Source organism: Pteronotus mesoamericanus, unplaced genomic scaffold (assembly GCF_021234165.1).
Source record: "Pteronotus mesoamericanus isolate MK-2021 breed Mesoamerican mustached bat unplaced genomic scaffold, CSHL_Meso_final scaffold_12, whole genome shotgun sequence".
NCBI classification, from domain to species: domain Eukaryota; kingdom Metazoa; phylum Chordata; class Mammalia; order Chiroptera; family Mormoopidae; genus Pteronotus; species Pteronotus mesoamericanus.
Window position 1 is genome coordinate 2,015,906 of NW_026555303.1, and position 72,089 is coordinate 2,087,994.

General features: G+C 36.3%; 2 non-coding genes across 2 annotated transcripts; one reads left to right on the forward strand and one right to left on the reverse strand.

The window, feature by feature from the left end:
- Positions 1-18,236: 18,236 nt before the first annotated feature.
- LOC129082236 (U6atac minor spliceosomal RNA) lies at positions 18,237-18,362 on the reverse strand. Its single transcript, XR_008530393.1, has one exon. It is a non-coding gene; the product is annotated as a U6atac minor spliceosomal RNA (small nuclear RNA).
- Positions 18,363-27,999: 9,637 nt separating this feature from the next.
- On the forward strand, positions 28,000-28,102 carry LOC129082234 (U6 spliceosomal RNA). The gene has a single exon (XR_008530391.1). It is a non-coding gene; the product is annotated as a U6 spliceosomal RNA (small nuclear RNA).
- The last annotated feature ends 43,987 nt before the right edge of the window (positions 28,103-72,089 follow it).

Here is a 72,089-nt window from a genome sequence, read left to right on the forward strand (position 1 = left end):
GAAACTACAAGACCTTGATGAAAAATATTAAAGATAGCCAAAACAAATATAAATATAGTTCATGTTCATGGGTAAGAGAAATAATATTATTAAACTGTACACACTACCCAAATCCATCTATAGATTCAACACAATCCCTAACAAAATCCAATGGCATGTTTTCATAGAAAGAAAAACGATCCTAAAATTTGTAGACTCACAAATAGAAGTGGAATAACACAAGAAATCCAGGGAAAGAACAAAGTCAGATACATCACAATATTTTTTTTTTAATTTCATACAATACTACAAAGCTAAAGTAATTAAAATAGTATGGTACTGGGATAAATGTAGGCACATAGACTGCTGGAAGAGAATCAACAGCCCAAAATGAACCCCCACTTTTATGGTCAACTAATATTTTAAAAATTAGACAAGAATACTCATTTGTGGAAAGAATAGTCTCTTCAATAAATGGTGTTAAATAAGTTAAATAACCATAACCATAAGAGTAAAATCACCCTGGCTGGAATGTCTCAGTGCATTGAGCACCCACCGGTGAACCAAAGGGTCACTGGTTTGATTCCCAGTCAGGGCACATGTCTGGATTGCAGGCCAGGTCTTCAGTAAGTGGTGCATGAGAGGCAACCACACACTGATGTTTCTCTCCCTTTTTTCTCCCTCGCCTCCCCTTTCTCTAAATATAAATAAATAGAATCTTTTTAAAAAGAGTAAAATCAGGTCTCTATCTTACAGCACTCACAAACCTTAACTCAAAATGAATTAAGGCTTAAACATAATATCAGGAACCATCAAATCCTAGAAGAAATGTAGGAAAACAACCCTTTGCATTGTTCTTGCCAGTGATTTTCTAGATATAACAGCAGAAGCATCAAAAGCGAAAATAAATGTGGGACCACATCAAGTTAAAAAGCTCCTGTACAGACAAAAATTGAAAAGGCAACATATAGAAATGGAGAAACTCTTTTCAAAACAGTTATTTAAAATATACAAAATGTAGCCCTGGCTGGTGTGGCTCAGTGGATTGAGTGCCAGCCTGTGAACCAAAGGATCACCAGTTTGATTCTTAGTCTAGGGCACAAGCCTGGTTTGTGGGCTGGGTCCCCCATTGCGGGTGCATGAGAGGCAGCCACATGTTGATGTTTCTCCCTCTTTCTACCTCATTTCCCCTTTCTATAAATACATACATACATACATACATACATACATCAAATATACAAAATATATAAAGAACTCATACAACTCAGTAGAAAAAAGAAAATCTATGGAGGTCATCAAAGGTGGGGTGTAAAATTGGGACATTTGTAATAGCGTCCACAATAAAAATAAAGTTAAAAATATCCAAGAGTTGAGGGAAGGGTACAGGGGGCAAGGGAAAATGATGGGAGGAAGGCAGAGACAAATGTATTTTAAAAATAAATAAATTAATTAAAAAATATCCAGAGGACCTGAATACACACTTTTCCAAAGAGAACACTCAGCAAACTGGTACATGAAAAGATGCTTCACATTGCTAAATATCAGGGAAATGCAATTCAAAATCACAGTGAGATATCATCTCACACTTGTAAGAATGTTTGTCATTAAAAAAAGATAAGTTTTGGCAAGGGTGTGAAGAAAAGGGACTCTTGTGCATTGATGGTAAGAAATCAAATTGGTACAGTCACTATGGAAAACAGTATGTTAACTCCTTGAAAAATAAAAATAGAACTGGCATTAATCCAGAAATTCCATTACTTAATGGATAGATATAGATATAGGTGATATTGATGATAGATGATAGATAGATGATCGATATAGATGCAGGTATAGGTATATAGATATATAGGTATCAACCTACTCATATCTCTCTCTCTCTCTATACATAGATGATAGGTAGATAAATATATAGATAGATGATAGATATAGATATGTCCAAAAGTACCTATCCATGTACTATAGAATGTAGAGACATTTATTGAAGAAGATACAAGAAACATTGTACATAGGACAATGATGCCTCAGTTCCCTTCAAAGTAGACATCTTGGCACCTAACACAGTTCCAATCACCATCAGTTTCCCTGTCATATTTTCCTGAATCTCATTGACAGTCTGAAATCTCTTCCTTTTCAAAGGTGATTTTACTTTTGGGAAAAACCAGAATTCTCATGGCACCAAATCTGGGGTTTAGGAGGCCTGAGTCACCAGTGTGATTTGGTATTTCATAAAAAACTTAGCACAAGATGTGATGCATGAGTGGGCACATTGCTGTGATGTATCTGTCCATCACCAGTTTCCAATAGATGTGGCCTTCTGCATCATCCCAATAGTTTCCATGGAGGAATGGTCAAGTTGAACATAAAATTTGATGCAGATACCTTGCTCTATTTGCTCAGTCATTTTCAGTGTGACAGCTGCATTGTATAAAAGCTCACTCAATGGCCTCTACCGCCCTCACTGATTAGTACAGTGAAGTTTTCATTGCTCATGCATGCACATTCCAGTGCACTTACCTTGGTTGTCGGGTTGGACTTTTCCTGGACAGAAGAATCTGCATCACATTTTACATTAAACTTGAACATGCTTCTGCAGAAACAATTTGGGTGATATAGACGACTGCAGCTTTTAGCAACTGATGATTGGCATTTAATCACAATAATGCACACATTCATGCATCTTGTCTAGTGTAGTTTTTTTTTTTTTATGTCTTGGATTTTTGTTTTAATTTTCCTTTGCCTTAAATGTGTTCTCTGTGTTACATATAGATGAGTGTGCTCAGCTTCTGTATTTTTATTACTTATTTACTTACTTACTTACTTTTTATTTTTCAGATACACTTGTCTCCATTTTCTCACCACCACTTTACACTGCTCCACCTACCCCACCTCCCACCCTCAATCCTTCCCAACTTTGGCTTTGTCCATGGGTCTTTTATACATGTTCCTTGACTTGACCATTCTCCTTATTTTCCCCATATGCTGTCACCCTCCTCTCCTCTCATTAATGTCAGTTCCTTTATTTTCTTTCAATGTTGATGGTTATATTTTTCTTGCGGTGATTTGTTTCCACTTATAAGTAAAATCATATGGTATTTATCCTTCACCAACAAGCTTATTTTGCTTACATAATACTCTCCAGTTCCATCCATGCTGTTGTGAAGGATAGCAGTTACTTCTTTTTATATGCTGCAGAGTATTCCATTGTAAAAATGTACTATAGTTTTCAGATCCACTCATTTATTAATGGGCACTTAGGTTGTTACAAATACTTGAATATTGTAAACTGTGCATCTGTGAACACTGGAGTACATAGGTCCTTTTTAACTGGTATTTCAGGATCCACAGGGAATAATCCCAGCAGTGGAATATCTGGGTCAAAAGGCAGTTCCTTTTTTTACATTTTTGAGGAAATTCCAAACAATTTTCCAAAGTGGTTGCACAGTCTGCATACCCACCAACAGAGTACTCAGGTTCCCTATTCTCCACAACCTCACCGGCACGTGGCATTTGTCCATTTGTTTATGATGGCCATTCTAACCAGTGTAAAGTGGTACCTTGTTGTGGTTTTAATTTGCATTTCTCTGGTGCCTCATGATGCTGAACATCCTCTCATTTGGCTCTGGGCCCTCTGTATATCCCCTTGAAATAGTGTCTGTTCAGGACCTTTGCTCAATTTTTAATTGGGTTGTTTGTCTTCCTGGAGTGGAGTCATGTGAGTAATTTATATATCTTGGAGATCAAACCCTTATCCTAAGTATCATTGACAAATATATTTTCCCATATGGCTGGTTCCCTTTTCATTTTACTGATGTTTTATTTAGCTGTGCAGAAGATTCTTATTTTGATGAAGTCTCATTTGCTTATTATTTCCTTTATGTCCTTTGCTCTAGGGGACATATTGGTGAAAGTATTGCTGTGTCCAATATCTGAGAGCTTCCTGACCATTTTGTCCCCTAGGAAAGACATATTTAAGTCTTTCATCGATCTTGTGTATCTGGGGGGGGGTATATGTTGTCAAATTTCATTTATTTACATGTAGCTGTCCAGCTTTCCCAACACCATTTGTTGAAGAGGCTACCTTTATGCCATTTTATGCCTCTGCCCCATTTGTCAAATATTATTTGATTATAGAGATGAGGGCTGATTTCTGGGTTCTATATTCTTTTCCATCCATCTATCTGTATTTTCTTAAGCCAGTACCAGACAGTTTTGGTTAAAGTGGCCTTCTAATATAGTTTTGACATGTATTGAGATCCCTCCTACTTTTGTTCTCTTTCTCAAAATTGTTGTGTTTACTAGGTGTTCCTTATGGTTCCATACAATTTTTTCAATATTTGTTTTATGTCTGTAAAATATGTCTTTGATATTTTTAATAGGGATAGCATTGAATCTATAAATTGCTTTTGGTCGTATGGTCATTTTGATAATGTTAATTCTTCCAATCCATGATTTTCTTACATGCTTTCCTTTATGTCTTTCTTAATTTTTTTCTTAAGCATTGTATAGTTTTCTGCATACAGGTCTTTTACCTACTTGTTTAAGTTCATTCTTAGGTACATTATTTCCTTTTTGCTATCACAAAGGGGATTTTTTTTCCTGATTTTGCTTTTGATATTTCATTGTCAGTGTAAAAAAATGCCTTCAATTTCTACATATTGATTATGTATCCTGCTGTTTTGCCAAATTCAGGTATTAGGTTGAGTAGTTTATTGGTGGAGGCTGTAGGGTTTTCTAGGTACACCATCATATCATTTTCAAACAATGACAGCTTTACTTCCTCCTTTACAATTTGAATTTTTCTTTTATTTCATTTTCTTGTCTGATCATTGTGGCTAGGACTTCCAATACTATGTTGAATAGAAGGTGTGAAAGTGGACATGCTTTTTTTTCCCCCCAATCTTATTGGAAAAGCTTTTAGTTTTTGCCCATTGAGTATGAGGTTGGCTGCAGGTTCTTCATATATGACCTTTATGACATCGAGGTATACCCCCTTTATTTCCACCCTGCTGAGTGATTTGATCATAAATGGATGCTGTACCTTATCAAATATTTTTTCTTTATCTATTGATATGATCATGTGATTTATGTCTTTCCTTTTGTTTATGTCAAGTATCAAATTTATTGATTTCTGAATATTAAATAATCCTTGCATCTCTGGGATGAATCCCACTTGATCATGGTGGATGATCTTTTTAGTGTTTTGCTGGATGTGGTTTGCCAATATTTTGTTGAGGATTTTAGCATCTATGTTCATCAGTGATATTGGCTTGTACTTTTCTTTCTTGGTTGTGTCTTTATGTGGTTTTGGGATTAGAATGGTGCTGGCCTCATAAAAAGAGTTTTGGAGTCTTCATTCTTCTAGGATATTTTTGGAACAGTCTAGGAAGGACAGGGGTTATCTCTTTCTTAAATGTTTTTTAAAATTTCCCTGTGAAACCATCTGGTGCAGGGCTTTTGTCTGACAGGACTTTATTGATTACTGTTTCAATTTCACCATCTGTTATCGGTCTCTTCAGGCTTTCTGCTTCTTCTTCATTCAATGTTGGTAGGTAACATTTTTCTATAAATTTGTCAATTTCATTCAGGTTTTCAAATTTATTGGTGTATAATTGTTCATAATAATTCCTTGCAATCCTTTTATTTCTGTGATATCAGTTGTTACTTCTCCTCTTTTGTTTCTGATATTATTTATTTGGGTACTCTCTGTTTTGTTCTTGATGAGTCTGCTTAAAGGCTTGTTGATTTCATTTATCTTTTCAAAGAACCAGCTCCTTGCTTGTTGATTCTTTGAATTGTTCTTTTAGCCTCTAAGTCATTCAATTCTGCTCTGATCTTGATTATTTCCTTTCTTCTACTTGCTCTGTGCTTTGTTTCTTATTGTTTCTCCAGTTCTTGAAGCTGTAGGGTTAGGTTGTTTATTTCAAATATTTCTATTTTTTTAGGTAAGTCTCCATTATTATGACCTTCTCTCTCAGGACTGCCATCTCTGTGTTCCATAGGTTTTGGACTGTTGTGTGTTCATTATCATTTGTTTACAGAAACTTTTTGATTTCCTATTTGATTTCATCATTGATTAACTCATTGTTTATTAGCATCTTATTCAGTCTCCATGACTGTTAATGTTTTTTGAGTTTTTTTTTTCCTTTAGTTTGGTTTCTAGCTTCAAGCCCTTGTAGTCTAAATAAATGTTATGATTTCAAATTTCTTGAATTTGTTGAGGCCTGTTTTGTTTCCTATCATGTGTTCGATCTTTGAAAATGTTCCATGTCCACTTGAAAAGATTGTGTATTTTTATTCTCTGGGATGAAAATACACTATATATATATATATATATATATATATATATATATATATATATATACACATATATATATATATAAATAATATATTATATATATTATATATATATAATATATATGTATATATATAATATATATATATTAGTGAAGTCCATTTGTTATAATGCATAATTCAGTTCCTAAATATCCTTGTGGATGTTTTGTTTGGAAGATCTATCGATTATGGACACTGGGGTGTTAAAATTATGTACTATCAGTGTGATTCTGTCTATATTTTTCTTTAGATCTTCCAAGATTTTCCTTATATATCTGGGTGTTCCTATGTCGGGTGCATATATGATTACAATCTTTATGTCTTCTTGATGGATTCTTCCTTTGAGAATTATAAAGTGTCCTTCTGGATCTCTTTTGTCTGATATAATTATTGCTCCCCTGTTTTTTTTTTTTCCCTGTCCATTTTTTTGGGAATGTATTTTTACACCACATTACTTTCAGTTTGTGTAGGTCCTTTATTCTGAGGCGGGTCTCTTGCAGTCAGCATATATGTGTGGGTCATGTTTTCTTATGCATTCAGCTATACTATATCTTTTGATTATGGCATTTAATCCTTTTATTTTAAGTTATTATTGATAGGTACTTACTCATTTATTTCATTTTGTGTGTTTTCCTCTCTTCCTCACTCTTTTTCTTCATCTTATTAAAACAGTCCCTTTAGCATATTTTGCAGTGCTGGTTCAGTGGACGTGTACTCCTTTAGCCTTCTATTGTCTGGTAAACTCCTTACTTCATCTTCCAGTTTAATTGAGAGCTGTACTGGGTAGAGTAATCTTGGCCGTAGGTCCTTGGTGTTCATGACTTGGAATTTTTCTTACTTTTCCCTCCAGGCTTGTAGTGTTTCTGTGGAGAAGTCAGCTGCTAGATGTATCTGGTCTCCAGTTTGTTACTACCTGTTTATCCCTTGCTGCATTTAGGATTCTCTCCATGTCTTTGACAGTTGCCATTTTAGTGATGTAGTGCCTTGTAGTGGGCCTCATTGGGTTCCTCTTGAATGAGACGCTCTGTGCTTCCTAGACTTGTGTGACTTTTTCTCCCCTCCAATTAGGGAATCTTTCCATCATTACTTTTCCAAAGTGGTTCTCTACCCCTCGCTCCTCTTCTCCTTCTGGTATCCCTATTATATGGATATTATTATGTTTCATGTTGTCCTGCATTTCCCTCAATCCTATTCATACCTTTTAAGTTTATGTTTTCTTTTCTTGCTCTTTCAGGGAGCTTTTTCTACCTTGTCCTCCAGCTCAATGATTCGATCATCTGCTTCATCTAGCCTTTTTTGATTCCTTCTACTGTGCTCTTCATTTCAGAAATTGTAGTCTTTATTTCTTCTTTCATCCTATTCATAGCTTCTATGTCCTTTTTCATGCTGATATAGTTTGCAATAAGTTATTCATACTTTCTCTCTAGTTTTTCGTAATTCTCTTTGAGCTCGCTGAGCTCACTGAGCTTCCTTAGAACCACTGTTTTAGAACAGAATATCAGAACTCAATATCTTATATTTTACTTGCTTCTATTTCATTTAGTTTTCTTTCTGGTGATTCCAACTTTCCCTTTGACTGGGTAGGTGTTTCTTTTTATTCCCATTATTTGTGAGACTTTTATTTTTCCTTCTGTTTTTTAAATTGATCTGTCTTAACTTTCAGACTTTCTGGTGTGAATTTGTCTGGTAGGAGACCATTATTTTTTTTTTCTTTCTCTCTTATTCTGCCTCTGATGATGCCAGCTGTTGGCCCCATCTGATCTTAGGCTCTCTTTAGGAGACTTCCAAGATTCTAGTCTCTTTGTCTCCTCCAGTTGTTACTCTAGTCACTCTGTCCTCAGCAGTCAGGGCCGGACAGAGTTCCTCCTGGATGTGTGGCTATTGGATCCTCTTATGTCATTTCCACTCAGGGAAGTGGTCTGCCTTAGCATGATGGCTGCAGCTGTGTGGCCGAGGAGTCAGCACCAGGATCCCTCTGGCTACTCCCTCAGTTCTCTCTCAAATTCCTCCTTCTCCTAAACTTCCTCAAGCATCTCTAGACCACTCTACATGCCCTTTATCCAGGGATCTACTATGTGATTCCTACTCTGTACTCAGTATCTGGGCCTGCACAACACCAGGCCATTCTGAACCTCCTGGGAGTGTGGCTATTGTGTCCTTTCATGCTTCTGTCCCTCAGGGGATTGGTCTGCCTAAGCAAAATGGCAGCTGTGGGATGGGAGATGAGACTGGGCACCCTGGGACCCTGCTGGCCAAATTCTCAGTCCTGTCCCCAAAGCTTTCTTCCCCATCTCTCCTCAGGTGGCTCCAGCCCACTCTGCCAGAGCCCTGGGTATGTGCCACAAATTTTTGCTTTGACTATTTAAATGGTTCCTTGTATCTCCAGCTGCCTGTCTATGGCAGAGAGCACGCCTATGCTTTTTGAAGCTGGCTGCTGTCTGTGTGCTCCCTGGGCTTTGTTGCTGTAGGCTGGAGATCCCCACTTATGGTTAGGACCCTTTTCTTCTCAGGTGGGTCCAACTGGCTGTTTCAATATCCCTCTGGTACTGCTGCCCATGGGCACCTAGCCCACCTTCTCGAGCCTCTACCACACTCCTTACCAGTTAGGTTGTGCCAAAGATGATTCCTCTGTCTGTCTGAGACTTTAAAGCTCCTCTCTCATTATTGTTCAGTTGTTTTCCAGGTTATTTTTGCACAATTTATTTGTAATTCCATATTGGTCCTGGGAGGATGTCAGTGTGACTTCCACTCACTAATTCGTCATCTTGAATCCGGTTCTCTTAATGATAGGTCATTGTTGGCGTACAAGAATACCTTCAATTTCTAAATATTGGCTTTGTATCCCACTACTTTGCCAAAATCACTTACTACATTGAGGTTTTTGGTAGAGTCTATAGAGTTTTCTATGTACACTATCATGTCATGTGGAAATAATCACAGTTTTACTTCCTCATTTGGATACCTTCTCTTTTCTTTTCTGATTATTGTGGCTAGAACTTTCAGTATTATGTTGAATAAGAGATGTGAAAGTGGATACCCTTGTCTTATTCTTGATTACTAAGGGGAACATTTTGAGTATGATGTTGGCTCTAAGTTTTTCATACATGGCCTTTATTAAATTCAGGTATGTTCTCTCTATTCCCACTTATCTGATTATTTTTATAATAAATGTGTTGGATTTTATGAAATGTTGTTTCTGCATCTATTGATATGATCATTTAGTTATTGTCTTTCATTTAAAGTGATGTATTACATTTATTTATGTATGAATATTGTACCATCGTTGCATCCCTGGGATGAATCCCACTTGATCATGGTCTGTGATCTGTTTAATGTATCCCTGGATCTAATTGGCCTGTATTTTGTTCAGGATTTTAGCATGTATGTTCATTAGAGATATTAGCCTGTGATTTTCTTTCTTCGTTGTGTCTTTACCTGGTTTGAGATTTAGGAAAATATGGGCCTTATAAAAAGTTTTAGAAGTTGTCCCTCTTCTTGAATTTTTTAGAATAGTTTGAAAAGGATAGGTATTAGCTTTTCTTTGAATACTTGGTAAAATTCACCTTAGAAGATATCTGTTCCAGGGCTCTTGCATATCATGAGGTTTCTTGATTGCTGCCTCAATTTCACTAGTGTTTATTGGTCTGTTTAGGTTTTCTGCTTCTTCTTGATTCTGTTTCAGACAATTGTATGTCTCCCGAAATTTATCCATTTTGCACAGATTATCTCTTATTTGTTTCTGATTTTATTTGTGTCCTCTCTCTCTCTCTTTATTTATTTTGGAGTGCCTTGTTAAAGGTATCTCAATTTTTTTTAAAGAAGTAAAAAATTTACTCAGATTTGCATAACAAAGTGGCAGAACTGGGACTAGAACCTACATCTAATTTCTTTTTTTTTTAATTTATATACTTTTTAAATACATTTATCTCTGCCTCCTGCCCACCTCTTTCCCTTGCCCCCTCTCTCCTTCCCTCCTTCAGCTCTTCCCCTTTAGTATTATACATGAGTCCTTGCTATATGTTCCTTGACTTTCCCCTTGCCTTCCCATTCCCTGCCCAGCCCTTCCCTCTTGTCTCTGTTGATTTCTTTTCTTTTCAGTGTTGCTGGTCATATTTTCCTTGCATCTTTGCATTGTTGGTTAGATTCCACTTATAGGTGAGACCATATGGTATTTGTCTTTCGCCCCTTGGCTTATTTCACTTAGCATAATGCTCTCCAGTTCTGTCCATGCTGTCGTGAAGTTTAGTAGTTCTTTTTTTTCTTTCTGCTGCGTAGTATTCCATTGTGTATATATACCATGATATTTTGATCCAATCATCTACTGATGGGCATTTAGGTTGCTTCCAACACTTGGCTATTGTAAATTGTGCTGCTATGAACATTGGGGTGCATAGGTTCCTTTGTATTGGTGTTTTGGTGTTCTTAGGGTATAGTCCCAGCAGGGGAATCCCTGGATCAAAGGCAGTTCCATTTTCAGGTTTCTGAGGAAATTCCACACTGCTTTCCATAGTGGCTGCACCAGTCTGCATTCCCACCAGCAGAGTACTAGAGTTCCCTTTTCTCCACAGCCTCGCCAGCACCTGTTTTTTGTTGATCTGTTTATGATGGCCATTCTGACTAGTGTGAGGTGGTACCTCATGGTGGTTTTTATCTGCATCTCTCTGATGCCTAGTGATGCTGAGCATCCTTTCAAATGCCTCTGGGCATTCTGTATCTCCTCCTTAGAAAAGAATATGCCCAGGTCCTTTGCCCATTTTTTGATTCAATTGTTTATCTTCTTGGAGTGGAGTTGAGTGAGCTCTTTATATGTCTTGGAGATTAAACCTCTATCAGATGTATCATTCGCGAATATATTTTCCCATACGGTTGGCTCCCTTTTCATTTTGCTGATGTGTTCTCTCACGGTGCAGAAGCTTCTTATTTTGATGAGGTCCCACTTGATTATTCTTTCCTTTATGTCCCTTGCTTTAGGAGACATATCAGTGAAAAAATTGCTGCGTGGGATATCTGAGAGTTTACTGCCAAAGTTCTCCTCTAAGACTTTGATGGTGTTGTGACTTATATTTAAGTCTTTTATCCATCTTGAGTTTATTTTTGTGTATGGTGTCAGCTGATGATCCAATTTCAATTTTTTGCATGTAGCCGTCCAGCTCTCCCAGCACCATTTGTTGAAGAGGCTGTTATTGCTCCATTTTATGCTTCTGTTCCCTTTGTCAAATATGAGATGCCCATATAGACCTGGGCTTTTTTCTGGGCTTTCTATTCTGTTCCACTGGTCTATGGATCTGTTCTTGTGACAGTACCAGATTGTCTTAAGTATGGTGGCTTTGTAGTACAGTTTGATGTCCGGTATTGTGATCCCTCCTACTTTGTGTTTCTTTCTCAAAATTGCTGAGGCTATTCGGGGTCGTTTATGGTTCCATATAAATTTTTGAAATGTTTGTTCTATTTCTGTGAAATATGTCATTGGTATATTAATAAGGATTGCGTTGAATCTATAAATTGCTTTGGGTAGTATGGACATTTTGAGGATATTAATTCTTCCAATCCATGAGCACGGTATATGCTTCCATTTATTTGTGTCTTCCTTAATTTCGTTTTTCAATGTTGTATAGTTTTCTGCATACAGGTCTTTTGTGTCTTTGGTTAAATGTATGCCTAGGTACTTAATCTTTTTTCTTGCTATATCGAATGGTAATTTTTTTCTGATTTCTTCTTCTTCTATTGCATTGCTGGTGTACAAAAACACCTTTGATTTCTGAATGTTGAATTTGTATCCTGCTGTTTTGCCAAATTCACTTATTAGGTTGAGGAGTTTTTTGGTAGAGTCTACAGGGTTCTCTATGTACACTGTCATGTCATCTGCAAACAATGATAGTTGTACTTCCTCCTTTCCTATTTAGATGCCTTTTATCTCTTTCTCTTGTCTGACCGCTGTGGCTAGGACTTCCAATACGATGTTGAAAAGAAGCGGTGAGAGCAGACATCCTTGTCGTGTTCACGATCCTAGTGGGAAAGCTTTCAGTTTTTGCCCGTTGAGTATGATATTGGCTGTAGGTTTTTCATATATGGCCTTTATTACGTTGAGGAATGTGCCATTTATTCCCATTTTGCTGAGTGTTTTGATCATAAATGGGTGCTGTACCTTATCAAATGCTTTTTCTGCATCTATCGAGATGATCATGTGGTTTTTGTCTTTTCTTTTATTTATGTGATGTATCACGTTTACTGATTTGCGTATATTGAACCATACCTGCATCCCTGGGATGAATCCCACTTGATCGTGGTGGATAATCTTTTGAATGTATTGCTGGCTGCAGTTTGCCAATATTTTGTTGAGGATTTTAGCATCTATGTTCATCAGCGAAATTGGCCTGTAGTTTTCTTTCTTTGTAGGGTCTTTATCGGGTTTTGGGATCAGGGTGATGCTGGCCTCATAGAAGGAGTGTGGAAGTCTTCCCTCTTCATGGATTTTTTGGAATAGTCTGAGAAGGACAAGGTTTACTGCTTCCTTAAATATTTTGTAAAATTCTCCTGGGAAACCATCTGGCCCTGAGCTTTTGTGTGCTGGGAGTTTCTTGATGACTGCTTCAATTTCCCTAGCTGTTATCGGTCTGTTCAAGCTTTCTGTTTCTTCTTCCTTCAGTGTTGGAAGATTATACTTTTCTAAAAATTTGTCCATTTCATCAAGATTTTCAAATTTCTTAGCATATATGTTTATAATAGTTTCTATGATCGTTTGTATTTCTGTGGTATCAGTTGTCATTTCTCCTCTTCCATTTCTGATATTATTAATTTGGGTCCTCTCCCTTTTTTTCTTGATGAGTCTGCTTAAAGGCTTGTTAATTTTATTGATCTTTTCAAAGAACCAGCTTCTGCATTGGTTGATCCTCTGAATTGTTCTTTTTGTCTCTATGTCATTCAGTTCTGCTCTAATCTTGACTATTTCCTTCCTTCTACTTGCTCTGGGATTCATTTGTTGTTGTTTCTCCAGTTCTTGAAGTTGTAGTGTTAGGTCTTTTATTTGAAATGTTTCTATCTCTTTTAGGTAAACCTGTATTGCTATGAATTTCCCTCTAAGGACCGACTTTGCTGTGCCCCATAGGTTTGGACAGTTATCTCTTCATTTTCATTTGTTTCCAGAAATTTTTTGATTTCTTCTCTTATCTCATTATTGACCCATTCATTGTTTAATAGTGTACTGTTCAGTCTCCATGAGTTTGCAAGTTTTTGAAGTTTCTCTTTGAGGTTGATTTCGAGACTCAAGACCTTCTGGTCCGAGAAAGAGTACGGTATTATTTCAATTTTCCTGAATTGCTAAGGCTTGCTTTGTGTCCTATCATGTGGTCTATCTTTGAAAAACTGACATGAACATTTGAAAAGAATGTGTATTTTTCTTCTTTGGGATGTAAGGTTCTATATATGTCAGTTAAGTCTCTTTGATTCAGTGTGTCATTCAGCGCCACAATATATTTATTAATGTTTTGTTTGGAAGATCTGTCCATTTTTGAGAGTGGGATGTTGAAATCCCCTACTATCAGTGCATTGCTGTCTATATCTTTTTTGAAGTCGTCCAACAATTTCCTTATAAACTTGGGGGCTCCTATATTGGGAGCATATAAGTTTACAATGTTGATGTCTTCTTGATAGATTCTTCCTTTTAGTATGATAAAGTGCCCCTCTGGGTCTCTCTTTATGGCCTTTGCTTTAAAATATACTTTGTCTGATACAAGTATGGCAACACCAGCCTTTTTGTCATGCCCATTTGCTTGGAATATTATTTTCCATCCCTTTACTTTCAATTTGTGTAGGTCTCTTGCTCTGAGGTGGGTCTCTTGTAGGCAGCATATGTGTGGGTCATGATTTCTTATCCATTCAGGTACCATGTGTCTTTTGATTGGGCCATTTAGTCCATTTACATTGAGACATATTACTGATAGAAACTTACTCATCTTTTCTCTTTGTACTTGTTTTCCTCTCTGTCTCATTCTTTTCCTTCATCTGCTTAAACCAGTCCCTTTAACATATCTTGGAGTGCTGATTTGGTAGAGATGTATTCTTTTAGCCTTCTTTTGTCTGGGAAACTCCGTATTTCTCCTTCTATTTTAATGGAGAGCCTAGCTGGGTAGAGCAGCCTTGGCTATAAGCCCTTGCTTTTCATAGCTTGGAATATTGTTGCCATTCCCCTCTGGCTTCTAGTGTTTCTGTTGAGAAGTCAGCTCCTAGGCGTATCGGGGCCCCCTTGTATGTTACTTTCTCCTTCTCCCTTGCTGCCTTGAGGATTCTCTCATTGTCTTTGACATTTGCCATTTTAATGATGATGTGTCTTGGAGTGGACCTCCTTGAATACCTCTTGAGAGGGGTCCTCTGTGCCTCCTGGATCCATGAGAGCCTTTCTCTCCTCAAAATATGGAAATTTTCCATCATTACTTTTTCGAGGAGGTTCTCTATTCCTTGCTCCTCTTCTTCTCCTTCTGGTATCCCTATTATATGGATATTATTGCGTTTCGGGTTGTCCTGAGTTTCCCTAAATGCCTCTTCATTCTTTTTGAGCTGTTTTTCCATTTCTTGTTCTCTCTTGGAGCTTTTTTCTACCTTGTTCTCCATCTCACTGATTTGATCCCCGGCTTCATCCAGCCTTCTTTGGATTCCTTCTACTGTGTTCTTCAGTTCAGAAATGGTATTCTTCATATCCTCTTGTGTCTTCTTCATAGTTTCTATGTCCTTTTCCAGGCTGATATAGTTTGCGGTAAGATCCTGATAGTTTCTCTGCAGTTTCTCATAGTTCTCTTTAAGCTGGCTGAGCTCATTGAGCTTCCTTAGAACCATTGTTTTGAATTCAGTATCTCATAGTTCCGTTGCCTCTACTTCATTTATCTCTCTCTGTGAGGAGTCCCCTTTTCCACTCATTTGAGGGGAACTTCTTTTTCTTCCCATTTTTGTGAGAGTCTGTTAAGTATTTTTGTCCTTTACTTTTCTTTCTGGGCCTGCCTCTGATGATGTCAGTTGTTGACCCTATAGGGCCTTGGGTTGTTTGTTTGAGCCTTTCAGGAGTCTAATGCCTGTGTCTGACTCCTGCTTGGAGCAGCTCTGTGACCCTTCATTCATGGCTGGGCTATTATTTAGGGTCTCTCTGCGCTCTCACGCGGGCTCGTTGAGTGTGTTCCCAGCGCGGCAGGGTTCCCCACCTGCCTGGGTTCTCATGTGGTTGCCGCAGACCAGGGGGCTTATTCGCGACCTCGCTTACTCATCTGGCCCCCCTGGCACGCGAGCTTAGCGGCACTGGTCAGTTTAGGGTTTTCTATTGTGTATTTTCCCCGCTTTTGGCTCTTTGGGTGCGTTACTTGCCCTCGCCAAATGGGGACTACGGAAATGGGAGGAAATCAGCTCTAGGACTCTCCGGTTAATCCTGCTTCTGGTCTCTCCTCCACGGACTCTGGGCAGCTCTACTTATTTTGTGGGCTGCTCCGCAATCGCGGCGGGCAGGTTAATTTAAGCCTGTTCTTGCCCTTCTGCGCATTCCCTAGCAGATCGTATGGGTGCCAGTGTGTGTGAGGCCTTGACGGCATGTGCAAGCGTTCGCCAGCCCTCGTGGGTCACACACACGCTCTCCAACCGTCGCCGGTCACTCTGCGCAAGTGTGCGCGCCTGCTCTGGGTGTTTTGGGGGTGTCTATGTTTACTTTTCAGGTTTTGGCTCTTTGGGGGTGTGTCCTCTTCCTGCATAATGGAGACTACGGCAAGGAGAAGTAGTCAGGACTCCCCGGTTCCTCCTCCCATTCTTTCCCCATTGCCTTCCTTTCTAGTCTCCCCTCCGGGGCCTCTGGGCGGTACTGTGATCCCTTCGGCCAAGGATCCAACCCCTGTGCGGACTGCGTTTCAATCGCAGGTAGTCTGGTTCATGCGCGCCCTGCTTCTGCCTCTTTGGGGTCGCGCCTTTCCAGCCCACAAAGGAGACTACCGAACAGGGAGGGAGTCGGGACTCCCCAGTTCCTCCTCCCGTTCTTTTCCCAACGCCTCTGTCTCCAGTCTCTCCTCAAGGCTCTTCAAGCCAGTCTGCACTCAGCTCCACAGCTCACACGCATACAAGCTGTGTGTGGAGCGCACAAAAGGCAGGTTAATTGACTCCCTCGTGCCTGAGAGAGATGGTAGCTGCAAAGTGGGAGGTGCGTTATCACCAGGGTTCCGCCGGCCGCCATGTCAGTTCTCTTCACAAAGTTTTCCTCACCAGTCTTTTCCCAGGCACCAGCCCACCCTGCTGCCGCCTCTACCCAGAGATCAAGGAGGGTGGCTGCCACTGCAATTTTTGTGTTCGCCCTTTAAACATCTTTTTGTATCCCCAGCCACCTGTGTCTGGCAGAGAGCGCCCCTAAGCTTTTTGGGGTTGCGTTTTCTCTGTATTTTCTCGGCTTTACCTGCTGTATTTTAGGGGTTCCTGTTTATGATTCAGACCCCATTCTTCTCGGGGGGAGCTAACTGGCCCTTTCAATGTCCCTCTGGTGCCAGTGCCCATGGGCACCCAGCCCACCCTCTCGAGCCTCCACCGCAATTCTCACCCGTTGGGATGTATGAGAGTTGAATCCACTGTCCGCGGCACCAAGGTTCCTCTCCCGCTATCGCTCCACTGTTTTCCAGGTGATTAGTCCATTATTTAGTTGCAATTGCAGTTTGGTTTTGGGAGGAGGTCAGCGTGACTCCCATTCACTCCTCCGCCATCTTTCCGACCCCAGGTATCTCAATTTTATCTTTTCAAAGAAACAGCTTCTGGATTCACTGATCTGTTTAATTGATTTTTTTTTCTTTTTCCCTTTTTTTCTATGTCATTTAATTCAATATGATCTTGATTATTTCTTTCATTCTTCTCATGCTGGGGTTTGTTTATTGGTGTTCCTCTAGCTCTTATAGATATAAGGTTAGTTTGTTTATTTTAGATCTTTCTTTCTTCAGGTAAGCCTGTAATGCTGCGAACTTCCAACTCAAGCCTGCTTTTTCTCTGTCCCATAAGTTTTTGGTTGTTGTATGTTTATTTTCATCTATTTTCTGATACTTTTTGATTTATTCCTTGATTTCATTCTTAACCCATTCAATTTTTTAATAGTGTATTATTCAGTCTCTACATATTTGAGCATTTTTGAGTTCTTTTCTTGAAGTTGGTTTCTATTTCAAGCCATTGTGATTGGAGAAGATGCTGGGTATAATTTTAAATTTCTTGAATTTGTTAAGGTTTGTTTTGTATCCTACTATATGGTCTAACTTTGAAAACGATCCAGGTGCATTTGAAAAGAATATTTATTTTTCTTTTTTACGTGAAATATACTGTGATTACCAATTAAATCCATTTGATCTAGAGTGTCATTTAATGGAACAATATCCTTGTTGATTCTTTTGTCTGGAATATCTGTACATTGTTGAAAGTGGGGTGTTAAAATCCCCTACATTGAATTTATTGCTGTCAATATCTTTCTTAAAATCCTCCAGGATTTTCTTTATATATTTGGGTGCTCCAATATTGGGTGTGTATATGTTTACAACGGTTATGTTCCTTTCTTGTTGGACTACTCCGTTAAGTATCATGTAGTCACTGCCTTCGTCTCTTCTTATGGCCTGTGTTTTGAAGTCTATTTTGTCTGATATAAATATTGTCACCCCAGCTTTTCATTTTTTGTCCATTTGCATGGGATTTTTTCCCATCCCTTCATATTTTAGCCTGTATAAACCTTTTGTTCTGAGGTGGGAGTCTTGTAGATAACATATAGGTGGGTCATGTTTCTTACCCATTTAGCTACTCTAAATCTTTTGATTAGGGCATTTAATCTATTTACATTTAAGGTTATTTTTGATAGGTACTTATTTATTGCCATTTTTCTTTTTGTACCTATATTCCTCTCTGTATCTTTTGTTCTTAAATCAGTTAATTTATCATATTTAAAACAGCGATGAGATGTCATGAAGTAGGTGGCAATACCTGAACTGCCTGCATGTTCTATGGCCTGATGGACTCTTCCATCCGTGTCAAGGGAATTGCTAATCTTCTCGCCTTTAATACAAAATCATTATCTTAAATTCTATTTCCCCTGTTCTTTAAATAATCATATTAAAGTTACTTAATGTCCTAGATAGTATGGCTAAGTGCATTCAGCACCAGCCTACAAACTAAAGGGTCACCGGTTCAATTCCTTGTGTAGGGCATACACCTGGGTTGTGGGCCAGGTCCCCATTAGAGGGTCATGTGAGATGCAACCACACATTGATGTTTCTCTCCTCTTTCTCCTTCCCACCTCCTCTCTAAAAATAAAAAAAAAACTTTTAAAAATAAAATAAAAAATAAAATGTTAATTTTTTGTTATTTTGTGTATAGTACCCCTTGAAAGATACATTGTAAATGACCATTGAAATAAGTGTTAAGATATGAATAAACAAAAGATTATACACCATTATCATGTAAGTCATATATCAAAGATTAACCTCATGAAAATATAATCCACTTGCATGAATGTAACAACACCCTTATTTCTGTGCTAGCCTTGTGGTACAGGTACCTGGGGTCTACATCATCCAGAAGATGGTGCAGTAATATAAATATTATATATTATTTTTCTATTTTATTAATATGTTGTATAGTATTTGATATTATCACTTTCTTGTTTCTTATGTGAATATAGTTTTCCTAAACCTATAGAAGAAGACATGGTTCACAATGGATTCTCCAACATTGCATTATCACTTTTTTTGTTGTTTTGGGGAAGTGCTAAAAACATGGTTGCTTCTCTTCAAACACTGAATGCCTTTATTACTCTCTTCCATTTTATTTGGACTTTCTCTTTTCTTTGTCTTTGATATGCTTTTCTGGCTGAATTTTAGTTTCATTTCCAGCAGTTTCTCCTCAGTACAGAGCCCTCCATGCAAGGGAGATACGGCAGACCTGTTTATTTAATTAATTTATTTATTTTTTTGACTATATAGTTGACACTATTACAGATTCCCCCCTGTTTCTTCCATTGACAACCTCTACCCAAACCCCACCCTCCGCTCCCTTTGGCCCTCACCATACCATTGTAAGTGTCCATGGGTTATGCATATATGTTCTTTGACTAATATCTTCACTTTTTTTCATTTGTGCTCCCTCCAAACTCCCTTTGGGTAGCTGTCAGTGTGTTCCATGTATCCATGCCATTTTTTCTATTTTATTCATCAGTTTATTTTCTATTTTTTATATATTTTTTTCATTTTCACCAACTACTATATTGATTTGGATGTTTCGAGGATGCCAACTTTCTCCCGCTATTGGCTTCTAGCAGGTGGAGGCCAGGGGAGCTGCTAAACACCTTCCAATGCATTAGATGGCCTGACAGCAAAGAATCATTTGGCCAATATGTCCATAGTACCAAGAAACTTTGCAAACCACTTTTGACATATTTGATCAGTCACAGCACCTGCTCCATGCACAGCACAATTTTTTTTTTTTGCATTTCAGTTGCGTTTTTACCATTCTTGAAATGATAAAGCATAATACACCAAAAATGTTGCTTATTTTCTTCCATCTTCAATATTAAAATGGCTGCACAAAAATTAACCAGTTTTGATTCTTTTGTTTTTTTTTTATTTTTTTTTATTTTTTCAAATAAATTTGTCTCTGCCTACCTCCCACCACTTTCCCTTGCCCCCTCCCTCCTTCCCTCCCTCAGCTCTTTCCCTTTGGTTTTGTCCATGAGTCCTTGCTATATGTTCCTTCACTTTCCCCGTCCCTTCTTTTCCCCACCCCCTCTCCCTCCTTCCCTCTTGTCTCTGCTGATTTCTTTTCCTTTCAGTGTTGCTGGTCTTATTTTCCTTGCATCTTTGTATTGTTGGTTAGGTTCCACTTATAGGTGAGATCATATGGTATTTGTTTTTCGCTCCCTGGCTTATTTCGCTTAGCATAATGCTCTCCAGTTCCATCCATGCTGTCGTGAAGTTTAGTAGTTCTTTTTTTTTCTGCTGCATAGTATTCCATTGTGTATATGTACCATGATGTTTTGATCCAATCATCTACTGATGGGCATTTAGGTTGCTTCCAACACTTGGCTACTGTAAATTGTGTGGCTATGAACATTGGGGTGCATCAGTTCTTTTGTATTGGTGTTTTGGTATTCTTAGGGTGTAGTCCCAGCAGGGGAATCACTGGATCAAAAGGCAGTTCCATTTTCAGCTTTTTGAGGAAATTCTACACTGCCTTCCACAGTGGCTGCACCAGTCTGCATTCCCACCAACAGTGTACTAGGGTTCCCTTTTCTCCACAGCCTCGCCAGCACCTGTTTTTTGTTGATCTGTTTATGAAGGTCATTCTGACTGGTGTGAGGTGGTACCTCATGTTGGTTTTAATCTGAATTTCTCTGATGGCTTGCGATGCTGAGCATCCATTCAAATATCTCTGGGCCCTCTGTATCTCCTCCTAGGAAAAACATCTGCCCAGGTCCTTTATTCATTAGACTGAGTGTACATAGGGTTAGATTGCTTTAGCTCCTCAGAAATTACCATAGGATTCTTGCACATAACCATTATTAGAATAGGAAAAATTCCTGGCAATTTAAACTTCTAATTTTAAAATGGCCCACTGAAATACTCAGTTAATGCTTACTGGTTGTGCTTGAATTTTCCTATTCTCAAGTTTGTTGGAAGACATCATGTTTCTTTCTTCTACTTCCCACATGTTACTGATAATAAGTTTTCAAGTTAATTGGTGGTTTTGTTATTAACAACCTGTACTTCAGAGTTAAAGGGGAAACATTTTCACACATTTAATTTGTAATATCAATAATGGATATTTAATATTGGTATTTGTTTTTGTTTGTTTTTATGTTAGGATTAAAGAAAATCTAAAAAAACTATGTTTCCACTCCAGTGACCATCATTTAAGAATTACTTTCTTTTGGATAAGTTTTCATAAAGTTTTTCTAAAAAATAATTATGTTATAAATTGCAAATAAAGTATACAAAAATTAAGAAATAAATATTTTGAGGTCACATCCTTTGACTATAGTGCAATAAAACCAGAAAGTAATACTAAAAGTTTAAGTAAACATTTGACCAAACCCTGAATATACAAGTTGAAATAGCATTATTTTGATATTTTATTCATTTATTTTTAGACAGAGGGGAAGTAAGGGAGAAAAAGAGGAACAGAAGCATCAATGTGTGGCTGACTCTCAAACACACCCCCTACTGGGGGATTGGCCTGCAACACAGGCATGTGCCCTGACTGGGAATTGAACCAGTGAACATTTGGGTTGCAGGCTGGCACTCAGTCTGCTGAGCCACAGGAGCCAGGGCTGAAATAGTATTCCTTTAAAGAACTATGAAAAAATAAAAACTAGTGAAGCCTTCATTATTTAAATTAAAAAAAAAAACAAAACAGAAAATCAAGGAGACTGCAAGATGGAAGATCAGTGAGTGGAAGTAACACTGACTTCCTCCCAGGATCAATTTGTATTTACAACAAAATTGTAGAGAAACCGCCTGGAAAACAACTGAACAATAACAAGAGAAGAGCCTTAAAATGTTGGACACAGAGAGGAATGGGCTTTAGCAAAACCTAACATAAGGAACGCAGTAGGGACTCGAGTAGGTGGACTAGGTGGCCACGGGTAATAGCACAAGAGCAATACTGTAACAGCCAATTAAATCCCCCTGAGAAGAGCAGGGTCTAAACCATAAGTGGGAATCTCCAGCCTATAGCACCAAAACCCAAAAAGCATGCAGATAACAGACAGCTGTGAAAAGCGACACAGTGCCCTCTGCCAAAACAGGTGGCTGGAGGTATAAAGATCCATTTAAATGGCCAACACATCAATTTTTATTTGCAGCTACCAACCCTGGTCTCTGGTAGAGGAGGGGGCAGAGTGGGCTGGAGCCATCTGAGAACAGACTGGAGAAGGAGGCTTTGAGGAAAGAACTGAAAAAGCAGACCGTGGTGTCCCAGTGCTGACTCACCCTCCCATTCCACAGCTGCCATCTTGCTCAGGAAGAATATTCTCCTGAGCGGCAGCAGCATGAAAAGACAGAGTAGCTCAGCCATCAGGAGGCTCTGCCCCAGCCGTGTGTTATGCAGGCCTGAGTGATGAGTACAGAGCAGCAGTCACAAGTAGTAGATCCCTGGCTAAAAGTAATGCATAGTGGTATAGAAACACTTGAGGACAGACTGGAGAAGGTGTCATTGAGGAGCGAACCGAAGGAGTAGCTGGGGGTCCCAGTGCTGACTCCTCCCTGATATGACAGCAATCACCTTGCTCACAAAGACCACTCCTCTGAGTGACATCCATGAGAACTGACACACTTGCCACACCCCAAACAGGCTCAGCCCATGTCTTGGTGGTAGGCAGGCCCAAATTCTGAGTACACTGCAGCAATCATAGATAGTAGATCCTGGGCTAAAGGGGAAGCAGAGTGATTGCTGAGGGCAGAGTACTAGATTAACTGAAAGAGAGAGCCACCGACGGTAGATTCCTGGAAGTCTCAGACTGCCTAAGGTCAGAGAGAGTCAAAATCTGACACATCTGACATCATGGTAGGTGGATCCAGAAAGAAAAAATAAAGCAGTGGTAAATACTAGAGGCTACTGACATTAACCATGCTGAACTTTTCAATGATTTGTGATATCTTATTTACTACATAGGTTCTTAAAGTTCAGTTCAGTCCATCAAGTTTGTGAATAAGAAGTCATTAGACTTTATACTAATACTTTATTTGTCTTCTTTCTTATAATAGTCTTAATCTCTTTACAACATTATTAATACCAGTTCATTTGCTCTTGAGAATGAAATTTAAGCTGGGAGTTATTTTTGCAGATGTGGGTTTTTCCCTGGGATCTCTGGTTCTGTTCTGGCAGCACAAAAACATATAATACATAGTGCTCAGACTAATCCTCTGCTAACCAGATGGAAGGATGGGCCAAAAAAAAAAAGATCCAACAACAATCAAAACCAAATTTCTTCCGAAGTGCCAACATAAAAGACATAAAAGGCATCTGAAAACCATCAAGTTCAGGAGATCAAGGAGACAGCACCATTGAATCTCACATGTCTCCTACCATAGAAGTTCATAGCACAATGTTAGGAGGTCAAAACTGATCAATTAAAGAAACAGAAGCAAAAATGAAGAGTCTCAGAAATAATGGAAAGACAAAGAAACAATCCCCAATCAAAACAAATGGAGGAAACCAGAAGGAGTTCCAAATGAAATAGAGACAGGTAAACTATCAGATATTGAATTCAAAGCAAAGGTTATAACAAAGCTGAAGGAGGTCAGTGAACTCAGGGAGAATTACAAAAAAGTACAAGGAGACTATGAAAAAAGCACTGCAAAGAGTATCAGCATCAAAAGGCACATAGAAACTATCAGCAAGAGGGAAGAAGAAACGGAGAATGCAATTTCCAAATGAAAGAACACAGAAGAAGGAATCAAAAGTAGGCTAGAATGAGCAGAGGAACTAATCTGCAAACTGAAAGACAGGATACAAAATAAATCCCAGAAAGAGCAATAAATGAAAAAAGACTCAAAAAGAAGAAAGAGGTGTTAAGGGAAGTGCACAACAACCTAAAATGTAATAATATCAGTATAATAAGTATACCAAAAGGAAGAGAAGAGCAAGGGATAGAGAACCTGTTTGAAAAAGTAATGATGGAAAACTTCCTTAATTTGAGGAGAAAAAAAGTCACTCGAGCCCAGAAAACACAGAGGGTCCCATTCAAGAGAACCCAAAAATGCACACTTCAAGACAAATTAGAATTAAAATGACAAATATCAAAGACAAAGAGAGAATTTTAAAGGCAGAAAGAGGGAACAGGAAGTAACATACAAGGGAACCCAATAAGGCCAGCAGCTGACTTTTCAACAGAAACACTACAAGCCAGAAGGGAATGGCCAGAAATATTCCAAGTAATGAAAAACAAAGTCCTGCATCCAAGACTACTCAACCCAGCAAGAATCTCAATTAAAACAGAATGCAAAATAAGGAGTCTGCCATATAAAAGAACACAAGAATACACTTCCACCAAACCAGCATTGCAAGATATGCTAATGGAACTGTTATAAGAAAATGAAGGAAAAGAGTGAGAGACAACAGAGGACAGGTATAAAAGGGAAAAATGAATATGCACCTATCAGTAATAACTTTAAGTGTATGTGGGTTAAATGCTCCAATAAAATACATAGAGTAGCTGAATGGATAAGAAAACATGACCCACACATATGCTGCTACAAGAGACACACCTTAGAACAAAACAGCTACACAGATAGAAAGTAAAGTGATGGAAAAAATATTCCAAGATAATGAACAAGGAAAAAAAAAGGCTGGGTAGTAATACTTACATCAGACTAAATAGATTTCAAAACTAAAGCCATAAAAAGAGACCCAGAAGGGCACTTCATTATATTTAAAGGAAGAATCCATCTGGAACACATAAACATTGTAAACATATATGCATCCAATTTAGGAGTACCAAATACATAAGGAAGGCTTGGAGGACTTCAAGAAAGATACAAAAAGAAAAAAAAAAACCTGATCATGGGGGATTTTATCACCCCAGTGTCAACAGTGGATACATCTTCCAAAGTATCTAAAAGGATAGTGTGGAACTGAATGATGCATTAGGTCATATAGACTTAACTGATATATGCAGAACCTTCCATCCCAAAAAGACAAAATATTTGTTTCAAATTCACATTTGAGTTTTTTCAGAGACAGAACACATTATATGACACAAAACAAACCTCAACGAATTCAAGAAATTTGAAATCATAAAAAGCATTTTATGGATCACAAGGACTTGAAATTAGAAACCAACCTTGAAGAAAAAACTCAAAAACTTTCAAACTCTTGGAGTCTGAATAGCATACTATTAAACAATGAATGGGTCAATAATTAGATAAGAGAAGAAATCAAAAGTTTTTTGAAACAAATGAAAATGAACACACAACAGTCCAAAATCTATGGGACACATGAAATGCAGTCCTGAGAGGGAATTTCATAGCAATGCAGTCCTACCTCAAAAATATGGAAATATTCCAAATAAACAACATAAGACTATATGTACAAGAACTGGAGAAAAAACAACAAAGCCAAGAATGAGTAGAAGGAAGGAAATAATCAAGATTAGAGCAGATTTCAATGACATAGAGACTAAAATAATAATTCAAAGGATCAATAAAATCCAGGAGTTCATACTTTGAGAAGATAAACAAAATTAACAAGCCCGTAAGAAAAGTCATCAAATGAAAAAGGGTGAGGACTCAAATAAATAATATCAGAAATGAAATAGGGAAAATGACATTTGATACCACAGAAATACAAAGGATTGTAAGAAATTACTATGAACAATTATATGCCAAGAGATTTGAAAACCTGGGTGAAGTCAACACATTTCTAGAAAAAAATATGACCTTCCAACACTGAATGAAGAAGAAAAGGAAAGCCTGAAGAGAACAGCTGGTGAAATCAAAGCAGTAATCAAAAAACTCCCAGCACACAAAATACCTAACAAGTTGGTTTCACAGGAGAATTTTGAAAAACATTAAGGAAGATTTAACCATGGTCCTTCTCTGACTATTCCAAAAAATCCAAGAAGAGGGAAAACTCCCAAACTCTTTTTTTGAAGCCAGCATCATCCAAATTTCAAAGCCAGATAAAGACACAACAAACAAAACTACAGGCCAATATCACTGACAAACATAGATGAAAAAATCTTCAACAACACGTTGGCAAACCACATCCAGCAATAGATTAAAAAGATCCTCCTTCTAGATCAAGTGGGATTCATCCCAGAGATGCAAGTATGATTCATATTCGCAAATCATAACAGGTAATACATTGCATAAACAACAGGAAAAACATAAATCACATGCACATATGAATAGATGTGGAAAAAGCATTTGATAAGGTACAGTATACATTGATGATAAAACCACTCAGAAAACTGGGACTAAAGGGGGCATTCTTCATTAAAATAAAGGTAATATATGAAAAACGCACAACCAACATCTATTCAATGGGCTAAAAGTTAAAGCTCTCCCACTAAGTTCAGGAACAAGACAAGAATATCTGTTTTCACTACTTCTAATATAAATATCTATGTACCATACTAAACAGGCCAAAAATTACATAATTGAAGGTACAAATGAAAAATTCATGAAGAATATTTTAAAGTTTTAATACTCTATTTTTAAATTTAATTACTATTGTATTTTTTCATTACCATTTGTTCCCCTCTTTTTAATAATAATTAAAACAACTAGGTAGATCAACAAGGAAGTGAGATATTTGAATGACTCTATAACCAACTAGACCTATTTACAGTCCACATAACAACAACAGAAGGCACGCAGGTGTTATTATCAAGTGTACATAGAATAGTCTCCATGACTGACTAAATGTTAGGCTATAAAGCAAATTTCAATAGATTTAAAAGAAGGGAGATCATAAAAATTATGTTTTTTAACCACAAATAAATAAAATTAGAAATGGATAACAAAGAAATTCAGTAAATTCACCAATGTGTGAAATTTAAGAACACAATCTTAAGTAACTCATGAGACAAAGATCAAATCACAAAGTAAACTACAAAATATTTTCAAATAAATAAAACAGGATCACTGTGTACAAAAAGTGTATTGGATGCAGCAAAGGGCACTGCTAAGAGGAATATTTGTATTTGTAAATACACATATTTAAAAACAACAGATATCTAAAATTAATAGCAATATTCTAATTTATGATATTAAAAGAGAAAAGTATACACACATCAAGCAGATGTAAGAAAATGATAAAAGTTACAATAGAAATAAAATATAGACAGAATAGAAAAAATATATAAAACAAAAGTTGATTTTTCAAAAGGCTAGCAAACAACAAAACAGTAAAAACTATGAAAAAATTATAACAATATATTATATAACCTAGATAAAATAAACAAATTCCTAGAAACACACAAATTACCATAACTAAATTAAGAGATAAAAGAAAATCTGAGTAGACCTATAACAATTAGAGATATTAGATTAGCAATTTAAAACTTACAACAAAAAAAAGTGTAGAAATAGATGGTTTTACTGAGAATATCATCAATTGTTAATAAAAATCAAAGTCTTCTTCAAACCATTTCAAAAATTGCCAAATGTGACAAAGACATCAAAAGAAAATTATAGGCCAATATCTTTAATGTATATATATATACAAGAATCTTCAACAAGTTACAAGAAAATATAATTCATCAACATGGAAAAATGATTACACAGCAGGACGAAGAAAGATTTTTCTTCTGAATGAAAAGTTGATACCACATTTGAAAATAAACAAATGTAATGCATTATACCATATTAAGAGAATAAAGGACAAACCCCACTTATGTCAATCGATGAAGAAAAGGCATTTAACAAAATACAACAAACTTTTATGATTAAAAAGAATTGAACAAACTAGGAGACTATGAACAGAAGGGAACTTCCTTAAATTGATAAAGGACATCTCAAAAAGCCCAGAGTTAACATCATTCTCAGTTGTGAAAGACTGAATGCCTTCTCCATAAGTTCAAGAAAAAAGGATATTCACTTTTGGTACATAATTTCAACATTGTACTTGCAGATCTATCTAGGTAGAACAATTAGGTAAGAAAAATAAATCAAGTTTATCTTTAGATAGATAACATGTAAAAACATGAACGTGTTTCAGCAGCACATACACTAAAATTGGAATGACAGAGAGAAGATTAGCAGGGCCGTTGTGCAAGGATGATATGCAAATTCATGAAGCATTCCATATTTTTACTTCTCAACAGAAACACTACAAGCCTGAATGGAATGGCAAGAATGATTCCACATCATGGAAAGCAAAGACCTACAACCAAGGCTGCTCTACACAGCAAGGCTTTCAATTAAAAATGGAACATGAAATAAGGAGTTTCCCAGACAAAAGAAGGCTAAAAGAATACACCTCCACCAAACCAGCACTCCAAGATATGCTAACAGGACAGGTTTAAGAGGATGAAGAAAAAGAGTTATAAAGAAAAGAACAAAGGTACAAAGGGGAAAAATTAATAAATACCTGTCCATAATAAATTTAAATGAAAATAAACTAAATGCATCAATCAATAGGCACATGATAGGTGAATGGGTTAGAAAACATGACCCACACTTATGCTGTCTACAAAAGACCCACCTCAGAACAAAGGACCTACACAGACTGATAGTAAAAGGATGGGAAAAAAAATATTCCAAGCAAATGGACAGGGAAAAAAAGCAGTGGTAGCAATACTTATATCAGACAAAATAGATTTCAAAGCAAAGTCCATAAAAAGAGATCCAGAAGGACACTGCTAATACTCAAAGGAAGAATATATCAAGACATAAACATAGTAAACATATATTCACCCAACAGAGGAGTACCCAAAAGTATAAGGAAAATCATAGAGGACTTCAAGAAAGACATAGACAGCAATACACTGATTGTAGGGGGTTTTATCATCCCTATGTAAAAATTGTATATGTTTTCTAAACAAAAGATAAACAAAGATATTGTGGAATTGAATGATGCAATAGATCAAATGGATTTACAGATATATATATATATATATATATATATATATATATATATATATATATATATATAGAACCTTACATACCAAAGAAGCAAAATACATATTCTTTTCAAATGCACACAGAAAACTTTTAAAGATAGACCACATGATAGGCCACAAAACAAGCCTCAACAAATTCAGGAACATTGAAATAATAACAAGCACTTTCTCTGACCACAAAGGCTTGAAACTAGAAACCAATCTCAAGGAAAAGAACTCAAAAACATTCAAACTCAGGGAGACTGAATAGTAGGCTATTAAAGAATGAATGGGTCAAGAATGAGATCAAAGAATAAATCAAAAAGTTTCTGGAAACAAATGAAAAAGAACACACAGCAGTCCAAAACCTATGGGACACAGTGAAGGCAGTTCTGAGAGGGAAGTTCAGAGCAACACAGGCTTACCTAAAAAAGATAGAAACATTTCAAATAAATGACCTAACATTACAACTTCAAGAACTGGAGAAACAACAAGAAGCAAATCCCAGAGCAAGTTGAAGGAAGGAAATAATCAAGATCAGAGCAGAACTGAATGACATAGAGAGAAAAAGAACAATTCAAAGGATCAACCACTCCAGGAGCTGATTCTTTGAAAATATTTAAAAAATCGATAAGCCTTTAAGCAGATTCATCAAGAAAAAAAGGGAAAGGACCCAAATAAATAATATCAGAATAGAAAGAGAGAGAAAAAAAACTGGATACCACAGAAACTGATACCAAAGGTTAGTAAGAAATTATGAGCAATTATATGCCAAAAATTGAAAACCTCTATGAAATGGAAAAATTTCTAATACAGTATAACATTCCAACACTGAATGAAGAACAGACAGAAAGCCTGAACAAACTGATAACAGATGGTGAAATCAAAGTAGTAATCAAAAAACTCCTGACACACAAAAGCTCTGGAAAGGAGGGTTTCACTGGAGAATTTTGCAAAACATTTAAGGAAGAGCTAACTCCTGTCCTTCTCAAACAGTTTCAAAAAATCAAAGAAGACGGAACACTACCAAACTCATTGAATGGGGCCAGAATCTTCCTATTCCCTAAACCAGATAAAGACACAGCAAAGAAAGAAAACTATAGGCCAATATTGCTGATGAACATAGATGCTAAAATCCTCAACAAAATATTGGCAAACCACATCCATCAATACATTCAAAAGTTCATCCACCATGATCAAATGGGATTCATCCTAGGGTTGCAAGGATGGTTCAGTATTCACAAATCAGTAAACATAATACATCACATTAAAAAAAAAAGACAAAAATGACGTAATTATATCAACATATGTGGAAAAATCATTTGATAAGTTACAGCACCCATGTATGATAAATCATTCAGCAAAATGGGAATAAAGGGGACATACCTCAACATAATAAAGGCCATATATGAAAAACCTACAGCCAACATCATACTCGATGGGAAACAAGTAAAACATTTTCCACTAAGATCGGGAACAAGACAAGGATGTCCGTTTTCACCACTTCTAATCAACATAGCATTGGAAGTCTAAGCCACAGTGGCCAGACAAGAAAAAGAAATAAAAGACATCCAAATTGGAAAGGAAAAAGTTAAACTATAATTTTTTGCAGATGACATGATAGTGTACATAGAAAACCCTCTATACTCCACCAAAAACTACTCAACCTAATAAGTCAATTTGGCAAAAGAGCAGGATGCAAAGACACTATTCAGAAATTGAAGACATTTTTGAGCACCAGAAATAAAATATAAGAAGCAGAAATCAGGAAAAAACATCCTCTTTGCTATAGCAACAGGAAAAATAAAGTTACCTAAGTGGTAAAAAAAAAACAAAAAAAACAAAAAAACCTGTATGCAGAAAACTATACAACACTGAAGAAAGAAATTAAGGAAGACACAAAAAAATGGAAGCATATACCGTGTTCATGGACTGGAAGAATTAACATCATCTAAACGGTCATACTACCCAAAGCAATTTATAGATTCATTGAAATCTCTATTAAAATACCAATGATGTATTTCAAAGACATCATTGGTACAATGACAAGACAAGAAGAGATATTTAAAAAATGTATATGGAATCATAAACAACCCCAGCAGTGACCACAATACCGGATATAAAACTACTACAAGGCCAGTGTAATCAAAACAATCTGGTACTGAGACAAGAACAGACACAGAGATCAGTGGAACTGAATAGAAACCCCAGAAATAAACTTATGCCTCTATGGTCAGTTAATCTTTGACTAAGGTGTAGAAGCATAAATTGGAGTAAAAATAGCCTCTTCAACAAATTGTGTTGGGAGAGCCAACTGACACCATACATAAATATAAACTCAAGATGGATAAAACACTTAAATGTAATTTGTAACACCATAAAAGTCCTAGAGGAAAACACAGGCAGGAAACTCTCAGATATCTCACACAGCAATATTTTCACCAATATGTCCCCTAAAGCAAGGGGCATAAAGGAAAGAATATACAAGTCGGACCTCATTAAAATAGGAAGTTTCTGCATGGCTAAAGAAAACATCAGCAAAATGAATAGGGATCAAACTTGTAATGGAAAATATACTTGTCAATGATACTTCAGATAAGGGTTTGATTTCCAAAATATATAGAGAACTCACACAACTCCACCCCAAGAAGACAAACAATCCAATTAAATATTGACAAAGGATGTGGAGAGACACTTCTCCAAGAGATACAGAGGGCCCAGAGACATATGAAAGGATGCTCAGCATCACTAGCCATCAGAGAAATGCAAATTAAAACCTCAATGAGATAGCACGTCACACCAGTCAGAATGGCCATTATAAACAGATGAACAGACAATGGGTGTTGGTGAGGTTGTGGAGAAAAGGGAACCCTAGTACATTGTTGGGAATGCACAGTGGTGCAGTCCTTGTGGAAAACAGTTTGGAATTTCCTCAAAAAACTAAACATGGAACTGCCTTTTGATCCAGTGGTTCCACTGTTGGGATTATACCCTAAGAATCCCAAAACAACAATTCAAAAGAACGTATGCACTCCAATGTTCATTTCAGTACAATTGACAATAGCCAAGTGCTGGAAGAAACATATGTGTCTGTCAGTAAATGAGTGGATGAAAAAACTATGGTACATTTACACAGTGGAATACTATGCATCAGAAAGAAAGAAAGAGGTACTACCCTTCATGACAGCATGAATGGAATTGGAGAATATTATGCTAAATGAAATAAACCAGGGAGCAAAAGACAAATATCATATGATGTCATCTATAAGTGGAATCTAACCGACAAAACATACAAGCAAGGAAAATATAACCAGTACCATTGAAAGAAAAAAGAAACCAAGGTAATCAATAGGGAAGGAGGGAGTTGGGGGTGGGGAAAGGGAAGGGAAGAGTTAAGTCAAAGAGTATTTATAAAGGACCCATGGACAAAGCCAAAGTGGGGAAGGATTGAGGGGGGAAGTGGGGTAGAGGAAAGTGGTGGTGGTAGCATGGAGACAAAAGTATTTGAACAATAACAAATTAAAATGATTAAAAATAAGTAAATAATCATAAAATAAAATAAATTAAAATAAATACAATGTATAGAATTGTATTTATTAACATAAGCATAAATGACAGGAAAATGACATTATAATAAACTTACAATGACAAAATATTAGAAATAAATTTAAGAAAAGAAGTATAAAACCTGTACATTTAAAACTCAAAAATGTCTTTGAAAAAAATTTTATGGACATAAATAAATCTAAGTACACTCTATGTTCATGAATATGAGCACTTAAATTTTAAGGATGTTAATACTCTCAAACTGATATATAGATTTAACATAATTTCTGTCAAAATTCCTGCTGCATACTGATAAATTGACCACCTGATCCTGAAATTCATAAAACATTTTAATGAACACAGCCAAACTACCATGTGAAAGGTAATATTTTGTGAAATCACAGTCTGATTTAATGATTTACTACATTGTTACAGTAATGAGGACTATGTGGTACTGGGTTCAAATAGGTATAAAACTGAATTGAATTGAGAGTACAGAAATAAACACATTTACAGTCGATTTTTAAAATGTTATTGTTGTTCAATTACAGTTGTCCCCAGTTTCCCCCATTACCCTCCCCCTCCCTACCCACCCTTACCTCTGATATTCAATCCTTCCCCTCATTGTCTTGGTCCTTGGGTCCTTTATACATGTTCCTTGATGACCTCTCCACTTCTTTGCCCCTTTATCCCCTTCCACCCTCCTCTCTGGCTACTGTCCATTTGTTCTTCATTTCCATGTCTCTATTTTGTTCTATTTTGTTCATTTGTTTGTTTTGTTGATCAGGTTCCACTTATAGGTGAGATCATATGATATTGTCTTTCATTTCTTGGCTTATTTCACTTAGCGTAATGCTCTCCATTTCCATCTATGCTATTGTAAAGATTAAAAGTTTCTTCTTTCTGCTTCTGTAGTATTCCATTGGGTAAATGTACCACAGTTTTTTTATCCACTCATTCACTAATGGACACTTAGGCTATTTCCAGCACTCAGTTATTGTAAATTGCACTGCTATGAACATTGAGGTGCAGAGGTTCTTTTGAATTGGTGCTTCAGGAGCCTTAGTGTATAATCCCAGCAGTGGAATTGCTGGGTCAAATTGCAATTGATTTTTATAAGGGTACCAAGACAATTCAATGGAGAAGGAGTAAGTTTTTCCACAAATGGTGCTGCTACAGCAGGGCATTCACACAGTATAGAATGGAGTTGAATCACTTTATATATAAAAAAATAACTGAAGCCCTAGCTGGTGTGGGTCAGTTGATCGAGTGCTAGCCTTTGAGCCAAAGGGTCACTGGTTTGATTCCTAGTGTAGGGCACATGCCTGAGTTGCAGACCAGATTCCCATCAGGGGACATGAGAGAGGCCACTATACATTGATGTTTCTCTACCTCTCTTTCTCCCTCCCTTTCCCTCTCTAAAAATAAATTTAAAAAAAAAGATATTTAAGAAAAAAATTAACTGAAAATTGATGATAGACCTAAATGTGAGAACTAAACCCAAAACCCTTAGAAGAAAACATTGAAGTAAATCTTTATGACCTCGTGGTAGGCAATAGTTTCTTAGATACAATACCATAAACACAAGGGGCAAGAGAAAAAAGTCATAAATGAGACTTAATCAAAATTTAAAATTTTAACCCTAGCTGGTGTGGCTCAGTGGATTGTGTGCTGACCTGTGAACCAAGGGTCACTGGTTCGATTCTCAGTGTAGGGCACATGCCTGGGTTGTAGGCCAGGTCCCCAGTAGGGGGCATGCAAAATGCAACCACACACTAATGTTTCTCTCACTCTATTTCTCCCTCTCTTCCCTGTTCTAAATATATATATATATATATATATATATATATATATATATATATATATATATATATAAAACTTTTTACATTTTATATTTTCAAAAACTTCATCAATAAAGTAAACATTCTAGCCACATAATGGGTAAATATTTTCAAAACTTATATGTGATAAGGAACATGTATCCAGAATATATAAAGAACTCTTACAATTCAATAGAAAGATAATCATGTTTAAATAATAGGAACATTGACTAGACATTTCTTCAAGGAAGATACATGAGCCAACCTGCACATGGAAAGATGCTCAGTCTCATTAGTCAAATGAAAACACATATAAAACCCACAATAAGATATCACTTCACATTCACTAAGATGGTGAAAATAAAAGGAGGAAGGGAGGAAGGAAGGAAGGAGAAAGAAAGAAAGAAAGAAAAAGAAAGAAAGAAGGAAAGAAAGAAAGAAAGAAAGAAAGAAAGAAAGAAAGAAAGAAAGAAAGAAAGAAAGAAAAAGAAAAGAAAGAAGAAAAAAGAAGGAAAGAAAGAAAATAAGTAGTATTGGCAAAATTGTAGAGAAATTGGAATCCTCATACATTGCTAGTGGGAATGTGAAATGGTGTCAGATTAGTGAAAAATAGTTCAATGGTTCCTCAGAAAGATAAAGTGATTTACTACTGTTTTGTTCCTCTGCAAATAAACTATGCATCCACACAAAAACTTGCCCAATAACCATGGTGACATTACTCATAATATCCAAAAGACAAAAACAACACAAAGATCTATCATTGATGAATAAATATGGAAAAAGATAGTATATTCATACAGTGGGATACTATATGGCAAGAAAAATTAAAGACCTGATACATGCTACAATATAGATGAACCTTGTAAACATTATGGTCAGTGGAAGAAGTTAGAAACAAAAGTACAATTGTAAAATACCGCTTATATAAAATGTTCAGAATTAGAAAATGCAGAGAGACAGAAAGTAAATTACAGGCATACCTCATTTTATTGAGTTTTGCACATATTGTGAATTTTACAAATTGAGGTTTGTTGCAACCATGTGTTGAGCTAGACTATCAGCACCAATCTTTTTAACAGCATTTTCTCAATTTGTGTTTGTATCACATTTTAATAATTCTCACAATATATCAAACTTTTTCATTATTGTTATTATTATATCTGTTATGGTGATTCTCTGTGATCAGTAATCTGTGATGTTATAACTATAAATGTTTGGGGCCACCACAAATTACACCCATATAAGACAGAAACTTAACTGAAAAATGAGTGTGTTCTCACTGCTCTACTAACTAGAAGTTCCCCATATCTGTCCCTCTCCTCTGTCCTCCCTATTATCCAAGACACAACAATATTGAAATTTGATCAATTAATACCTCTAAAATGGCCGCTAAGTGTTCAAGTGAACAGTTACAGGCCTCTCATTTTAAATCAAAATCTAAAAGTCATTAAGCTTAGTGAGGAAGACATGATGAAAGCCAAGATATGCATACAATATGAAAACCCCATGGAGCAGACAACAATGTGGTAAAGGCCAGGTTGGGGGGCTTGGTGGAGGAGGAACATTTGGGGGTAGAGAAATGGGGACATCTGTAATAGTGTCAACAATAAAAGATAAAAATAAAGTAAAAATAAAAAAAGAAAGCAAGATAGTTTGAAATCTAGGTCTTTTGCTCAAAACAGTTAGCCAACTTGTAAATGTAGAGGAACAGCTCTTGGAGAAATTAACGTGCTATTCCAATGAACACAGATGATAAGAAATTGAAACAATCTTATTACTGATATGAATAATGATTTAGTGATCTGGATGGAAGATCAAACTAGACACAACATTCATTTAAACCAAAGCCTAATCCAGAGCAAGCTCCTAACTCTTCAATTTTCTAAAGACTGAGAGAGACCTGGAAGCTGCAGGAGAAAAATTTGAAGTTAGCAGAGGATAGAACACAACGTTAGAGGAACCATCTACATAACAAAGAAGTTCAAGGTGAAGCATCGAGTTCTGATATGGAAGTTACAGCAAGTTATCCAGGAGATCTAGCTAAAATAACAAAGTTGTCTGCACCAAACTACAGATTATCAATGTGGATGAAACAGCCTTTTGTTGAAAAAAGATACCAACTAGCACTTTTATAGCTAGAGAAGAGAAGTCTATGCCTGGCTTCAAAGTTTCAAAGTATAAGCTGACTTTCTTGTTAGGGACTAATGCAACTGGTGACTTTAAGTTGAAGCCATAGCTAATTCACCATTACAAAAATATTAGGGCCCTTAATAATGGTGCTAGATCTACTCTACTGAGACTCTATAAGTAGAACAGCAAAGCCTGGATGGCAGCCCATCTCTTTACAGTGTAGGCAACTAAGTATTTTAAGCCCACTGTTGAGACCTAATGCTCAAGGGGAAAAAGAAAAGATGCCTTTCAATTTCCTATTGACAATGTACCTGGTCACCCAAGAACTCTGATAAACATGTGTAACAATATTAACAGTTTTTATAGCTCCTTACACAACATATCATTCTATTGCCCATAGATTAAGTAGTAATTTTAACTTGCTTTTTTTAAATTTTTAAAAATTAATTTATTTTTTTCAAATACATTTGGCTCTGCCTTCCCCACCACCACTTTCCCTTGGCCCCTCCCTCCTTCCCTCCCTCCCTCCCTCAACTCTTCCCCTTTGGTTTTGTCCATGAGTCCTTGCTATATGTTCCTTGACTTTCCCCTTTCCTTCCTTTTCCCCGTCCCCCATCCCCCCTTCCCTCTTGTCTCTGTTGGTTTCTTTTCCTTTCAGTGTTGCTGGTCTTATTTTAACTTTGAAGTCTTCTTATTTCAGAAATACATTTTTGTAAGGCTATAGCTACCATAGACAGTCTTACTTTGATGAATCAAGGCCAAGTAAATTGAAAACATTATGGAAAGAATTACCATTATAGATGCAATTAGTTATTCATGGGAACATGTCAAAATATCAGCATTAACAAGAGTTTGAAAGAACTTGATTCCAATACTTGAAGATGACTCTGAGGGTGTTCAAAACTTCAGTGGAAGAAGTAACTGGATAGGATGGAAATAGTGTGAGAACTAGAATTAGAAATGGAGCATGGATATGTGACTAAATTGCTATAATCTCAAAAGAAAACTTTAAGGAATGAGGATTTCTTTCTTATGAATGAGCATAAACAATGGTTTCTTGAGATGGAAACTAATTCTGGTGATGATGCTTGGAAAATATTGAAATAGCAAAAGATTTAGAATATTATGTATAGTTATTTGATTAAGTATCATCAGGTTTTGAGAAAATCCATTGTAATTTTGAAAGAAGTGCTACTGTGGGTAAAATACCATAAAAATATTGTATGCAATAGAGAAGCTATTCATGAAAAGAAGAGTCAATTAATGCAGCAAACTTTATTGTCTTATTTTAAGAAATTGCCAGAGCCACACCAATCTCAGCCTCCACCACCCTGATTAGATAGCAACCATCAACATTAAGGCAATATCTTCCTCCAGGAAAAAAAAAAAAAAAACATTATGCCTCACTGAAGGCTCAGATAATGGTTAGCATTTTTTAGCAATAAGTATTTTAATTATGGTATTTGTATTTTTGAGACACAATGTTATTGCAGACTTAGTAGACTACAGCATAGTGTAAATATAAATTTGATGTGCACTGGAAACCACCCCCCCCCCAATTGTGTAGCTTGCTTTCTTGCTATATTCACTTTATTGTTGTGGTCTGGAATCAAACCCACAATATATCCGATATACCTGTATTGCCTTCCAGGGGCTCAGGTAAGGGGTAATTAATTATGGCGTGGCCCATGCCACTGGACATGCACCATTTTAACTGGCATTCCACCCCAAGACATTTATCTGCAACAGTATAATGAACTTAAAAGACTTATTTGTGCTGAATTTGTTGATTAAATTAGGATCTAAAAAGTTTGAAGTAGCAAACAGTGAACTGCATTTTCCAATAATAGTACAATGAGAAATTCCCACAGGCTTTCAATCACTAAAACCACCAAATCACTACATAAACAAAGACCCAGAGTCCAGGCATCTATCCCACAGAGAGCACCTACTCCAGGTCACAATATAATAATCAGTAATATAGTTTATATTTAGTCAGACAAACATTTTCAACTTTTTAGCCGTTCCTTCCTCTCCACACTGAACCTTGGGTAAATGGAAGTAGCAGATCAAGTTGTGGAAGACGTGAAGCAGGAATATTAGATATGGGCCATTTCATTTGTTTACGTTAAACTTATGAACCTGATTCAGGACAAGATCTCTCTGTGTAGAAATACATATTAATTAAGTTGTGAGGTTTAAGTTTTTATTCAGATTACATTGGACTTCTTAATATATGTAAAACTGTGTTAAAACCTGAAATTTACTAGATAAGATAGGTGATCATCTTAAGAGATTGTGAAGGGGTAGCGATCTTATTAAATGGGTCTGCAAGAGAATACAAAATAAATTAAGTATTTGATGATTTTACATCACTTCACCTTATTCAATAAATTATTCTACTGTTATATGTTTTTGATATATTTCAAAAATAAGCATAAGGATTTATTTTAAACAAAACTACAATATGTTAAGTCTACTCAAATATAATTTTCTCTTTTTTAAATTTATTTAATTGATTGGGACAATGATATATCTATGACAAAGTTCTTCTATGGATATTATAAATACTTAGAAGTAGGTTTTACTGAATAAATATGATATTGATAGTCCAAATGTGTACCAACTATATTTTTGACAAGTGATTTCCAACTTTGTTTTCTTAGAGAGAATAAATTAAAAGGTAATGCTGTTTGGGGACACAATTATACATGGTCAATGGATAATCAATTATGAAAATTTTATCTGGACTTATTCTAAATTAAATATTATATTTTATTAAAAAATGATATTTTTCAGATTTTAGTCCTAAAGAAAGTTACACACACATTGAATACCTAATTAATTTATTTATAAAAAGATGAGATATGGATACCATGTTTTCTGATCAAATATATATGCAAATATTTACATATAAAATGTGTCAAAATTAATGCATTATGATATAGTTACCTTTTATGTTATCTGTCTCCACTTAATAGACTGAGCACCTTTGGAACAGTGCCTGTGAATTATTCATTTCTTCATTCCTTGCATATTGCCTGCCAGGTATGCCCAACCTGCAGCATATGAAAAAAGATAGTTGTAAATCTGGCCCAACACAGAATTGTTAATTTACTTTAAAAATTATGAGGGTTTTTTTTGTGTGTGTGTGATTGCATGTAGCAATGTATTTAATGTGTGGCCTAAGACAACACTTCTTCTTTCACTGTGACCCAGAGATGCCAAAAGGATGGACATCTCTCAGCCTAGATCCTGGCAGATGGTGGGATCCACAGGAATGCTTTAGAATGAATAGATGAATGGATGACTGAAATCACTCAGTGAATGATTTCTGCTTAAAGCCAAGAACGAGAGTGGTATAAATATCAGGAAAATTCTATTTTAAGATAATTCCAAATCTTTCACTTACTTAGAAGCCCATATCCTTGTAAGAGCAAGGATCATATTTCAGTGACCATTGTCTAATACTATGCTGTGAATATAGAAAGTCTCCCATAATGGCCCATGCATTGTGTTAAATTCAATGGACCAAATGCAGTGCAGGTGTGCTTCAATCCCTACAGTTCAAATTGCTTTTCAAGTAGAATGTTCTATTGTTTATTAGCTGGAGCTTTTCTAGGGTTTCCCCCAGGTATACACACCAAGGGGAAATAAAACAAAATAATGTAAACCAGAGTCATTGTGATCAGCAGAATTCAGGTTATAATCTTTTCCTTTCTTGCACCCTTCTTACTTCATAGCACATTTAGAGACTATAAATTGCATCCAAAATATTTTTAATGTTAATATTGTCACTCAAATAACCCAGATGCTTTTAGATTCCTTAATTATTCCACAACTACTTAGCCTAGCCACAGAGGTTTACATTAAGAAATAAATTGAATGAATTCTACCCCTGCATTTGGTACTAAGTCATGGAGACTGTCTTCTATGTCTCTATGCACCAAATTTTCAGCTCACAAAGTAGATAACCACTGCTTTTCACCTATTTCTTTGCAAATATGTAAGGAAGGTTAACAACTTGGGAAGCCAGATGATAGCCATTGAAATGTTTTCACACTTTTTTTTAGTTTGATCCTACATTATCCTATATGATTACCTAGAGGCTAAGGGTGTCCCATGAATACCCTTGGGGTAGCTTCTTCACCCAGTAGATTCTGGTTCAATTTTTGTGGTATATAATTAGTAAATAATTTGCGAAAAATCAAGGTGATGTAGGAATGAATGAAAGTCACACTGACTTACTCCCAGGACCAATCTGGAATTACAACTAAGTTGTAGAGAAGTCACCTGGAACAAACAACTGAACAATAGCGAAAGAGGAGCCTTGTAACTTTGGAGGTAGAAGAATCAGCTTTAGAGCAATCTAACTGGTAAGGAGTGTGGTACAGACCTGTGAAGTTGGGCGGGGCACCCACTGGTGACAACACCAGAAAGATATTGAAATGGGTAGTAAGATTCCCCTGAGAAAAGCGAGGTATAAACCAAAAGGGGATATCTCTAGCCCACAGCACCAGAGCCCAAAATGTACACAGATAACAGCCAACAGAGAAAGGTAGCAGGGTTGCTCCCTTCCAGAGAGAAGTGGCTGGAGACCCAAAGAACCATTTAAAGGGCCATTGCAAAATTTTTATTTGGAGCCACTTGACCTGGTCTGGCAAAGACGGGGGCAGAGTGAGCCTCAGATGAGACTAGGGAAGGAGGGTTTGGGGAGAGAACTGAAAGAGTAGCTGGTGGAATCTTGGTGCTGATTCATCCCCCATGCAGCAGGAGCCATCTTGCTCAGGAAGAGACCATGCCCCATGAGCGGCACCTGTGTCAAAGGACCCACTAGCCCTGCCTCCAGGTGGGATTTCACCCCACCTCTTACTATCTAAGCTGCCTGCTGTGTGCAGAGTGGCAGCCACATACAGTAAATCCTTGGCGAAAGGGGGCACAGAGAGGTCTGGCAACATTTGAGGAAAGACTGGGGATGGAGGCTTTGGGGAGAGAACAGAGAGAGTAGCCAGTGGGATCCCAGTGGGAACTCCTCCCCCGTACTATAACATCATGAAAGGATCCAATAACCCTGCTCCTAGGAGCTGTCTAAGGCAGCCTGCTGAGCTCAGAAAGAATAGATTAACAGCTGAAGGAGACAGCCACAAAAAGTAGATTCCTGGAAGTCTTGAAAAGACTGTCTAAGGTCAGAAAGGGTCAACATCTGACATCATCAGAGGCAGATCCAGGAAGTAAAAACAGTGTTCTCCAACCATAGAAGTTCACAACACAAAATCAGAAACTCAAGACAGATCAATTTAAGAAGCAAAAGCAAAAGAGAAGAGTTTCGCAAATAATGGGAAGACAAAAAAAGTGAAAACCACTTGAAGGGAAAAGAGGAATCCCCACAAAGAGAAATAAATGAAATAGAAGCAAGTAAACTATCAGATATTGAGTTCCAAACAATGGTTATAAGAAAGTTCAGTGACCTCAGTGAGCTCAGAGAGAATTACCAAAAACTACAGGGAAACTACGAGGAACTTGCTGCAAACTATATCAGCATGAAAAAGGACATAGAAACTATTAATAAGGGACAAGAGGAAATGAGAAATACAATTTCTTAATTGAAGAACACAGTAGAAGGAATTGAAATCAGGCCAGATGAAGCTGAGGACTGAATCAGCAAGCTGGAGAACAAGGTAGAAAAATGCTTGAGAAAGAGCAAGAAAAAAAAAAAGACTCAGAAAGAATGAAGAGGTATTGGGGGAAATGCAAGATAACCTGAAATGTAATAATATCCATATAATAGGGATACCAGAAGAAGAAGTGGATGAGGAAGGGATACAGAACTTGCTTGAAAAAGTAATGATGGAAAACTTCTCCAATTAGAGGAGAGATAAGGTCACGCAAGTCCAGGAAGCACAGAGGGTCCCATTCAAGAGGAACCCAATAAGGCCCACCCCAAGAAACATCATCATTCAAATGTCAAGTATCAAAGACAAACAGAGAATCCTAAAGCAAGCAAGAAAGAAAGAGGTAGTAACATATAAGGGAGCCCCAATATGGCTAGTATCTGACTTCTCAACAGAAACACTGCAAGCCAGAAAGGAATGGCAAGAAATATTACAAGTCATGAAAAGTAAAGGCCTGCAACCAAGACCGCTCTACCTAATAAGACTCTCAATTCAAATGGAAGGCAAAATGAGGAGTTTCCCAGACAAAAGAAGGCTAAAAGAATACACCTCCACCAAACCAGCACTGCAAAATATGCTAGTGACTGCTTTAGGGTGAAAAAAAATGTTTCTATGAATACCCAGTTCCTTTCAGAATAGCCAATACTTGGTATTACCAATATTTTTAATACTCATTAACTTAATTGTGACAATGATGATATTTTAATTGTCCCTTTATTATTTATTGAAACTAAACCTGTTTTACTATATTTCTTGCCTATTTCTATTATTTTTTTAAAAAACTTTAAATGAGTTTTTCGTATTTTTTTTTAATTTATTGATTAAAGATTTATAGAACATTTTTCTCTAAGAAAAAGAAAACTAATAACCATGTTTTAGATGTGTTCCAAATACTTTTTTATTCTATTCCTTGTCCTTTAACTTTTTTATATGTATATTACAATATAGATAAATGTATAATATACTCAAATATATAATATAGTCATATTGTCAGTATTTACTTTATAGCTTCTGGGGTTGAATATTTTACTTCAGGTCATGAAAAATAGTAGTTCTATTTTCTTCTAAAACTCCTTAGAGTCTACATATTGATTTTTAACTCACCTGAATATTTCTTATTACCCATTGATTTGAAATATTGACTTAATAATACATATATTAAGCAGATATATACATTTGTTTATTGAATATTCATTATATTTCATTGATCTTGATTATTTCTGTGCTGGTGTCATGTTGGTTTAATTGCTGAGACTTTATAATGGTTTTAAATTTTTTTAAAATATTTTATAATTAACTTTGGCATTTAAAAATCTATAAAATCAATCTGCATTTAAGAAAGAAAGAAAAAGAGAGAGATGGAACTCCTACCTTTTGTGACAGCATGGATGGAACTGGAGAACATTGGGCTAAGTGAAGTGGGCCAGTTGATGAGAGATATTTACTGTATGATCTCACCTATAAGTAGATTCTATTCAACAAAATAAACTAATGAAGAAAATAAACCACAGGCACAGAAACATGGAGCAGACTGAAAGTGACCAGCGGGGAGGGGGAAAGGGAACAATGGTGGAAAGAAGGGGGATGGACTTGACAAAGAACATGTGTGAATAACACATGGACATGGACAACAGAGTGAGAATTGACTGTGGGAGTGGGGGTCGGATGGTGGAGGGGGGTAAAGGGAGAAAATTGAGACAACTGTAATAGAATAAACATGATTTATAAATTTAAAAAATAATAGACTGTTACTAAGCAATCAAAGGGGACAAACTACTGACACACTCAATAATGTAAATGAATATAAAATTCAGTTAGTGAACTGGAAGAGGCCAGATGCAAAACACTATATAATATGCAACTTTATTTATATTCAATTAAAGAAAAGGTAACTTAATAGTAGTAGAAAACAGACAGTGGTTTCATAGGACAAGAGAGTAAATTAAGAAATCCACTGAAATATAAAATTAAGTTACCCATGAGGTATCCAAACGTAAGAGTCAAGTAGTTGGCTATATCAAGCATAGAAAAAAGATTTAGGTTAGAGGTATGTGGGTATTACCAGTATTTAAGTGCTTCTTGAAAACATAAGAGTGTACAAAACTACTTCAAATAGGAACATAGACCCAAGGAGAGGAGGGCTCAAGAGAGAACCTGGAACACTTCAGCATTTGGAAGTTATGTGGAGTACCTCTATTGAGTTGCATCATCACTGAATGAACTGGAAGCATAGCCTATACAGGCAGATGATGGAAATGTATGCCTGTCTCTGCCTTAGCTCTATGCAGAAACAGAAATAAATGAATTAATTAATCAACAAGCAAAAAGAATACATAAAATATATCTTTTGATAATTCCTAACTAAATATAATGGGTTGAATAGTACCTCCCCTTCCCCTAATTGATGTTCTTTCCAGAACCTCAGAATATGGATGTGAACTTATTTGGAAATAAAGTCATTACAGATGTAGTTACTTCAGATGATGTTGTACTAAAATAAAGTGAGCCTTAAGTTCACCGTGACTGGTGTCTCTATAGGAAGGAGAAAAAGCCATGGTCAGAGTGGTACTGCTGCCTGAGCATTGTTCCATAAACTAAAAAGTTGTGGATTTGATTCCCAGTCAGGGCACATGCCTAGGTTATGTGTTTGGTACCTGGTAGAGGTGCATGTGAGAAACCACGAATCAATGTTTCTCTCTCGCATTGATATTTCTCTCCCTCTCTCTCCCTTCCTTTTCTCTCTAAAATCAATAAGCATGTCCCCAGGTGAGGATTAAAAAAAAAAAAAGGAATGGCATAGACATGTGACAATGGAGGCAGATATTTAGTGAGGGATCTATAAGCCAAGGAATACAAAGAATTGTTAGCAAACATCAAAAGCTAAGAAGAGCCAAAGACAGCATAGCCATGGTGAAAGCTTTATTGCAGACTTCTAGCCTCCAGAACTATGAGAAAATTCATTTTTGTTGTTTTAAACTACTTAGTTGTGGCATTTTATCATGACAGCCCTAGAAATCTAATGCATCAATCAGCTCGAAATAGAGAAATTTTGGACTGGATTTCTTAAACCAACAGGCCCTTTTCCCATAAAAGTACAGACATTGAAATTTTGGTGTTCAAGTTGTAACACACAGAAGCAAATAGTAACTGTCTTTGCATGGAGGCATTTTAAATAAAGGCTTTAATTATATAGCACAGATAAAGTTGCAAGAAACATTAACTTAATATTAAAAGTTTCTAAACACATGACTAATACATGGATAACCTGCTAAACTACAAGATTGACAATAGACTTTAATAAAATAAAGTATGAGTTCATTGATATGGCTTCCGATTCCACATTATGACTAACTTTTAGGAAACTCCTACTGATAGAGTTTTGGTCTAGTATTCTAGAAGACTATTCATGCTCTGGTAAGTCTTTATTACATCACTCTTCCCAGCTACATATCCGAGTGAGAAGGTATTCTTCATATTTGACCACAATAACAAAATGCAGTGGATTTAATTGAGCAGCAGATCTTACTACCAGTTATCTTCAGTAAGCCAGGTATTAAGAAAATTGCAAAAATGAAAAACAATGCTATGTTATGTTGTTCATTATATTTTTGGAATGTTTAGTAATAAAAAGTTATTTATGTTAAAGTATAATGTAATTCTTATATTTAAATAAAAATTAATGCATATTTTAAAATGTTATGAGGCTTAAGTTCTAGTATAGTAAATATCAATAGATATAACGAAGGTCACAAGAAATTGTTTGAGGTCTTCAATAATTTTATGAGTGTAAAAGTTTCCTGAAACCTTTGAGAACAACTCACTGACTTAAATAATTCTTAAAGGGAAGTACAGCTGTGTTGTGAGTACCTGTGAACATATATCATTATTATTTCTTTTCAAACATACTTGAAAATGTCTATAGATTCACAGAAATTTGCAGATAGTGTACAGAGGTGTTATGTGCCATTCATCCAGTTTTCCCAATAGTTATATCTATTTTATTGTTGACAATATTACAGATGTCCCCATTATCTCCTCCTTTGCCCACATAACTACCACCCACACCTTACCCCTTCCCTCTCATCATTACCACACTGTTTTCTGTATACATGTGCTATGCATATATGTTTTTTGGCTAATCTCTTCACCTTCTTTCATCCAGTCCCCCACCTGCCACCTCTTCTCTGACACCCGTCAGCCTGTTCCATGTATCCATGCCTCTGTTTCTGTTTTGTTCAGATCCAGAAAATAAGCATGAGTGAATTCATGTAACCACTACTGAAATAAAGGTATAGTCTAATCAACTTCCAGCCAAGATGGAGGCATAGATAAGCACACCTTCTCAACAACCATGTCAAAATTACAACTAAATTACAGACTCATAATCACTCAAAACCATCAGAAATCTAGTTGAATGGAAGTCCAAAAATTATGGAACAAAAGTAACCACATCAATCCAGAAAGGTAGGAGACTTGGGGACATGGGGTCACAGAGATGCTGAACAGGTGGTCCCCACACCCACGTGTGGTGGATAGAAATTTGGGAGGAATATCTTGGGAACAAGGGATCCCAGCCCCAAACCAGGCCCCCCCCCACAGCCAAAATTCTAATTCCAATAAGATAAGGCCCCATAACTCCTGGTGGTAAAAACCAGAGAGATCTGAGTCAGCGAAAAGAGGAAAGAAAAAACAAACTACTGGACTCCCTGGAAATTCCTCTTAAAATGCCTGTGCTCAACTTACTCAGATGTACATCCTATGAGCTCCAGCACCACCAGGGAAGCAGGTTGAAGAGCACCAGTGGCATGCAGAGAGGAACAGAAGTGTTGGCATCAGGGTGAGAGCTGAGGGACAGCTGTCTCCGAGGGACAAAGGCAGGCAGAGGCCATTGAGCCTTTTCTGAGCCCTCCCCCAACACAGAGCCACAGAACAGGCAGGCAAGGGCCATATCTGAGACTCCATCAACCTGGCTTTCACTGCTTGCTGCACCCTGGTGTTTACCAGAGGCTTTGGTACACCCAACTTATGGCCTACGCCCAGCCCTCCTACCTCTGCCAAGTGACCCCAGGCCCAGCACTACCAGTAGCCAGCTTTGGACCACAGTTTGGCTCCACCTGGGGACCTCCAAGACCAGCACAGATAGCATCAACTTGAATATTGCTTTGTAGCTCCTGCTGGGTGACCCCACACAGAACACGGGTAGTGGTTGAACCTGATCTGCACTACCAAGGAAATCCCAGAGCCTGAGCACCCAGTGGACAACTACAGAGCATTTCAGAGTACCGCTACCTTGTACCGACAGCTGATGCTCCACAGAGGGTGGAGGTTGGTGGTCAGTGGTCATAGCCAGACCATGCAGCTAACTGACCTAGGTAAATCCATCCCATAGACCAGCCAACAGCAATCAAGTCTCAACTACCAGAGGGGGGTGTACTCAGCTCACACAGAGGGCACATCTTGAAAACCCAGTTTGGATGATAAGGGAGTCTGTGCTATTCGACCCTACAGGCCACACTACCAAGATAAGGGGTTCTAGCAACTGTACCTAATTCACAGAAACAAACACAAGGAGGCTGTCAAAATGAGGAGAAAAAGAAATATGGCCCAAATGAAAGAACAGAACAAAACTCCAGAAATAAAATTAAATGAAATGGAGATGAGCAATCTATCAGATGCAGAATTCAAAACACTGGTTACAAGGATGCTCAAGAAATTCAGTGACTACTTCAACAGCATAAAAAAGAGACAGGCAAAAATGAAAAATATGCTAATGGAAATTAACAATTTACAGGGAATCAACAGTAGAGTTGATGAAACTGAGAATCTAATCAGTGATGTGCAACATAAAGAAACAAAAAACAACCAAGCAGAACAAAAATAAGAAGAAATAATGCACAAAAATTAGGATGGTGTAAGGAGTCTCCAGGTCCACTATAAGCATATCAACATTCACATCATTGGGGTGCCAGAAGGAGAAGAGAAAAATCAAGAAATTGGAAATCTATTTGAAACAAATAATGAAAGAAAACTCCCCCAATTTGGTGAAGAAATAGACATGCAAGTCCAGGAAGCACAGAGAGTCCCAAACAAGATGGATACAAAGAGGACCACTCCAAGACACATTAAAATTAAAATGCCAAAAGTTAAAGAGAGAATCTTAAAAGCAGCAAGGGAAAAGCAGTTACCTACAGGGCAGTTCCCATAAGGATGTCAACCAATTCCTTAAAAGAAACTTTTCAGGTTAGCAGGAATTGGCAAGAAATATTCAAAGTTATGAAAATCTGGGATCTACAGACAAGATTACTCTATCCAGCAGAGCTATCATTTAGAATTGAAGGGCAGATAAAGAGCTTCCCAGACAAGAAAAAACTAAAAGAGTTCATCATCACCAAACCATTATTATGTGCTTTCTGACATACAAGTCTTTCATTTAGTGGAGCTCTTCAGATCACCTTTCTAGCTGATAGATTGGCTCCTGATTTGAGTAAATTTTGGCTGAAATAAACTCAAAATTTTAACTTTCAATTTTTTTCTTTTGATAATTTATAACTCCAGAGTTCCTCAACATATTTATTTTATGTGCATCTACTTATAGTTCATTAGAATTTATGCTATGGCACTAAGAAAATATTGCTTTGGTGACTTGATTTAGAAGAAATGGTGGAAGCCCTTGCAAGATTTACAAATCTGGCAATATGAGTTGAAAGTATGCTTTTATGGAAAATTAACTTCATGTCCTGGAATTCTATAGTTGCAACAAATTCTGGAGAATTAATCTAGTTTATTCCTGTAGCCTTCATGTAAATGATCTGCTAACCTACCAAGGCAGAAAATTTCTTCTCTTATCTCTTCACAGTTTTTCAAGAAAGTCAGCTTGAAAAACCTTCAGCTTTAATTTAAGACAACTTCCATTCAGCCCTCTGTGGAGAGTAAAAATTGCTCAATGTCCTTAAACACACACACACACACACACACACACACACACACACACAGAATTTCTGAGAAAACTATGGTGCTGGTTGCAGTATAGTTTTTGGATCTTCCTAAATCCCACAGACAAACTCACAAATTATCAGTAAGAGAGAATTTAGTAAATATTGTTCCTAGAGAAATAGCTGTTCAACCCAATAATAAGGTAATTAAGCTTACATTTTTAATGCTTTAACAACTTTTTTACTTTATATTTCTATGGTTATGTGAAAAAACAATATTTTTCTAATAATTCATTTTATTGTACTTTACAATTATACTTATGCATAATAAAATTGAAAATCAAAATAAACTTGTTTATTCATCACAAATAATTTGAGAAACAGTACTTTAGAGGTTCTGCTTTCTTAGTGTTTATTTCTGTTTTTCTGGGCATGGGAGACCTAAAATGATTTATCATTTGCCCCAGATGAAGGTAAACATCTATCCTAGTGCCATCATCCTTTTGAAATCTAACTATAACCACCATGCAGGAAAAATTAACAGTCATTTCTTGCCAATAACTCTGTAAAAATAACTTTTTTAAATTGTTTTAAGCACTGGCATTCCTGAAAAGGGTAAAACATGCTCAAAATATGTCATGATAAATTTTATGCAACGTTAACTCCATGGGCATTTTAAACTGTTCTGAATATGAATTTGCAAATTATTTATATGAGGAAATAGGTGACCAGAAAGGCATTATATGATAACATTAGTATAATGCCTCCAGCCATTTAATGAATACCTTTCTGATTTAAAAAGCAAAATATTTTATTGTAAAAACATTGGAATATGCAGATGAACTAAATGAAAAAATTAACATCATAAGAACCTACCACTCAATAATAGTCAAGCAATATTTTTTCTATATGTACTTCCAATTCTAATCTCCCTCTCTCCTACCCCTCTATTTCCCCACACATAACTCAGATGAATATACATACAAAATAATATCCACACATATCATTTTTATAATATGCGATTATATTTTATTTTCAAATAATTTCTTATACCCAATAAAAAGCTGTCCTTTCATCATTGCATAATGTACAGTATCAGTTTTCACCAATTAAATTTCCTTTCCAAAAAGCCTTTCATTCCAACTGATCATATGGCCTAATGGATAAGGTGTCTGATTTTGAATCAGAAGATTGAGAGTTCAAGTCCTTTAATTATTGTTTACCATTTTTTTTTTCTGGGCAAAAACCTTACTAAGAAATGTCAACTGTATTGAATATATTGTAGGGGAGACAGAGTAGGGACTTTATATTACATCCCTGCATTCCATTGCACTTTCTTACAACCCCCACAAAAGAAAACATACATAGAACTAACAATTTTTAATTTATTACATAAATCCCCATTCCTAAAATCCCTTATTGGTCAATCTCAGAAAGGTGTACATAGTTTTTATTTCTTCAGTTTCTTACTAGCTTTTTTTTTTTTTGTTAAGGATTTTCCCAACATAATTTCACCTGCTGTACCCATGTACTTTGCAGGGTAATTCAGTTCTGTCTCAACTGCTACCCCAATGTTAATGAGAATTCCTATCAAGGTGCTCAGCAAAGCAAAAACCATCCAGTAAACAGGACTCACCATTTTCTTGAAATCAATAAGGTTTAGAAATATTTTTTCTTACTATTACACTACTTTTCACTTATAAACTAAGTATTTCTACATATTCTTATATATAATAGAAGCCTAATTCCTAAATATATTCTACCTTCTCAATCGCCATAATTAATTTAACCAAATCCTTATGCCTTAACATTTAATTAAGTTATAAATTGTCTTATAATATATGCTCATGTATTACACTGAACATACTTTATTTTTTCATATGCAATTTTATTTTTATTTTAATATTTATTGTATTTTTCCATTACCCTTTAGTGCTTTTATTTCCCTCTCCCTGCAGCAATCATGACACCATTGTCCATGTCGGTGAGTCCTTTTTAATTTTTGCTCAATCTCTCCACCCTCCCTGCCCCCTCCAGAGCTGTTAGTCTGCTCTCTATTTTGCTTGTTAGTTCAGTTTATTTGTTAGATTCCACATGAGTGATAATTGTCTTTCTCTCACTAGCTTATTTCACTTAGCATAATGTTCTCCAGGTCCATCCATACTGTCACAATGGGTAAAATTTTATTCTTTTTTATGACCAAGCAGTATTCCATTGTGTAAATATCCCATAGTTGTTTTATCCACTCATCTACTTACTGATCGGTACTTTGACTGCTTCCATATCTTGGCAATTGTAAATAATGCTCCAATGAATACAAAGGTGTTTATGTCCTTTCAAATTAGTGTTTTGGGTTTACTCAGATACATTGCCAGAAGTGAGATTGCTGGGTGAAAAAGCAGAACCATTTTCAATTTTTTGAGGTAACTGCATACTGCTTTTCCCAGACGCTGCAACAGTCTGCATTCCCACCAATAGTACAAGTGTTCCCCTTTTGCCACACCCTCATAGGCACTTGTTTGTTGATTTATTTATGATAGCCATTCTGACAAATGTGAAAGTGTATCTCTTTATGGTTTTAATTTGCATTTCTCTGATGATTAGTTACATTGAGCATCTTTTCATCTGTCTATTGGCCATCTGTATGTCCTCTTTGGAGGAGTATCTATTCAGGTATTTTGCTCATTTGTTAATTGGGATGTTTGTTTTTTGCATGTGTTGAGTTTTGTTAGTTCCTTATAAATTTTGAATATTAACCCCTTATCAGATGTATCAGCGAATATGTTCTCCCATTCGGTTGGTCGGCTTTTTACTTTGTTGATGATTTCCATTGCTGCAGAAATGTTTAGTTTGATGTAGTCCAATTTGTTGTTTGTTTGTTTGCTTGTTTGTTTCCATTACCTGGGGAGATATATATGATAAAAAATATTAGCAGCAATATCCAAGATTTTGATGCCAACAATTTATTTTAAGACTTTAATGGTTTCAGGTCTAACATTTAAGTCTTTGATCCATTTTGAAATTATTCTTGTTTGTGGTGTAAGAATGTAGTCTAGTTTCATTTTTCTACTTGTATCTGTCCAATTTTCCCAACATCATTTGTGAATAAAGTATCTTTAGCCCATTGTAGGTAATTACTTTACCTGTTGAATATTAATTGACTATAAAGGTATGGGTTTATTTTGGGGTTGTCTATTATGTTTCATTGATCTTGTGTCTGTTTTTTATGTCAGTATCATGTTTTGGATTCTTATGGGCTTGTAGTATAGTTTGATATTAGGTAGGTATTCATCTAACTTTGTTCTTTTTTCTCAGATTCACTGTTGTAAAGCAGAGCTTTCTGTGGTTCCATATAAATATTTCAGATATTTGTTCTACTTTTCAAAGGAATGTCATTGAATTTATTGATCGCTTTGAGTAGTATGGGCATTTTAATGATGTCAATTCTTCCTATCCATGAAAATTGTATGTGCTTCCATTTATTTGTATCTTCTTCAACTTCTTTCTTCAGTGTCTAATAATTTCCCATGCACAGGCCTTTTACATCCTTAGTTAGGTTTATTCCTAGGTAAACTATTCTTCTTGAAGCAATGTTGAATGGGATTATTTTTCTTAATTTCCCTTTCTGTTAGATCATTACTGGCATATAAAACTGCAACTGATTTTTGGATATTAATTTTGTATCCAGCTACTTTGCTGAATTCAATTATTAGTTCTAGCAATTGTTTGGTGGAATCTTTGGGATTCTCTATGTGCAATATCATGTGTTCTGCAAATAAAGCTAGTTTTATTTCTTCCTTTCCAATTGGGATGCTATTTATTTCTTCTTCTTGTATGATTGCTGTGACTAGGGTTTCCGTATAATGTTGAATAAGAGAGATGAGTGCAGACATCTTTGTCTTTTTCTGATATTAAGGGGAATGACTAGTTTTTGCCCATTGGCAGTGGGTTTGTCATATATAGCATTTATTACATTTAGGTATGTTCCCTCTATTCACACTTTTCTGAGAACTTTTATCATAAATGGGTTCTGGGTTTTATCAAAGATTTTTTTTTGTGCATCTGATATTATCATGTGGTTTTTATCCTTCATTTTATTTCTGCGATGAAGCACATTTATAGTTTTATGAGTGTTTTACTCACCGAGCATTCCGAGAATAAATTCTACTTAATCATGGTGTATGATCTTTTTGATGCACTGCGGTATTTGGTTTGTTAATATTTTGTTCAGCATTTTAGCGTTTATGTTCATTAGGGACATTGGCCCATAATTTTCTTTCTCATAGTGCCTTTATCTGGTTTTGGAATTAAAATAATGCTGACCTCATAATGAGCTTTGGGGCCTTCCTTTCTCAAATTTGATGAAATAGTTTGAGAAAGAAATGTGCATGTTCTTGTCAAAATGTTTGGTAAAATTCACATTTGAAGGCATCAGGTCCTGGGCTTTTGTTTGTTGGGAGTCTTTTGATTACTGTTTCAATTTCTCAATGTGTAATCTGTATATTCAGATGATCTGATTATTTCTGATTTATTTTTGGAAGATTGTATGTTTTTAGGAATTTCTTTATTTGATCCAGGTTGTCCAACTTATTGGCATATGATTGTTCATAATACTTCTTTTTTTTACAATCCCGGCAACATTTTGGTGTCAATTGTTATTTCTCTTCTTTCATTTCTGAACTTATTTGTTTGGGTCCTTTCTCTTATTTTCTTGGTGAGTCTGGTTAAATGTTTTTCAATCTTGTCTATATTTTCAAAGAACCAACTTTTGGATTCATTGATCTTTTGTTTCATTTTTTTAGACTCTATTTTGTTTATTTCTGCTCTGATCTTTATTATGTCCTTTCTTTTAATCACTTTAGGCTATATTTGTTATTGTTTTTCAAGTTCCTTCAAGTGTAAAGTTAGATTTTTTATTTGCACTTTTTTTCTTTTTCTTTTAAGATAGGCCTGTAATTCTATTTCCAAGTGTTCCCCAGATTTTGGAATGTTTTGTCCATATTTTCATTTGTTTCAACATATCTTTTGATTTCTTCCTTGATCTCTTTTTTGGCACATTCATTGTTGAATAACATGTTATTTAACATTCATGTCTTTGTGTGTGTTTTTAAAATTCTTCTTATGATTTACTTCTAGATTCATAGCATTGTGGACAGAGAAGATGCTTTATATGATTTCAATCTTCTTAATTTTATTGAGACTTGTTTTGTGTCTCAACATGTGTCTATCTTAGAAAATATTCAATGTGAATTTGAAAAGAATGTATATTATGCTGCATTGGGGTGCAAAGCTTTGAAGATAACTGTTGATTCAGTGTGTCATGGAAGGCCACTGTCTCCTTGTTGATTTCCTGTCTGGAAGGTCTATCCATTGAAGTCAAATGGGAGTTAAAATCCTTGACTATGACTATATTTCTGTTCATTTCTCCCTTTACATCCATCAAGATTTGCTTCATATATTTAGGTGTTCTTATGTTGGATGCATTAATATTTAGTAGGGTTATATGCTCTTCTTGGATAGTTCCCTTTATCATTACTTAGTGTCTTTGCTTGTCTCTTACTACAGGCTGTTTCTAAAGTCTATTTTGTTTTTTTAAAGATTTTATTTATTTGTTTTTAGAGAGGGGGAAGTGAGGGAGAAAGAGAAAAAGAGAAACATCAATGTGTGGTTGCCTCTCACGCGCCCCCCACTGGGGACTTGACATGCAACCCAGGCATGTGCCCTGACTGGGAAATGAACCAGGGACCCTATGCTTCACAGTCTGGTCCTCAATCCACTGAGCCACACCAGCCAGAGCTAAAGTTAATTGTTTTGAATATAAGAAGTCTTACCCAAGGTTTTTGTTTATTTTCTATTTGCATGAAATATCTTTTGCTTCCATTTAATTTTAGTTTGTGTGTATCTTTTGATATATCAGTCTCTTGGAAGCAGAAAATATATGGGTCTTGTTTTCTTATACATTCAGCTACCCTGTATCTTTTGGTTGGGACATTTAAGCTATTTACAGTTAATGTCATTAATGATATATATGTACATAGTGTCATTTTTTTCCTTAGACATTTTTCCTCTCTCTTTTTTTTTTTTTTCTCTTCTTCTTAAAGCAAGCCCTTTAACATTTGTTGCTGTACTTGTTTGGTATTAACAAACCACTATTACTTTTTCCTTTCTGCAAAGCTCTTTTTTTTTCAGTTTTAAATAATAGCCTTGCTGGGTAAATTATCCTTGGTGATAGGTCCTGATTTTCATCACCTTAAATATTTCACAACACTCACTTCTGGCCTGAAATGTTTCTGTTGAGAAATCAGATCTAATTTGATCTATTTTGTTCCCCCTTGTAGGTAATTACCTGATTTTCTCTTGAAACATTTAGCATTCTCTCCTTATCTTTAAGTCTTGTCATTTTAATTATAATGTGTGTCAGTGTAGGCCTCTTTAGGACCAAGTTGTTTGAGACTCTCTGTGCTTCCAGAACTTGTGTGTCATTTTCCTTCAACAGATTACAGAAGTTTTCAGTCATTATTTCTACAACTATGTTCTCAATCCTTTTCTTGCTCTCTTCTTCTGTATTCCCATGATGCCAATGTTCTTGCACTTCATGTTGTCCAAGATGTTTCTTAAGCTTTCTGCATCTTTAATTTATTTTTATGTTTTCTTATTGTTCAAATATATTTCTCTCCATTTAACCAACACCACTTTCCCCTGCTCCACCAACCCCCACCTTATTTTCTCAATCTTTCCCCACTTTGATTTTGGCCATGGGTTCTTTATACACGTTCCTTGACTTGACCTTCCTCTTCTTTTGCCCATCATCCCCTCCCACCTTCCCTCTCGTTTATGTTGTTTTTTCTTTTTCCTTAAATATTGCTGGTTATATTTTCCTTGATTGTTTGTTGTGTTCTTTAGGTTCCACATATAGGTAAGATCATATGGTATTTGTCTCTCTCTGCCTGGTTTATTTCACTTAGCATAACACTCTCCAGTATAATCCATACTATTGAAAAGGGTAGTACCTCTTTCTTTCTTTCTTCTGTGTAGTATTTGATTGTATAAATACCATCGTATTTTGATACATTCATTTACTGAAGTGCACTTAGGTTGCTTTCCGGACTTCGCTATTATAAATTGTGCTACTATGAACATTGGGGTACATAGGTTATTTTGAATTGGTGTTTCAGGGTTTTTAGGGTATAGCCCCAGCAGTGGAATTGATGGGCCAAAAAGCAGTTCTTTTTTTAGCTTTTTGAGGAAATTCCAAACTGTTTTCCACCATGGCTGCACAATTCTGCATTCCCACCAACAGTGTACTAAAGTTCCCTTTTCTCCATAATCTCGCCAGCACCCATTATTTGTTGATCTGTTGATGACGATCACTCTGACCAGTGTGAAGGAGTAGCTCATTGTGGTTTTAATTTGCATTTCTCTGATGGCTAGTGATGATGAGCATACTTTCATATACCTCTGAATCCTCTGTATTGCTTCCTTGGAGAAATATCTGTTCAGATCTTTTGCACATGTTTTAATTGGATTCTTTTTTCTTCCTGGAGTAGAGTCCTGTGAGTTCTTTATATATTTTAGAGATCAAACCCCTGTCTGAAGTATCATTGGCAAATATATATTCCAACATCGTTGCACCCTCCTCATTTTGCTGATTTTTTTTAGCCATGCAAAAGCTTCTTATTTTGATAAAGTCCCATTTGTTTATTCATTCCTTTATGTCACTTGCTCTAGGGGGCAGATCAGTGAAAATATTGCTGCATGGAATATATGAGAGTTTCATGCCTATGTTTTCCTCTAGGACTTTTATGGTGTTGCAATTTATATTTAAGCCTTTTATCCATCTTGAATTTATTGTTGTGTATGTGTCAGTTGGTGGTCAAATCTCAGTTTTTTACATGTAGCTGTCCAGCTCTCCCAACACCATTTGCTGAAGAGGTTATTTTTAATTCCATTTTATGCTTCTACCCACTTTGTCAAGTATTAATTGACCATAGAGGCATAGGTTTATTTCTGGGTCACTGATCTATGTATCTGTTCTTGTGCCAGTACCAGACTGTTTTGATTACAGTGGCCTTATAATACAGTATGATGCCCGATATTGTGATCCCCCTTACTTCATTTCTCTTTCTCAAAATTGCTGCAGCTATTTGGGGTTTTATAATTCCATATAAATTTTTTAAATGTTTGTTCTATGTCTGTGAAGTAAGTCATTGGTATTTTAATAAAAATTGCTTTGAATCTATACATCGTTTGGGGTAGTATGGGCATTTTGATGTTAATGCTTCAACCCATGAACACATTTATTTGTGTCTCCCTTAATTTCTTTATTCAGTGTTGTATAGTTTTCTGAGTACAGGTCTTTCACTTCTTAAGTTTATTCCTAGGTACCTCATTTTTCTTGTTGCTGTAGCAAATGGGATATTTTTCCTGACTTCTGCTTCTGACATTTCATTTTTACTTTAAAAAAATGCCTTCCATTTCTGCATATTGACTTTGTTTCTTGATGATTTGCCAAATTCACTTAACAGGTCCAATAGTTTTTTGGTGGAGTCTATAGGGTTTTCTATGTACACTATCATGTCATCTCCAAACAATGATAGCTTTACTTCCTCTGTTCCAATTTGGATGACTTTCATTTCTTTTTCTTGTCTGATTGCTGTGGGTAGGACTTTCAATACTATATTGAATAAAAGTGGTGAAAGCAGACATCCAAGTCTTGTTCCCAATATTAGTGGGAAAGCTTTTAAATTTTGCCCATTGAGTATGATGTTGGATGTAAGTTTCTTAACATATGGCCTTTATTATGTTGAGGAACACTCCCTTTTTTCCCACTTTGCAGTGTTTTTTATTGTACATGGGTGCTGCACCTTATCAAATGATTTTGCACATCTATTGACATGATCACATGGTTTTTGTCTTTCCTTTTTTTTTTTATGTGATTTATTACGTTTACTGATTTGTGAATTTGAACCGTCCTTGCATCCCTGGGATGAATCCCATTTGATCATGGTGGATGAACTTTTGAATGTATTGACGGATGCGGTTTGCCAATATTTTGTTGAGGATTTTAACATCTATGTTTATCAGCAATAGTGGCCTGTAGTTTTCTTTATTTGCTGTGTTTTTATCTGGTTTTGGGACTAGAAAGATTCTATCCCCATTCAATGAGTTTTGTAGTGTTCCATCTTCTTTGATTTTTTGAAATTGTCTGAGAAGGACAGGAGTTAGCTCTTCCTTAGATGTTTTGTAAAATTCTCCAGTGAACCTGTCCTGTCTAGGGCTTTTGTGTGCTGGGAGTTTTTTTATTATTGCTCCAATTTCACCATCTGTTATCAGTTTGTTCAGGCTTTCTGCTTCTTCTTTATTCAGTGTTGGAAGATCATACTTATCTAGAAATCTGTCCATTTCACCCAGGTTTTCATATTTATTGGCATATAATTGTTCATAGTAATTTTTTAAAATCCTTTGTATTTCTGTAGTGTCAGTTGTTATTTCTCCTCTTTCATTTCTGATATTTTTAATTCAGGTCCTCTCCACTTTTCTTCTTGATGAGTCTGCTTAAAGGCTTGTCAATTTTGTTTATCTTTTCAAAGAACCAGATCCTGGAATGGTTGATCCTTTGAATTATGTTCTTGTCTCTGTATTATTCAGTTCTGCTCTGATCTTCATTATTTCCTTTCCTCTACTCAATCTGGGATTTGTTTGTTGTTGTTTCTCCGGTTCCTGAAGCTGGAAGGTTAAGTCATTTATTTGAAATTTTTCCATCTTTTCGAGGAAGGCCTGTATTGCTATGAACTTCTCTCTCAGGACTGCCTTCTCTGTGTCCCATAGGTTTTAGGCTATTTTGTGTTCATTGTCTTTTCTTTCCAGAAACATTTTTATTTCTTCTTTGATCTCATTATTGACCCATTGATTGTTTAACAGTGTGCTATTCAGTCTCTATGCATTTGCATATTTTTGAGTTTTTTATTTGAGGTTGATTTACCTTTTCAAGCACTTGTGGTCTGATAAAATGCTTTTTATGATATCAATTTCCCTGAATTTGTTGAGGCTTTGTCATGTGGTCTAATTTTGAAAATGTTCAATGTGCATTTGCATAGAATATGTATTTTTTTTCCTTTGATATGAAAGGTTCTATATATGTCAGTTAAGTCCAATAGATCTAATGTGTCTTTCACTTCCACAATATCTTTGTTGATGTTTTGTTTGGAAGATCTATCCATTTTTGACATAGGGTGTTATAGTTCCCTACTATCCGTATCTGTCTATATCTTTCTTGAAGTCCTCCAAGATTTTCCTTATATATCTGAGTGCTCCTGTGTTTAGTGCATACATATTTCAAATGTTTATGTGTCCTTGATGGATTCTTCTTTTGCGTATTATAAAGTGTCCTTCTGGGACTCTTTTTATGGCCTTTGGTTTGATACCTATTTTGTCTGATATAAGTACTTTTACCCCTGCATTTTTTTTCTGTCCATTTGCTTGGAATATAGATTTCCATCCTTTTATTTTCTGTCAGAGTAGATGCTTTGTTCTGAGGTGGGTCTCATATAGGTAGAATATGTGTGGCTCCTCTTTTCTTATTCATTCAGCTACCCTATGTCTTTTGATTGGATCACTTACTCATTTACATTTAAAGTTATTATTGATAAGGTCTTATTCATATTTTCCCTTTTTTACCTCTGTTTCTTTCTCTCACACTCTTTTTCTTCATCTTCTTATAGTAGTCCCTTTACATATCTTGCAGTGTTTCTTTTGGTGGAGGTGTATTCTTTTAGCCTTGTTTTGTCTGGGAAACTCCTTACTTCACCTTACATTTTAATTTAGAGCCTTGCTGCATAGAGTAATCTTGGCTGCAGGGCCTTTCTTTTAATTACTTGGAATATTTCTTGCCATTCCCTTCTGGGTTGTAGTGCCTCTCTTGAGAAGTCAGCTGCTATCCGTATCAGGGCTCCCTTGTATGTTACTACCTCTCTCTCCCTTGCTTCCTTCAGGATTCTCTGTCTTTAATACTTGCCATTTAAATTATGTGCCTTGGAGTGGCCCTCATAGGGTTCTTCTTGAATGCGACCCTCTGTGCTTCGTGAAGTTGCATTTTTTCTCTCCTCCAGTTTGAGAACTTTTCCATCATTATTTTTTTCAAACAATTTCTCTAGTCCTTCTTCCTCTTTTTCTCCTTCTGGTATCTCTATTATACAGGTATTTTTACATCTCAGGTTGTTATATATTTCCCCCAAACCTTCTTCATTCTTTATGAGTCTTTTTTCATATTATTTCTTTTTCTGGGAGCTGTTTCCTACCTTGTCCTCCAGTTTGCTGATTTATCATCTGCTTCTTTTCGTCTACTTTTGATTGCTTCTACTGTGTTCCTCAATCCAAAAAGTGTACTCTTCATTTACTCGACTTTTATTGATAGTTACTATGTTCTTTTTCATGGTCATATAATTTTCTGTAGGTTCCTCATAGTTTCCCTGTATTTTTTGGAAATATTCTGAACTCAGTGATCTCCCTGAGCTACCTTAATACCATTGTTTTGAACTCAGTATCTGATAATTTACTTGCCTCTATTCGATTTAGTTATTTTTGTGGAGACTCCTTCTTTCCCTTCAATTGGGGCAGGTTTCTTTGTCTTCCCATTATTTGTGAGACTCTTCTGTTTTGCCTTTGTTTCTTAAGTTGATCTGTCTTGATTTCTTGACTTTTTGGTGTGAACTTCTGTGGTAGGAAACCATTTTTTTCCCCCTTCTCAATCTGTCTCTGATGATGTTAGGTGTTGACTCCATCTGATCTCATGCAGTTTTTAAGAAACTTTCAGGAATCTACCATCTTGCCTGTCTCATCCAGCTGTTAATCGAATCACTCTTCCCTCAGCAGTCTGACTTAGGTGCCACAGGGTGGTTTGAGTCCCATGTGGGCAGGTTTATTGCCTTCTTTCACACTTCTGCCTCTCAGGGGTGTCGTCTGCCTTCCCATGTTGGCTGTTTCTATATGGGGAGGGATCAGCGTTGGATCTCACCAGATACTCCCTCAGTTATCTCTCCATCACCTCCATCTCCAGACTTTCCTCAAGCATCTCTAGACCACTCTGCGTCCCCATTAACCAGGGATCTATTATTGGTGACTGTCACTCTGTAATCAGCACCCAGTCCTGCACAACACTGGGCTTAGACGGAGCCTCCTGAGGGCATGGCTATTTTTTTTTACTTTTAAGCTGCTGCTGCTGCTCAAGGGAGTGGTCTGCTTGAGCAAGATGGAGGTTGCAGAGTGGGGGATGAGTCAACACTAGGATCCCCCTGGCTACTCCCTCAGTTCTCTCCTCCATGCCTCTGTCTCCTGACTCTCCTCAAGCTTCTCTAGACCACTCTTCATCCCCTGTAGCCAGGGATCTACTGTCTGTGGCTGCTGCTCTGTACTCAGCACCCAGGTCTGCACAACACTGTGCCAGGACATAGCTTCCTGAGCTGTCTCTCTGTCTCTCTCTCTTTTTTTTAATTGTGTTTTTGTTTTTGTTGCTCTGCCTGGGTTTTTTTTTTTCCTACCTTGTCTTCCAAATTACTAATTTCACCTTCTGCTTCATCTAACCTACTCTTTATTACTTCTAGTGCATTATTTCAGATATTGCATTCTTTATTTTTGCCTGCTCCATTTTATGGTTTCTGTGTATTTTTTGTTACTCTTAAGTAGCCTTATAATCATTACTCTAAACTCTATCTGATAAATTGCTTGCCTCCATTTCATCTATTTCTTCTTCTGAAGAATTCTCTTGTGTTTTTTTTTTTTTTTTCATTTGGGGCCTTTTTTTATTTTTTTCCTGTCTCTTCACTTTGGATGCTTCTTATTTTCCCCTTTAGTTGTTAAACTAATCAAGCTGTAATCATATTAAGAACCACAGGTTGGGGTAAAGTAATTCTTGTGGGTGGGGGCATTGCTTTGCCTCAAGCTGATGCAACTTGGATATGGGTACTCTGCCTGAGAGAGATGGCTCCTACAGTATGGGAAATGACTTAGCACAGGAGTTCTGGTGGTGCTCCTTGAGTTCTTACCAGAGCACCAATCCCAGACTCTCCTCACACATCTCTAGTCTAACTCTGCCATCCCCCTGCCAGAGCCCAGAGTAAGTGGCTGCAAACAAATTTTGTGTGTTGGCCCTTTAAGAGGCTATGTGAGTCTCCATACTTCTCTCCCTGGCAGACAGAAGTCCTGCTGCTTTTCACAACTGGATATTTTCTGGGTTCCTTTCAAACTCTGGTGCTGCAAGCTGGAGAGTTCCACTTGGGGTTTAGACTCCACAATTCTCAAAGTGAAACCCCCAGCTTCTGAAATAACCTTCTGGAACTTCAGCTGCCACCCGTGTTAGCCCACCCAGTCTCCTCTACACTTTCTAACAGTCCCATTGTGGTTAAGTGATTTCTTCTGTTTGGTCTTGGTTATAAGCCCCTCTCCAGTAGTGTTCAGCTGGTTATTCAGAATGTTTTCTCTACAATTTAGTTGTAATTCCAGATTGGTACTGGGAAGAGGTTACTGTAGCTTCCACTTACTCCTCCACCATCTTGGATCCTCCAAATTCCATATAAACATACTTTAGATAACTCTTTGGAACATCTATGATTATTTGCTTAGTTGAATTTCCAGGTTAAAATATTATTTTAGGTGTTTTTCTTATTCCTTTCCAGAAATGTTCTTGTAATTTTTACCTTACCATTAGCAGTGGATATGAGTACTTATTTTTCTGTAACCTTGCCAATGTTACATAGTATCACTTTTAAAAGTTTGCCAATATTATAACTAAAAAACATCATAAATTTTCATATTAATTTTCACCCTTCCTGACAGCATGGATGGAACTGAAGAGTGTTATGCTAAGTGAAATAAACTGGTTGGTGAAAGACAAATACCATATGATTTCACCGATAAGTGGTGTCTAATGAACAAAACAAGCAAGCAAGCAAAATAGAACTAAAGACATGGAAATAAAGACAAACTGATGGTGACCAGAGGGGGGATGGAAGGAGAGTAATGGGGGGAAAGGAGAGAAAGGGTCAACCCAAAGAGCATGTATAAAGACCCATGGACAAAGACAATGGTGGGGGAGAGTGAATGTGGGAGAGGGGATGAGAGCAGGTCAGAGGAGAGTAATGGGAGAAAAATGGGGACAACTGTAATTGAACAGCAATAAAAATATAGACAAAAACCAAAAATCAATATTGAAAAAGAGGGCAGTTACATTTTTCCATCTATTTGTTTAACAAATGTGAATGGAGTGCCTTGTACATTGCAATCATGATCTTGTAGGTGAAGACATAGAAATGAACATGCCAATATCCTTGCTCCACACTTCACCAGCTCTTTTTATTTCCTTTTCTTTTTTTTTTAAATTTATGTTTCCATTATCCAGTCTTTGGGCCTATTTGTATTTTTCTTACTGATTTTGAAGAGTTGAGTTTATATTAAGAATATCAATGTACTATATTCCATAAAATATGCAAAAAGTTTCCTAAATTTGTAGTATTTTTTTATTTAAAGCAGAATTTTGTTGTATAATAAGTGATTATTTTAATATCTATGCAATCTAATGTTTTAGTCTTCTTGCTTTGCTTTTACACTTAGCAGAAATTATAAAAATGTTCATATTCCAGTTTAAGAAATAATTGGCTCATTTCCTCTCTCAATTTTTTAAAAATTTCATCTACTCCTGGGTCCAATTTTTACATTAAAATCTTTAATTGACCTGCAATTTTTGAAATATTGGTTTATAGTGTGAATTAAGTCTCAAAGTTACTCTCAGGTTTACAAATTCTATTCCATTTATATGGTCATTACTCTGACTTGTGTTCTATCTACTTCTTGGACATCGATATTCAAGTCTCTTATAGATTAGAAAAAAAAAGTGAGACATTAAATCACATGACATAGAGATATGCACTATAAGAAGGAGATATCAGACTTTGAAGTTCCATTTAAGAGATTCAACAGAAATCAATGGCACAGAAATACAAGACTATATCCCAGAGCTGGAGTGTAATTAAAATTGCCCAATTGAAAGAGCCAGTAGCATGTCATTCAGAATGAGTCAAAAGAGACCTATTTACTTGCAGATGAAATAAGGGGCTAGAAACCAATCGATATGAATAATAATAAAATAATGGATGTTTCACCTGGAAAAGAGAAGATACAGTGAAAACATAATGATAGCTCAAAATATTAGAAAGAGTGCTCTTTGATTATATGACTTTTCTCATTCATTCATGTCTAGTTTTTATCTCATATTTACTTTATTTTTTCAGTGTATAATTTTTTTTTTAATTTTTGTAGTTCAAATACATTTGTCTCCATTTTCCTGCCACCACTTTCCCCTGCCCCACCCATGCACCCTGCACCTCCATCACTCAGTCTTTCCCCACTTTGGCTTTGTCCATGGTTCTTTTATATATATGTCTTGATTTGACCCTTCCCTTTCTTTTCTCCATTACCCCCCTCCCTCCTCCCTCATGCCCCTGTCAATTTATTTTTTTCTTTCAATGATGCTGGTTATAGTTTCATGACTAATTTTTACACCCAATAATATTCCCTAACCTAGTGTTGTTGGCTGCCAAGTGAGCAATGTCAAAATATTTTTAAAATGTTACCTGATTATTTTCCAATTTCCTATTGTTATACCTTCTGTATAAAATTTCTGGAATGTATGTAATTTTATCTTCTTTCTAGTATATCTTATAGCAATGTTCCTCCATTTTATTTATGCTGATACTTAAGATTTTTAGAATGTAGAATTCAATTTATTTGGGGCCTAGTCATTTAACTTCATCAAATCTCAGATCCTAATAGACTACAAATATACCACTTTTTTTCAGGCTCTAGTACATTGTAAATACTCAAAAAGTTATTAGTAGGCCTAGACTTAATTTTTCCCTCCATTCCTCTCATTCAATAACTCAGTTATTCTACATTCAGTAATTATATGATTACAGTGTTGTAATTCTGTTGTTTTCTCACATCATTATTCCAGTGTTTAAATATGATTTTCAAATTTTAGATTACATCAGACTAATCTATGTGGTATACTAAAAAATAGAAATGCAAATTCTATCTGTTGAGGTATTGATTGAGAATACCTAGGATAGACCTAGGTATTCTCAATAGTTGTAAGCATTTAAAATAAGTACCCAGAACTGTGAACTAAACTTTGAGATTTTAACATCCTCATAGACATACAAATGTCTAATAAAAATCTCTGTAGCCTTTGGACTGTAATGTAATCACCAATCTCCAGTTATGCACCACTAGTGATAGAGAATTCCTCTTGAAATAGAGACCTTTGATTTATTTATTTATTTATTTATTTTTTTACTTTTATACAGTATTATATTTGTAATGTCCAATCATCTGGGCTTGTACTAGGTTGAGTTGGTTCTGGGGTCATAGGATTTTTCAGTAATAAGAAAAAATATATACTAGTGATACCATAGTTGGTCAAAAAGTCTTAAATTCTAAAATATTTCTTGCCTAAGTGCCCATCAGTAAATGAGTAGATCAAAAAATTTTGGTACATTTACACAATAGCATAGTATGCAGCAGAAAGAAATAAGGAACTCCTACCCTTTGCGACAGCATGAATGGAAATAGAGAGCATTATGCTAAGTGAAATAAGCCAGGAGGTAAAAGAAAAATACTGGGACTTCCAGCCAAGATGGAGGTGTAGGTAGATACACTTTGCCTCATTGAACAACCAAAAGAAGGTCAACAACACATTTTTTAATATTTTTTTAAATTTTATTTTAATTTATTTTTTCAAATACATTTGTCTCTGCCAACCCCCCACCACTTTCCCTTGCCCCCTTCCTCCTTCCCTCCGTCTGCTCTTCCCCTTTGGACAACAACAAATTCAAAAACTAAAAACAACAAGAACTTCCAGAAAATTGAAATGTATGGAAGTCCAACAACCATGGAGTTACAGAAAAAACATTCATCCAAACTGGCAGGAGGGGCAGAGACAGACAGCTGGGACAGTGAGGAAACATGGCAAGGTGGTGGCTGGAGAACCAGGTGGTCCCACATTTGCATGCAGATAAACCTCAGCAACATTTGGGGAGTGAGACAGACCACACAATCCAGGGTTCCAGTCTGAGAAAAGAAAGCCTCAAAACCTCTGGCTGTAAAAATCTGTGGGGTTTGTGGTGGCAGAAGAAACTCTCAGCCTCACAGGAGAGTCCATTGAAGAGATCCAAAGGGTCCTAGAATGTACAAAAAAACCACCCACCTGTTAACCAGCACCAGAAGGTCCCAATATGGCTTTTAGAAGCAGGGAAAGTGACTGAAAGCTGGATGAGAGCTGAGCAAGCTGTATTGTTCCCTCTCAGAACTCTCCCCGCAACACAGCATCACAATGCAGCAACCTGGGTTGCCCCACCTTGGCAAAAACCTAAGGCTCTGCCACTTCCAACATAACAGGGGCACTGAGACAAAGAAATATGGACCAAAAAAAAAAAAAAAAGAACAGATCAAAGCTCCAAAAATATAACTAATAATGAACAGATAACCAACCTATCAGATGTACGGTTAGAACACTAGTAATCTGGATACTCACTGAATTGGTTGAGTATTGGGAACTGTCCTGCCTTGTTTCAGGGACTGTAGCTTTACTGACAGATGAGAGGGCCCCAAGGCTGGAGCTAGGCAAGGAGTCCTGGGAAAATAGGCCACTGAGGAGACAAAACCTGTCCCCCGAGCAGAGGCACAGCCGATGCCTCCCTCACATTACCCTGCTTGGCCCTGGAGGATGGCTGGTTAGTCAATGATGGGTAAGACCCCTTAATGGCAAGGGTAACCTAAGACAGGCACAGTTGCACAGGGGCCATCATGGGAAGAACTTGAGTTACATGGAGGAAGGGCAAAAAATCCCTCTTCCCTCGACTTTGGCATGGACAGAGTCCTCATTCTATCACAAAGAAGTCTCCTTATCACTAGACTCCTCTGCTCCATCCACTTGGCTCACATTTGAAGCCAGGTACAGCCTAAACTGGATTAGATGGTACCAGAAGAAAATTGTGCCTGGAAAAACAATGCATTAAATCTTATGAAACTTATTTTGCCAAGAATGACCTTGAGTTAATGAGTACTGATATTTGGGGTCAGAGCATAGCATGTGATTAATGTCCCAGGTTTCAGGGCTGAATGGGCTCCATCCTATCTACTAGACCCTGATATGAGGTAAGTCTTTGTGTTTATTCAATTCTTATCAATGATCTCTATTTGTTTTCTTTTTTCATTTTTTTAGATTGTCAAAATCTTATTGTTGTAATGAATACTCACTTCTAGCCTCTCAGTACCCTTTTCCCAACTTTTTTTTTGAGATTTTATTTATTTATTTTTATGCTTTAAAATATATATATATACATAATGTTTATTCTATTACAGTTGTTCCAATATTTCCCCCTTTACCCTCCTCCACCAATCTCACAACAACCCCTACCCACAGTCTGTTCCCACTCTGCTGTCCATGTCCATGGGTTATTCACACAGGTTCTTTGCGTAGTCCCTTCTCCTTCTTTACACCATTGTCTTATTTCCCCATCCCCTCTGGTCACTTTCACTCTACTCCATGTTTCTGTGCCTGTGGTTTATTTTGTTGAATAGATTCCAATTATAGGTGAGATCATATGGTATTTGTCTTTCATCAATTGGCTCATTTCGCTGAGCTTAATATTCTCCAGTTCCATTCATGTTGTTCCAAAAGGTAGGATTTCCATCTCTCTCCCTCTCTCCCTCTCTCTCTCTCTCTCTCTCTCTTTCTTAAATGCATATTGATTTTATTTTTTTAAACATCAAAGTTAATTATAAAATATTAAAAAATTAAAACAATTATAAATTCTCAGCAATTAAACCAACATGACACAGCACAGAAATAACCAAGTAGATCAATGAAATATAATAATCATTCTAGAGACAAATGTATATATCTGTCTAACAATGTAATATATTATTAAGTTGATATTTCAAATCAATGGGTAAAATAAGGTTTATTCAACAAATAAGGTGCATGGGCCACTATTACTTGAAATAAAACAAATATAGAGTTCTAGTTCAGACATTAAACAAGAAATATTCAGGTGAGTTGAAAATCAATATGTAAAATCTAAAGAGTTTTAGAAGAAAATACAAACTAATATTTTTCTTACTCTGAAGTATATATTCAACCTCAGAAGCTATAAAGTAAAACATTGACAATATGACTATATTAAACATTTAAGACTGTACAGTAATACACATATAAGAAAAATTAAAGGAAAAAATAGATTATGAAAGTATTTGCAACACATCTAAAGAAGGGTTAATGATTTGTTATGTCTTGTTTGTTAGGGAAAATATTCTACAAACATTTCATCAAAAAATGGATAAAGAAAACCAAAAAGTCATTTAAAGCTTTTTAAAAATAATAGAAATAGGCAAGAAATGTAGTAAAATAGTTTTGGTTTCAACAAGTAATTAAATAACAATTAAAATAATACATCATTGACACAATCAGATTAATAAGTATTAAAAATATTGGTAATATCAAGTATTTGGTGACTGTGAAAGAAACTAGGTATTCATAGACTCTTTTTCTTCATCTTAAAACAATCCCTTTAGCATATTCTGCAGTGCTGGTTTGTTGGATGTGTATTCTTTCAGCCTTCTATTCTCTGAGAAATTCCTTATTTCACCCTCCATTTTAATATAGAGCCTTGCTGGATAGAGCAGTTTTGGTTTCAGGCCTTTGCTTTTCATTACTTGGAATATTTCTTACCTCGTCCTTCTGGCTTTCAGTACCAGGGTTCCCTTATATGTCACTACCTCTTTCTCCCTTGCTGTCTTTAAGATTCTCTGTTTGTCTTTAATATTTTCCATTTTAATGATGATGTGTCTTGGATTGGGCTTTACTGGGCTCCTCTGGAATGGGACCCTTGGTGATTCCTGGACTTGTGTGACTTTTTCTCTCCTCTAATTGGGGAAGTTTTCCATCATTACTTTTTCAGACAGGTTCTCTATCTCTTTTTCCTCTTCTTCTTCTGGTATTCCTAAAATAAGGATATTCTTAAGTTTCAGGTTGTCCTGAATTTCTCTAAATGACTCTTCATTCTTTATGAGTCTTTTCTTTTTTCATTTTCTTGCTCTTTCTAGGAGCTTTTCTCTATCTTGTCACCCAGCTCACAGAGTCGATCCTTGGCTCCATCTAGCTTGCTTTTGATTCCTTCTATTGTGTTTTTCAACTCAGAAAGTGTATCCTTCATTTCCTCTTGTCTCTCAATGATATGTCTCAATGAAAGTCTATGTCATTTTTCATGCTGATATAGTTTGCAGTAAGTCCCTTGTAGTTTCCCTGTTTTTTTTTTTTGGTTTTTTTTTTGTAATTCTCTCTGACCTCAGTGAGCTCATCGAGCTTCCTTAGAACCATTGTTTTGAACTATCTAATAGTTTACTTACCTCTATTTCATCTTGTTCTTTTTCTGGGGATTCCTCCTTTTCCTTTGAGAGGGGTGTATTTCTTTGTCTTCCCATTATTTGTGAGACTCTTCTGTTTTGCTTCTGCTTTTTTAAAATTTTTATTTATTTTTTAAATTTTATTTTAATTTATTTTTTCAAATACATTTGTCTCTGCCTCTCCCCACACTACTTTCCCTTGCCCCCTCCGTCCTTCCCTCCCTCAGCTCTTCCCCTTTGGTTTTGTCCATGAGTCCTTGCTATATATTCCTTGACTTTCCCCTTCCCTTCCTTTTCCTCGCTCCCCTCCCTCCTTCCTTCTTAAGTTTATCTGTTTTGTTTTCTTTACTTTGTGGTATTAACTTCCATGATAGGTGACCGCTGTTTTTACTTCTGGATCTGCCTCTAATGATGTCAGATGTCATCCCTGTGTGACCTTAGGTAGTCTTTTTGAGAAATTCAGGAATCTCCTGTCTTTGGCTGTCTCCTTCAGCTCTTTATCTAGTCACTCTGCACTCAGCAGGCTGCCTCAGACAGCTCATGGCAGGGCAGATTCCCTCCTGGGGGCATGGTTATTTTCTCTTCTCACACTATTGCCATATGAAAGAGGTGTCAGCACTGGGGTCCCTCCAGCTGCTCTCTCCATTCTCTCCCCAAATCCTTTGGTTAAATATCAAAGAGCACAATTGCTGGATTGTATAGTAAGACTGTGTTCACTTTTTTAAGAAATTGTTAAATTATCTTCCAATATGGCTGTACCCTTTTGCATTTCCACCAGCAATTCATGAGAATATTTTTTGCTCAACATCTTGACCAGCATTTGTATTGTCAGTGTTTTGGATTTGCCTATTCAAATAGGTGAGTAGTAGTATCTTTTTAGTGTTTTTTAAAGACCTTATTTATTTATTTTTAGAGAAAGGTTAGGGAGGGAGAAAAAGGATAGAAACATCAATGTGAGAGAGAAACACTGATCAGTTGCCTCCCGTATGTCCCACAGTCAGGAACCAAAGCCTCAACTCAGGTATGCCTGACCAGGAATTGAACCTGTGACCTATTGCTTTGCTAGAGAATGTCCGATTTACTGAGCCACGTGGGTCAGGACAAGTATCTCATTAATGTTTCAATAAGCACATCTCTGATTACATATGACATTAAGCATGGTTGCATATGCTTATTTTCCATCTATATATTTTATTTGGAAAGATGTCTTTTAAGGGCTTGGGACCATTTCATAACAAGTTTGTTCCCTTTGGCATTGTTGTGTTTTAAGGTTTATTTGTATATTGGAACAACAAAACTTTACCATGTGAGTCATTGGAAATATATTGTGCCTTGTCTTCTTCTCTTAACATTGTCTATCAGGTTTTTTTTTTTAAATGAAGAAATTTAATGTGTTAATTATTTCCTTCGTGTGTTATTTCTTTGATATTGTACCTCAAAAGGCATTGTGAGTTGGGAAGATTGGCTAGCAGACAACAATGAGGAAAATGATGGGACAAGTGCAACTGAACAATAAATTTTAAAAAAGACATTGCCACACCCAAAAGCATTTAGGTTCTGCTATGTTTTCTTGTAGGAGGTTCATAGTTTTGTGTTTTACACTTAGGTATGAGCTCTATTTTGAGTTTGTTTGTTTATTAAGACTGGAATATCTGTTCCCAGATTCATTTTTTGGATGCCATTACCCAGTGGTTCCATCATCGTTTGTTGAAAAGACTGTCTTTTAAAATATTATTTCCTTTTACCAGTAGTAAAAGTCCAATTGATCATATTTATGGGGGTTCTATTTCTGGGTTATATATTCTGTTTTTTCTTTATTTCTCTCTTATTTTTTTTTCCTTGCTCAATCCTTCCACACCACAACCCTCCAACCTCTGCCATAACTGTCAGCCTGATTGGTACCTATGAGTCTGGTTCTCTTTTGCTTGTTAGTTCATTTTGTTCATTATATTCCAAATATGAGTGAAATGAATATGGCATTTGTCTTTTTATGCCTGCCAGGTCCATCCATACTCTCACAAAGAATAATTTTTCTTCTTTTTTAGAGTTGAATAGTATTCCACTACATAAATGTCCCATAGTTGTTTTATCCACTCATCTACTGATGGCCACTTGGGATATTTCCATATCTTGGTGATTGAAAATTATACTTCAATGAACATAATGATACTTATATTCTTTCAAATTAGTGTTTTGGGTTCCTTTGGATGTACTCCCAGAAGTGGACTTGGTGTGTCATAAGACAGTTCCATTTTTAATTTTGGATGTAACTCCATCCTGCTTTCCACAGTGGCTGCCCCAGTATTCATTCCACACAACAGTGAACAAAGGTTCCACTTTCTTCACTTCTTAGCTAACACTTATTTTTTGTTGATGTATTGATGAAAGCCATCCTGACAGATATGACTGATATTTCATTGTGATTTTAATTTACATTTATCTGTTGATGAGTGATGTTTTTTTTTTTTCATATGGCTATTGACCATCTCTATGTCCTCTCTAGAGAATTGCCTCTATTCTTGTCATTTACCTATTTTAAATGGATTATTTGACTTGTTGAGGTTTTATTGGTGTTGAATTTTATAATTGCTTTATAAGTTATGGATATTAACACTTATCAAATATATCATTGATGAATATATTC